The sequence below is a fragment of the Hermetia illucens genome, chromosome 3 (assembly GCF_905115235.1).
Source record: "Hermetia illucens chromosome 3, iHerIll2.2.curated.20191125, whole genome shotgun sequence".
NCBI classification, from domain to species: Eukaryota; Metazoa; Arthropoda; class Insecta; order Diptera; family Stratiomyidae; genus Hermetia; species Hermetia illucens.
Window position 1 is genome coordinate 78,769,317 of NC_051851.1, and position 72,089 is coordinate 78,841,405.

Below are 72,089 nucleotides of genomic sequence, written 5' to 3' on the forward strand. Positions count from 1 at the left end.
ACACTGAAGCCATTCACAGCACAGCCCTCCTCCTCCACACCTATAAGGGGGAAATAGATGCCGCAATAACCGTAGTCAACAGAGGTCCTGGAGATGAAGCATCGACAAATGATCTTTACAATCACCTGAAGAACATTATCATTGATACGGCCACGAACATACTTGGCTCCAGTCGGAAGGGCTGGTTCGACGATGAATGTAAGCTAGCAACGGAACGGAAGAATGCTGCATACTGAGTAATGTTGCATTCTCAAAAAACTCCGGCACGAGCAGAGACTTATCATGAACTTCGTCGAGCCGAGCAAGCGACTTCATAGAAAAACAAATCGGAATACCGGAAGCTGGCGCTTCGGATATAAAGATTTTATGTTCATCTTATGTGAGAAACTTTCTATGCACATTTTTCCATTCGTATATGGCTAAAAATCATACAAGAAATAGATATAGATAGATATTATGCTCACCTTAAACAAACCAACATTGCCTATTACCGAATGCTGTATTCAATATGCATGTATATAAATTGATCGTACACCTATTTTCGATTTACTTCATATATATATGTACACGTAAAGTACATACCGCTTGTTTAATGTACACATATATCTAACTGAATTAGGAAATGTCCCGAAGCTTCATTTACATTTACATATAAACAAATAGATATGTCTATCTGGAGTAATTGATATTAAATGATTAAAAAACTAAAACGAAATGTTTCGCTGCGACCTCCCATTCACATGAGCTCACTTTGTTGTGGTATTGACGAATTGATGTTATGATGACATCATACGCGTTTAAAATGCACAAAATTCACATAAAATGAAAAAGTTTCACCTTCTATAACTTTGTTCATAATAGTGGGACTTCCTTCAAGCTTCCCAGAGTTATGCCTTATGTTATCCCTTATACTACTGTCAAATTTTGTGCTTCTTGCATGAACTTATGGAGGTTTTCCGACTGAATTTTTAAAATATGCTAATATACTATTATTAACTTTATTTGAGAATATAACGGAACGGGATGTGTTGTCCTAGATTTCATTTAAATACACCAGTGCGATTTTTTTCAGTTTTTTCGGTTGGATAGATAAGAACGAGACTTGTTACAATTTTTGGGGGTCATATTTTGAGCCCCTACTCTCCTATATTTCACCCCATATCAAATATGTGCCAGTTTCGAAAAGTACTAATTGAACCCTTCTTTTGATACCCCACATGGCCACATTCTGTAAAAAAAAATGTTGCACCTTCCAGTCACATGTATGGCGAGCCCCCCTTAAACTTAACATAAAATGGCGCCACTTGCTATATGCAAAGGGAACAACAGACCACATTCCCACCAATTTTCATGATCGGTTCAGCCGTTTCCGAATAAATCGGATGTGACAGACAGACGGACAGACAGACATCGACTCGATTCTAATAAGGTTTTGTTTCACACAAAACCTTAAAAAGGAAGCCTGAGAAGAAACTACAGGGAGCAACCGCACCAGACGCGGAAACTTTACCAACAAGTGAGCAGGATAAAGTCTTATACACCTCGATACACCAACCTGCCGGAGTAAAGAGGGAAATCAAATTTTCGACAGAATGGGAATATTGAAGCAATGAGTTGAGTGCTTTAATGGACTGCTCATCAACCAGAATATTGGCGAGTTGGAGGTCCCGCCAACTGAAGGCGACGGACAAACACTGCCACCAACAAGTATATAAGAAACAGTCCGTGCAATTCATTGGCTTAAAAATCATAAGTTACCAGAAGCCAATGGAATTACGTCCCAACTGGTTAAATGTGGAGGCGACCAACTACACCAAATGGTTCATTAACTTATGCTTAAGATGTGGGACAGCGAATCAATGTCCCATACATAAAAAAGGAGATTTCAAGCAGTTCAGCAATTATAGAGATATCAGAGATTACTGAGTACTATCTATAAGAGATTCTCCGCTATGTTGCTAGGTCAGATAGTCCCATACACCCAGATCTTCAATGGCCCATACCAAAGAAGCTCACTCCGCAAATCTCCGGCAAATCCGCAACAGATCAGATTTTCTCTGCGCAGCAAGCGATGAAAAAACTGTTGGAATATGACCATCAGTTATGCCATCAACTTCAAGGTCGCTTATGACAGTATAGCCAGGGTTAAACTGCACACGCCCATGAAAGAATTCGGTACCCCAAGTAAATTGATAAGGCAGACTAGTCTGACCAATGTGCGAGGTCAGATAAAAGCAGCAGGATCACTCTTGAAACCATTCAACATCAACAACGATCTAAGACAAGGAGATACCCTATCGTGCACCCTTTTTAACCTGGTCTTGGAAAAAGTGAACTGTGATGTTGAGGAAAATGCGAGAGGTACCATCCTCGTTAAGCCCACCCAACAACTGGCCTATGTTGACGATATTGACATCATGGGAAGAACGACCCGAGACCTACAAACTGCCTTCATCGAGATCAAGCAGGCGGCGCGGGATCTTGGTCTGCACATCAATGAAGGCAAGGAAGAAAATATATGGTGGCACCGACAGTACCAAAAACTAACCAACCACCAACATCAAACCGGTGGTAAAATGTCGGCGTATATGATGATATATGCGATTTGGCTCTTATCGTTCCAACTATAAAATGTTGGAAGATGAAGCAATCGTTTGATGAACCATGTATTGACAAGCACAAGGTCATGAGCGTCCGAAAAATCGACTATACGCCCGCAATCCTCACTCCGAACTTCCTTCCTCCCATGACACCTGTTTTCCTATGCCTTCCCGCCCACATGACTGTTAAGATCACCCACAATCACGCGTTCACCTTCTATGTCGCAGCTTCCGGCACATCATCAACGAATTTCTTGTAAAGTGTAAATATCTATGTGCCTTTTCTGAAGGACTCTTGCGAGTTCCTCCGTCTTTCCAGTGACGATATCAATATTTAGCGTGAAGACCATTATTTGTTTTGCCCGAATTAATTTACTTACGTCTAGCCGCGTCAACTGAGGTAAACGCCCTACCATTTCTTCGAGGCCTTGGATATCTCAACACGATTGAATGCATTTTCTTTGATGACCTATGGCGGGACCTTTCACCAAGGGAGACCAAGTAGGATTTAGTATAGTGAGGTAACTCCTACTATACCCCGTTTATCTTTTTTCCTGATCTTAGCATTTTATTTTTGTTTTACAAAGTACGTTGCCTCAAACCCTCCTCCTTTATCTGGGCTTGGGAACAGCATGCATAATGGAGTTCTTAGCTGTGCACCTGATGAAGTTGTATAAAATATTTTACGACCTGGAAATCTCCAAATTAATAAAACTTTGGAAGTTGCAAGGGGTTGGCCATGTTCAACGTATGGATGATACTCGGACACCTAAAAGGGTATTCGAAGGGAGAGCAAAAGGACGAAGACCGGTGGAAAAACTCCGAAAACCCTAGGCAGATTCTGTTGAAGAAGACAACGCATGACTGCTCAGATTTTAAAATGGGAGGACGCTATCGATGTATAAAGATTATTGAAGAAATGAAATCCTAAAAGCCAAGGCCCAAAAAGGAGTGTAGATCCTCGTCGACAACGATGGCGTTTAATATATTGTATGAACCCTCATTGAATCAAGCGTTCTCAAATGAGATTCCATTGGAGATGCTACTGCGACATACCAGCCAGGGTCATATAATTATGTGAATATTGGGTAACTCTTATGTAAGACCTAAATTGACCTTATGTGAGCATATCTGATAAAAGTAAGGGGAAAGCAGAATCATTGCCTTTTCAGGTATGAAAGATTTAGTTTATTCCTTATGTAAGCACATTTCGGTGCCTGACGATTCCATTTGTTCGTTCGTAACATAAATATTATGTACACCAGAATATTTACTTTTATGTCTTCCTACGATCAAAAGGGCCCACTTAACACCTTATTACTGAGCAAGAATGGGGAGAAGGTTGATACCTATTCTATCTTTTTACAATTTCAAGTCAATTTCAACGCAAACGTCGTCTAAGGTGGAAGCCCATATGATTTCTTCAGGACCTTTGTATTGACTTCAACATCTGAAATATGTATGTATAACGACGGAATCTATGAGCGATGAACATGGATAAAATCCAGCTAAATAGGTTGCGGTGGGCGGGTCACTTAATCCGTATGGAAGTGAATGGTCCAGGCGGGAAAGTCTAAAATGGCAATATGTATGGTAGAGAAAGAAAACGTAGGCCAGGACACCAGAGAGCTTTTAGGGATATCGAATTGGTGAGGGATGTTTGGAGTTCCTTATTAAGGCAGGCCTAGACCGGATTCCGGTTGTTCCGCCGTTGATGATGATAAACCGATCACGCCGAGCCGGGACAAAGTCTCAAGAAAAAGAAGATTACGGTGCTTTACCGCCGCCAGTGTGAAGTACACACAGAAGAATTATATATTATATATTTAACAGAAAATACCGTTAATACTCACGACTTCATCTGCACTAGGTGAAAAGATTTATTTGGCCATACCGTGCGAAACTTAAGAAGATGCATTGGCAGAGAATGTGTTTACTATAAACGAAATAAAGCCATTTTAATAGTCCAAATCCTTCCTACCACAGATAAAGGTAGAATCTGAGAACCCCGAAACGATATTTGTGAGCCTTCCAATCACGTCATTTATCTAATACTTTGTTTAGGTGTAATGCGCGCGAAAGAAGTACATATTTCGCATAATTTGAGCTTCCGGAGACATTCAGCAGTTCATTCAGCCAGAAACTATCAACAGCTGATTACCGTAAACAAAATATAACCTCAAAGTTTCGCGGCGACAACGGAAATTACAGTGATATTTCTAAGTGTTTTAGTTCTAGTGAAAGTACAAAAATAGAATTTCAAAATGCTCTCGCCAGAAAAATTCATTTCGAAAATAAAGCCAGCATGTGAGGCGTTCCTCAGATCCTCCACCAGAGAAAATCTACATAGATTACGCAAAGAGATGGAAGAGGTGGAAGATTGCACGATTGATAGATTCCAATCCTACATCCTTTTTCCGTTAACAATGAGAATGGATGAAATTCAGGAGTAAGTCATCTCATGCTTTAATTTTTTGTCCATTACCAACATCCATTCGGTAAATTACAGACGAAGTAGTGGAGTGAAATTAGAACTGATAGCCACCATAGACTACATAATAAATCGAGTGAAAATAAGGGAGAAGAACGCCATAAAAACGATCCTTGTAATTTCGTTGAAGCAAGTCTATGACTTCGAAAGTGGTCACATCAACGAAAGTTCATCTGAGGATTTGAAACTTGCAATGATAAGCGTATTGTCCAGTACATTGCGCAGATCATCTTATGATACACTGGAAAGCTTCTACACGAAGGAGAACGCTGGGTTCATTGGGAAGATTGCCGTGGCCTGTGTAGAACTCATCGACAAGGAAAGATACAAAAAGTTAAGGTAGTTTTTTTTAGCATTCTTTTAATTACATACTTGCAATGTCGCACCTCTTTCAGAATTGCGGCTATGGAATGTCTGATGAGCGCATTTTATGTGTACGACGCGGCTGATTTTTCGGATATTGTTATGAGGCATGCCGTCGCTAATATCGTTTTTGCATTTCTTCCGAAAATCATTTCGACTTTAGTATTAGTGGCTACTGGTGATGAAATTCAAGGACAGCAAGTAATAAAGGTGAGTACTAAAATATTTATTAAGCCGAAAGCGGTTTTCGACTTCTGATAAAAGAGAATTTACCGAGAAGTTTACATTCCTCTATTATTTTGCACCTGAGAGAACAGATGCATGGTATAACTGCCAATCGGTTTGTCATTCCTCAATGTCCTAATCAGGATGTCGACGGTGTAGCCGGTACAATGGCGTAGCTGAGATTTGTTCATACCAAAACGCCATTAAGTTCCCGATTGACAGTATCAATCACTTTCAATGTACTGCTGCCATAGTGGTCCAGAAACAACATTGAGGTGAAGTAGTTGCATTTCCAGATTTTTAACGCAGCAGCAAAGACGGAGTTTAATGATCCATTGTAGCCCTCCTTATCCCCATTCAAAGCTGCGTGAATAATGTCATCCGTAGCAAAAAATTACCATTGTAGTTGCAAAGTGCAAACCTTCAGATTCCACTTTTGTCTTCAAATCACTCCCAAGATTTAGGTGTATTTTATGTAGTCAAATGTCATTCTAATAATAGTTATTAACTTCTCTGGAATGTCGCTCCTACATGAACATGATTCGTAGTGAATCTAAATTCCGCTCACTATTCCGCAAGGATAATGGTGTGAATATTTTCAGTTCTTTTTGTCGCAAAGAGGGAAGCTTTCAAGATATTGATGCGGTCCAGGATTATCTTCGCCGCTTTCTTTGCTTTAGCAGGGAAAACGCAAACACATCTTCTGTTATCGCACTCAGTTACTTTCTTCTGATTTTAATGGTCATCTTTTTCTTCCACTCAGTTTTTGTAAGCTGAAATAGGCTCTGTTGGCTGACAACCGTGCGCGGATTTCATCATCGTAGCTGTTATCGGTTGTGATTTTCGACCCTAGATAGGAGAAATTATCAACGGTCTCAAAGTTGTAGTCCCCTATCTTTATTCTTCCCGTTTGACCAGTGCAGTTTGATGTTGGTTGGTTTGTCTTCGGTGCTGACGTTGTCTTGCCTTCATTGATGTGCAGCCCAAGATCTCGCGCCGCCTGGTCAATCTGGATGAAGGCAGTTTGTACGTCTCGGGTGGTTCTTCCCATGATGTCGATATTTTCAGCATAGGCCAGTAGTTGGGTGGACTTAAAGAGGATCGTACCTCTTGCATTTACCTCAGCATCACGGATCACTTTCTCGAGGACCAGGTTAAAGAGGGCGCATGATAGGGCATCCCCATGTCCCCCAGTCCCCAGTGTTTCCATCGCTTGCCGCAGAGAGAAAATCTGATCTGTTGCTGATTTGCCTGGAGTGAAACCTCTTTGGTATGGGCTAATGATGTTCTGGGCGTATGGCGCTATCCGGCTTAGCAAGATAACGGAGAATATCTTATAGATGGTACTCAGCAACGTGATACCTCTATTATTGCTGCACTGTATGATATCTCCCTTTTTATGTATGAAACAGACGATGCCTCGTTGCCAATCGCCAAGCATTGATTCACTGTCCCATACCTTTAGCACAAGTTGATGAACCACTTGGTGTAACTGGTCCCCTCCATATTTAACCAATTCGGTTGTAATCCCATCGGATCCTGGCGACTTATGATTTTTTAGCCGATGAATTGCACGCACTGTTTCTTCTATACTTGGTGGTGGCAGTATTTGTCCAACGTGTTCAGTTGGCGGGAACTCCAACTCGCCGATGTTCTGGTTGTTCAGTAGCTCATCAAAGTCCTCAACCCATCGCTCCATTATGCCCATGCCCGCTCGACGGATTTCGCGATAAGTCTCTGCACGTGCCCGCGTTCTTTGAGAATGCAACATTACACGGTATGCGGCATTCTTCCGTTCCGTTGGTAGCTTACATTCATCGTCAAACCAACCGTTCCAACACCTTTTGCGGCTGGGGCCAAGTATGTTTTTGGCCGTATCAATGATAACGTTCTTCAGGTGGTTGTGAAGATTATTTCTTGATGCTTCACCTCCAGGTCCTCTGTTGACTGCGCTTATTGCGGCATCCATTTCCCTCTTATAGGTGTTGCGGAGGGCTGTATTGTGGATGGCTTCAATGTTAACTCTCACCTGATTGTCAGAGGGGATTCTGGGTGGTGCTGTTATTCGAACTCGGAGCACCATGACAACGAGACAGTGATCCGAGTCTATGTTGGCCCCCCTATATGTTCTGACATTCATTAAGGCTGATTGGTGGCGGCGTTCAATCAACACTTGGTTAATTTGGTTGAAAGTGGTCCCGTCTGAAGAGGCCCATGTATGTTTGTGGACCCCTTTCCGCAGTCCGTTATCATTTGTATCTTGGTGTAAGCTATGGGAGTCAACGTATCGCCTGGATACTTGGCTGTTAAAATCCCCAAGTATGATTTTGATATCATATCTGGGACAGGCTTCGAGGGTTCGTTCTACTGCCTCGTAGAAAGTATCCTTCTCCAACTCTGCAGTCTCCTCTGTAGGGGCGTGAACATTAATGAGGCTTATATTTCTAAACTTGCCTCGCAAGCGCAGAGTGCATAGCCGCAAATCGTTATTCCTTTGCCGTCGCCGGGTTCGCCGTTGTGTAATCCGTCCAGTCCGAGGCACCTGTGGTGGCTCCGTAACAAGTTGTTTTCCATGTAGGTTTGTCAGCTCTACCCAACCCTCAACCTGGAGGACCAGTTGGTACAATTTGTCCCGTTTTTAGATGCGTAAAATGTAATGTATGTATGTAATCCTGTAGTGTACCGTTACGGTCTTGAATGAAGTGCTCTAAAACACTTCAAGGCCCTGATCCAGTTTGGATTTTTCCGGCAACGATTATTATTATTCCGAGTTATCACAATCTCGGCAGGTGCCGGATTTTACCTAATACAAGCACTAAGTGCCAAGCATTTAGGCTCGGACGATCCTACCTACTTAAAAACTAAAGGGGCGCTGGTGGTGGTGGCCGGTGGTAGGTCAGTGGGAGAATTCGTGGAGTACTCCCCGCAACATCGAGCTCGTATGCAGAATGGTGTACTTCTGCATGGTTTGAACCAGACTGTGCGAAAGCCCAAGGACATCAAGGGAAGCCGTGAGGGATTTTACAATACCTGTAGCTGACAATATTATGGGAACTACAACCACCCACTCGAGATGTCAAATTTCTTTGATTTCCCGAGCCAATGGCTCATAGTTCACCTTCTTCTGCACGTATTTCCGTTCAATGTTGCTATTATGGGGGATAGCAACTTCAATAATATACGCGGAGCGACCCGCCTTGTCAACTATGTCAGGCTTGTTATATGCAGTATGGCAATCAGTCAGAACTTGTCGGTCCCATACATGCTGTAAGCAGAACTATTAAGTACTGCTTGCGGCTCATATCGGTAAACCGGACATGTTCCGGTGATCAGCCCATGGTTGTATGCAAGGTTTTGATTGATAACCTTTTATGGTGATGTATTGCATCGGTGCCATAACAGTACAGCCAGAAATGAGATGGTCTAACGTCTCTAACGCCGAACCACATATTCTGCACTGGTTGTTGTCCACCCGTTCTTTCATGATGAGCTTTTTATAAGCTCGGGTGGCGACCACGCCGTCCTGAATGGCACACATGAACCCCTCCGTCTCAGCAAAGAGCTCCCCAATACACAGCCGTCTGTTCGACAAATGCAAATCGATAAATGACTGTCGAAGACAAATCACGTGTTTACCGTGCATTGCCTTCGACTTCCATTCATCGATCCGCTCTTGGTCCGACTTTACGCCACTCAGAGGATTGAAAGATCAATCCTTTAAGTTAAGTGGAGTTAGCCCACAGACAGCCGCATACAAGAGACTCGCCCGCTCTTTGCTGTAAAAATAAGCGCGAAGCGAGTCGACTTGGTGATGATGTTGTGCCGCCAAATCAACTACGCCCCTACCTCCGATGTCACGAGGCAGGTTCATCCGCTCCACGGCAGACTTTGGATGATGCATTCGGAATTTGGACATAGTTGGCCGTATCCGCCGCTGGACGTTTTCCAGATCGGTCTTCGTCCGCAGCAATATTCTGAATGCATAAGCCAGTGAAGGGATAGCGAATACATTCAACGCGCTTATTTTATTCTTCCCCGAGAGATGCGATTTCAGCACCAGCTTTACACGTCGCAGGAATTTGGACAGCAGAGCATCCCTCAGATCACCAACTCAAGCATGGGTTCCTTGCAAAATTCCTAGGTACTTTTAGAAGTGTATCTCGGTCATAGCTTCGATGTGGAGGTCACCAATGCTATGTCCGGCATGTGGCTCGTGATGATCTTTGCGGATGGCTTGGATTCGATATTTGTCTAATCAAACTCCATCCGCATATCACGGCTGAACATGTCTATTATTTGCAACAGATTTCTAAGATGGTTGTCAGTACCAGCATAGAAGCTTGATGTCATCTAAGTACATCAAGTGTGTCAGTTCGCACTTAGCACGTAGGCCATACTTTATTGCAAAACCATGCCCTCTGGCATCATTCAGTAGCTATGAAAGGGGGTTCAGTGCCATACAAAACCAAAGGGGACTCAACGAATCCCCCTGGAAGATGCCCCTCCGTATAAGGATGGGCTCTGAGGTATTATCACCCTCAGATGTACGGACTGATAAGGTGGTATGCCACCCTTTCATGACTGTTGCCAAAAACTTTATTAGTTTCGGATCAATGCGATACAGATGTAAGATATCGATCAACCAGGTATACGGAACGCTATCAAAAGCCTTGACATAATCGATATAGCAACTAAAGAGGTTTCTTTGGCCTCTAGTTGCTTGTCCTACAACTACCGAGTGGATAATGAGTTGCTCTTTGCAACCCCTTGACCCAACTCGGCAGCCCTTCTGCTCCGCGGACAGAATGTTGTTGGTCTCGAGGTGTGCATTGACCCTTCCACTAATGTTGTCCTGCACCGTGTCCTTCTTAGGGATAAGGTAGGTAATTCCCGCAGTGAGGAAGGATGAAAATTCCTCTGTCCGACTGTGTACACTGGTAAATTTCTTTTACCAGAAATTCTGCACCCGATCCAGACCTGGGCCCCTCCAGCTCTTCGAGCTGTTTATGGCTCGTCGAACTTCCTCTTCGATAACGTTGGCAAAATTCACGCCAAGCATATTGGCATGGCGAATGCCTTCGGCGGTGATCCACTCAGCATGCTTCCGTCACCGAAAACTATATTGTCTGGACGCTCTGTTGGGATTCGTTGAAAGATCTGAAAAAGCTCCGCTGGTTCCTTGCGTTGCATTCTGGACACGTCTGGAATGACTTTCGTCATACCGTCGTAACCGACTGCATATGACAGAAAATTTCTGTTTTAGTGTGTCCAGAATTTCAACTACGGGTGTCTCACTGGGGATGGCATAGTTCCGCTATACCCTCTGCACTTTATTTCTCACCCGTCTGCTGGCATTGCCAGTGCTGATTTGAATCAGTCTAGCAATGTCCTGCCTTAGTGAGTGGATCTCTTTGGTCACTCAAACCAATGACACGAAAGCGAATCTTCTGCCCGTGCAATCTGATAGCCGCAACTACACCACAATACACAAGTGATTGTAGTTGCAACAGCGACATATCAGCACACAGCCGAGATGCAATCTCATCATTGATTTGAGATAGAATTCTCGGAGTTGCTGGAGATGCATAGAGCCTGGGAATACCTGGTCTATGCAAAGGATCCATACCCGAGAATTCTATACACGCTCTTTGGAATTCGTCCCGAACCTCAGCTGGATGGTGGAGAAGAGTGCTTCGGCGAGTACTGAAACTGTTGCCTGTAGTGCGGCGTGGTGTTGTTGATGCCGCCGCCTCTGCCCCCATCGACTCTCGGTCACCAGTTTCTCCAATGACCTCAAGTCGAACACCCTGATGGTGGCCGGGATTGTCGCTGCGAGTAATAAACCAGTACTGGTCTGTGATGATATTATTATTATTATACGAAAGCCGCCAGACCAAAACGAAATCCCTTCAAGAATGTAATTCTCTAGCTGTTTTCATTCGGTACGTCGACAATGTCTTCCATGAACTAATATGCAGAGGAGCCGTCGAAAAGTTGAAGAAAGTTGGAATGGACTTGAACTAGGCAAAATCTAACCTCATCCACGCGAAAATCGAATTTCTTGGCCAATATCCAACATTTCATCACCACTGGCCAAAATAAATGCGGTGAAAAATTTTCCTATGTCCAAGCCAATAAAAGACTTTTGAGTTATCTGAGATTGATCAAGTACTTCCGGAAGTTTATACCGGGCTACGTTCACATCGCACGAGTATTGAATGAATTGATGCGCAATGCATACAAAAGGAAAATCAAACTTACAGACGTTGAAACTATCGCAAAGGGTAAATTAACGTATCGTCCGGTATTGAAAATATACGATATAGATGCTGAAACGGAAATCCACATAGATACAATCATCGATAGTTACAGACCTGTGCTATTACAAAAGTGCAACAACGACGTTATATGGACCAGCAAGAAAACCTCGTACAGGAAAAATATACTTCGTATGAATTAGGAGTTCTGCCTATTATTCACGCTTTCAAACATTTCGCATTTTCGTCCTTGGGATTATGTAGCAGTATGTGATTGCGATTATGTAGCATTCCAACAACAATAAAGAAAGCCAACTTTCCCCGATGAGTCATGCAATAGGCTATGTATAGGTCCGGATCGCTCAAGTGGTTAAGCGCTGGGCTGTCGTAGCGAAAGGTCGTGGTTCAAATCTCACTGATGGCAGAGGGATTTATTATCGTGATTGGATGGCGAATAATAGTCGTCAGCTGTGAATAAGTACTTGAGTCAAACCAGGGTAATAATCTTGGACGAGCGAAATGCTGACTACATTACCTCCTACAGTGTACTGCAGTTTACCGTTATAGTCCTGAATGAAGTGCTCTAACACACTTCAAGGCCCTGATCCATTATGGATTGTTGTGCCAACGGTTATTATTATTATAGATAAGTTGGCCATAGAAGAATAAAAATTTATACGTCATTTTAATATTTCATCTTTCCAAGAAGACTATACACAGGAGGTGAAATTTCTAAGTAAGCTTTAAAATTCTACTGGACAAAAAAGATGACATCCGTTGTTCAGTCGAAATCGCAGTTGCGTTCTGCGCATCTTCACTGGCATTGGTTTTCATTTGTGGTGTTCATTTATGGTGTTAGCGCACGTGGCTTCATTTGTAATATAAATGTGCCAGCTTGATGCCAAAATCCATCCTAGACGGCGGCGATCCGAATCTGGAAACGTCACTTTGAAAATTCATTGTTTGTAACTGGTTTCCTTGTTACATGGATTCACACACATAGAAGCGCTATAAGAACACGACGCACAAAACAGATGCGCAGAAGGCACTGCGATCTTGAGTTCGCCTCAAACCGGAAGATTCATTTTTTGTCCTGCTTTTTTTTGACTAGTTTCATTTCCTGTATATAGTCTTTTTTGAACACAAAGAAAATTTCGACTTGTTCGCAAGCCATTTGAAGTCGACATGTTAGTGAATTTTTTTACAATGAAAAGTTTCCAATTATTTATCGATGGGTTTTACAGTTTAAACGGGGTGTTACCAACATTGAAGATGAACTAGGCGGCGGACATTCAAAAAGAGCAACAATACCAGAAACCATTGAGCACGTGCATGATATTGTTTGTGAATATACACGTTTGACTAAGCCTGAAATTGATGATAATTTCAGAGGAACCAGTATTCCGTATTTTACATGAAGAATTACATATGAACAAACTGTTCGGAAGATTCATCATCATCAACGGCGCAACAACCGGTATCCGGTCTAGGCCCAGTAAGAAACACCTCGGTTTTGTGCCGAGGTCCACCAATTCGATATCCCTAAAAGCTGTCTGGCGTCCTGACCTACGCTATCGCTCCATTTCAGGCAGGCTCTGCCTCATCTTCTTTTTTCTATCATTGATATTGCCCTTATGAACTTTCAGGGGTGGATCATTCTCATCCATACGGATTAGATGGCCCGCCCATCGCAACCTGTTGAGCCAGATTTTATCCACAGCCAGACGGTGATGGTATCGCTCATAGATTTCTTCGTTATGTAGGCTACGGAGTCGTCCATCCTCATGTAGCAGATCATTGTCTTGTACAATAAGAGCTTCGAGCCTATGGTGAGACGTTTCGAGCGGAACAGTTTTTGTAAGCTGAAATAGAATCTGTTGGCTGCCAACAACCGTGCGCGGATTTCATCATCGTAGCTGTTATCGGTTGTGATTTTCGACCCTAAATAGGAGAAATTATCAACGGTCTCAAAGTTGTATTCTCCTATCTTTATTCTTCCCGTTTAACCAGTGCGGTTTGATGTTGTTGGTTGGTTGGTTTTTGGTGCTGACGTTGCCACCATGTACTTCGTCCTGCCTTCATTAATATGCAGCCCGATATCTCGCGCCGCCTGCTTGATCTGGATGAAGGTAGAATGTACATCTGGAGTTGTTCTTTGCATAATGCCAATATTGTCAGCGTACACCAGTAGTTGGGTGGACTTAAAGAGGATCGTACCTCTTGCATTTACCTCAGCATTACGGATCACTTTCTCGAGGGCCAGATTTAGGGGGACGCATGATAGGGCATCTTCTTGTCTTAGATCGTTGTTGATGTTGACTGGTCTCGAGAGTGATCCTGCTATTTTTATCTGGCCTCACACACTGGTCAGGCTCAGCCTAGTTAGCCTTATCAATTTCATCGGAATACTCGGAATTCTCTCATGGCCGTGTACAGTTTTACCCTGGCTATGCTTTCAGATGGTGCACCGGATGGCCACATTCTAGCAGTTTTTCCATCGTTTGCCACAGAGAGAAAGATTGGTGTCGTAATAATGTGAATGCAATTCAAGAAAAACTTAATCGAAAAAATTGCCAAAGTAATTTGGAGCGTTTTATACAGAAATCTCTTTTTGTGCATTTTTTTATAACTATGGATGAGACTTGGATCTACCACCATGGTTCTAAATTGAAACAAGGACGTTTATAATATACTGGAAGTGATTGGTCACCTTCAAAACAGATAAAACTACAACGAGCGGCAAAAAGATTACGGCATCATTTTTTTTTTGGGATACAAAGACGATTTGGTGGGTTATTTATCTTCAGAAAGGTAAAACTATTAACTCTGAATGGTATTACATGTTTTTGGATTAATTGAAAGAAGAAGAACATCTAAAGTTCTAAAGTACGAATTGTTTGAACGCTCACCGTATTCAGTAAATTTGATTCCTAACGACTACTATCTCTTCAGAAACTTGAAACAATTTTTTCATGGAAAAAATTTATTGATACTAGAAGTGCTAAAAAGAGATAGAAACACAGTTTCTCGGATGACATCAACGAATAAAGGCTACAAATATCTGCTAATAATCATGGACAACTTAAGCAAGTTCGCGTAGATATACCCGGCAAAATCAACATTAAAAAAAACGAGTAATTTTCGGAGATTCCTTACGCATAATTACGGACGCTTCCAAACATTTTGAAACGTACTGCAACACAGAACCAAGAATATTTTTATAATCACTGGCGTATGGCGTGGAAAGGGTAAATAGAAAGAATTAATAGCGTAATAATACCATCCCTATCGAAGTTAACGCTAGACCAACCAGATTAACGTTTTCTCAAAGGACTACTTCGAAGTTGCACGAATTGTAAATCGCGAAGGTCCTCAAAAGATGACAACCGCATCAGGGTTGATGAAACCATGGTCATCAGAGTCCAATAACTTGTACAAAGGTCTATAGTTGTATCAGTTAAGAATATAGATAGTATATACCTTGTCATTTTTTCTTAATGTGTGACCTATCCACCGCTACTTCTGCCTTCTGATCAGCATGTCTACCGATATCTCCGTTCTAATATTGCAGAAATTGTCTAAATTATTATTTTTTTAAGAGGTGGAAATCTTTAAAAGACTGACACCAGGGTTCACGATCCCTGAGAGTGTGGGATTTTTACCCACAGGCTACGACTGACGTTACCTCATAGAGCAGCTATCCTTGCATATTTTAGTTTTTATTAGGAGGAGACCATGTGGTCAACCCCAGCACTGTTTGGCTTCACTGAGGAACTGGCCGTTCCTCAGTAGCTTATATCATCAGGCATCTTTTATATCAGCAAGTCATTTGGGTTTTCAGTCATCTCATTATATTAGAGATATCAGTCAATTTGACTGAGAGATATCAGTCAATGCTGACCACATTGCCTCCTAGTGTACCGTTACGGTCTTGAATGAAGTGCTCTAACACACTTCAAGGCCCTGATCCAACATGGATTGTTGCGCCAACGATTATTATTAATTTATTATCAGTCAATTTTCGGACTTAGTTATTTCGATGTTAGTTATGTCGATCAGAGTGTAGTCGGTGGCTATGCTTAATTGCTTATTCTTTGATGACTTCACTAATCAACTGTACTTTTAGGTCCCTATACAGATCCTCATTACGAATGAACCAGGGAGCGTCTACTATGTTTTTAATCACTTTATTTTGGAACGTTTGTATGACTTTCAGGTTTGATTCTTTGGCATAGTCGCAGAGTTGGATGCCGTATGTCCATATGGGCCTTAGGATCTGCCCGTAAATTAGCAACTTGTTGCCGAACGTCAGCTGTGTCCTCCGCAACAGCCAGTAAATTGGTCTGTATTTGGCATTTAACTTGTCCTTCTTTCTTAGGATGTGTCATTTCCAGCTGAGCGTGTCAAACTTGGATAACCTTACTCGCCTGTAGCGCATCTTGTCCGTTTATGATGACTTTAGCTGGATTCTCGTTTTTGTTTGTGAAGTTAATGTACTTTCGTTTAATTTTATTTTTCATTTCTTGGTTCATTCTACAATATCATCAATAACTGATTGTAGCTATATTTGTGCTTCCTCCGTAGTTCTGATACGTGGTAAGGATAGCAGTGCCATCTGCAAATGTGGCTATTTTGGCTTTTTCACAGCAAAGTATGTCATTGATGTACCAAAGAAAGAGTGTTGAGCCCAAGACACTTCCCTGCGATACACAAGCTGCAATTTTTTTTTTGCTTCATATTTCACTCTGAATAGGCGTTCCGATACACATGATTTTAAGGTCTCGAAAAATTCTACTGGGAGGTCCCACACTGCCACACTTTATCAAATGTCTCATTTGTCGCAACATCAAGAAAAATGGCTGAGCACACCTCGGTCTTTTCAGATCTTCAGTGGAAGGCTACTTACAGTGAATAGCTTGTGTCTTTTTGTACTATCAGATTTGAGATATGAAGGATTCGTTTTCAAGGTTTTGTTGAAAACGAGACCTTACTAAAATCGATTCACTGTCTGTCTATTTGCCTGTCATACGCATTTCTCAGAAACAGCTGTATTGATTGACACGAAGTTTGGTGAAAAGTGGGAACTTTGAACCCTCACACATGTGGTGAAATATATTGCTGCATGTTGAACTTAAGGGGGTCCCAATATACCTAAAAGATGAATGTATTATTTTTTTTTCATCAAATTTGTCCATGTGGAATATCAAATAAAAGGTCTCGATTAGTACTTTTCAAAGCAGTATTAGTTTTAGCATTGGTTACAAAGACGAGGGCCCGAAAAGATCAATTACTTGAAGGATCCATTCTCAGAAATTACCCAACCGAAATATGCGAAAAAAACATGGCAGTCCATGCACTAGGCCACAAAATACTCTCCCTTACGATATCTGTTCAAATAAAGTTAATAATAATACATTATTACAGTTTGAAAATTTATTGCGAACCTCGTTACGTTTATCCTAGATCAGGAAACCTTTGCAATAAGTAGACTTAGGTATGGAGCATCTTATGGGAAAGTTTAGTGGAAATCCTACTATTATTAATTAAGGTCTCTAGCTTGTTTGTCAGAGCGTCTCTGTAATTAGGCAGGACAGTGTATGATAAGGAGGATTGCTTTTCCAAGCCGCCTTTTGTATCCTCATCGAGTTGATAAGCAGTGTCGAATTGATCATTTATGCAAACTTTTACTTGGATGTACTTTTTGAATACTGTATTTATCTATTAGTCAGCCTGAGAGAATGGAAATTGCACTTTTGTGTTCGTCCTTCAACGCATTTTTTATCGGAAGCGGTTATAGTGATTGACACCAAATTTGGGGGAAAGATGGGAACTGTGGAGGCTCACACGTCGAATATAAGGGGAATGCTCCCAAAAATGGGATGTAAGTTTTTTTCACCAACAATAGTGATGTGGCGTATCAAATGAAAGCTCTCGGTTAGTACTTTCCAGTGTTAATTTTGACATTTGTTAGAAATGTGGAGAATGCGGAGGGTCGAAAGTGATAACTTCTTTTACGGACCCATTCTCAGAAACTACCCAAACGAAAATCAGAAAAAAATCAAGAGGCTGCCACTATATGGTGACTAGGCTCCGAAATACCCTTCATATCGATATCTGTTCAAATAAAGCTAATAATATACTATTTACTATAATTTTTAGTAATTGATTGCAAAACCCCCCTTATGTTCATCCTACAATCATGCAGCAATGTAGGCTATAATATAAAACATGATCCGACGAAGTTTGACGGAAATCGCACTATTTCTAACAAAGTTATAATAGGTCAAAGTTGTCGCTTCTGTGCAAATTTAAGACTGTGAATGTCAGTATCACGCCAAAGTGGATATTCTTACGAAATACGTGTTAGGTTCTAGTGGGCCAAATGTCCTTTCCACGCAAATGCTTTTATAAAAGAAACACACAAAGCCTTTCATACCTGAAGCGCCAGCTTTCGGTTTCCGACTTGTTTGCATGAAAGTGACCTCCTATAATGACGAAGCTCCCGATAAACTGGAAGAGTCGGAGCGGACAGTATATTGAGGAGATTTTCAAAACTTTGTTAAATAGTTGTACACCAATAATTACAAGCTTCATTTTTTCGTCTTCAGTTTTCTGTTCTTCGTGGTGTCTGATATCTTCTTTAATGGAGATTGTAGTTTCCCCTCTGGCTTGCTGACTGGAAACTGTTGCTCTTCTTGGTGCTTTGCAGTCAATTTGCATTCGATATTATGATTTTCAAGAAAATTTTCATTTGGTTTTTATTGTTATATTTTTGTCTCTCTACGTTATACTGCCTAAGTTTGTCAAAAATGTGTTTGTTTACTATCTGTTGTTCGTCAAGTTTTATGTTTAAAATGTCAAGTTCGCCAGTATTTGGTTACCACATCATTATCTTTGATTATTTTGATGATTATTGATTATCTTTGATTGGTCTTGCGTTACCACCTGCGAGTATTCTATTTTCTCGGATCTAACAACAGGAATCGGGTTATTTTTGCATTATTCAGGTTGTCGTTTATCAGGAGCAGCCAATTTTGGCGGCAGCGGTCCTTTACGTCTTAGCTTTCGTAATTCTTTCGCTACTCCATAGCCTCTGTAATTTTCCGGGTATTAGCTCTTACAATTCACACATTTTACCGGTGAAGCTCTGTTGCTTGGACACTTTGATAATTCATGGTCACCAACACCAACATTCATATAGCTCGAATTTCGATTAATATACCGTTGTGTGTGATTGGAACCTTGACATCTTTTACATTGGGCTATTAGGTCGCTAACTTTTCTCCTTTTTTTCTTAAGTGTAATCTCACGGTGTTTCTAGCGACTAAATTATTTGAAATAATTAAGATTTGCCTTTTCTATTCGCTCTTGATAGAGAGGCTTGAAGCACTGATGAAGGGAACAAGTGGTTTTCGAAATATCGGTATTTGCAAGGTGAATAAATAATACTAGCGAATAGAAAAGGCAAGTCTAAATTATATCAAATTTCTTTTCTTTCTTTTGACCTTCATATTAAGGATAACTCTTAAGTTATGAATTTTGTTTGGGTCTCCATTGTTTCTATTTTCGAAATATTGTTTCTCCCTTTTCATTAGAATTTTTTTTCTTTTTCCAATAGATTCATGGCGTCTAGGATCTTGAAACTATTTTCCTTTAGGTCTTCTACAATGTCGTTTTTTGGCACGTTAGGTGGAATCAAAGCCATATACTTGAGAGGCCTTTTGTTCATACGTACCATGGAATTTGTTCCATGTTGTGGCACTTACAGTGTGTACTTTCCAAACATTGTTGCTTAGAGCAATTATTGAGTGCTCGTTTACCATGACTGCCGATGGTAGGATTTTAACTTTCAGGTGTTTATCGATTCCGCTAATATTAATTAGCGGAAGGATTTCTATTTTCAGTTTCATTGCGTTTTTGGCTTTATCGCTTTTAGCGAGACTTTGTTTAATGATTTCCGATAACGAGTCTGCCTTTCTTGTTTGCAAAATTCAGTCAGTTTCTCAGCCAATTCTTCATCTGCGTGGTATCCTTTTGATTCATTTAAACAAGGACTGTTTCACTTCGCTGGGAATGTACTAGCCTAAAATGTTCTGTTGAGGATTTCGTTTTTCTGCTGCAGTCCTTTAATTTGCGAGCTAAGCTGTAGTTTCTCTAGCTTGTTGAGCTTCTCGGACAGTTTCTCATTTTGCATTGCCTGAGGTGTTGTCACTACATGACTAATTGGTTTTATAGTTTTAGGTTTTCCTTCCTTTGGCGTTAGTGGTATTTTTAAGGTTTTGTGTCAAACAAAACCTTATTAAAATCGATTCAATGTCTGTCTGTTTGTCACATGCACTTTTCTTCAAAACGGCTAAACCGATCCGAACGAAATTCGGTGGACAGATGGGAACTATGAAATCCCACGCATGTAGCGAGTGGCATAAATTTAGGTGGAGTTAAAGGGGGGCTCCCCATACATGCAAAGGGGGGATTAAAAAAAATTTTTCACCGGATATAGTCGCGTAGGGTATCAAATGAAAGGTCTCTATTTATACTTTCCGAAGCTGATATTAGTTTTGGGGTGAATTGCAAAGTACGTGAGTAAGGAGTCAAAATGTACGCACTTAAAGTGAGATAGGACTCATTTTCCGAATCTGCCCAACCTAAAAATCCGAAAAAAATCAGGGTGGTACGCTTTGAAATCTAGGCCTTAAAATATGTTCCATTTCGATATCTGCTCAAATGAACTTACTAATAGTATATTACTACTTTTTAGAAATTTTCTGAAAAACCCCCCTTAAATTCATCCTAGGACTTCTGAATTTTGTATCCGCATAGAGGACAATATTTCGTATATACGTGCTAAATTTTATGGAAATCTGGCCATTAACGCCAAACTTATAGTAGTTCAAACTTAGCAATTTCGCGCGAATTAACTGCTTCCAAAGCCATGCAAATAAAATGCTGACGTCATAATTAACCGAAATAATTGACACTCGCGTGAAATATTAAAGTCGCATTTATGACGAATCTACTTAACTGCAGCCCCTTTTATGGTTTTGTGTAAAATACTTAGATGAGATCTAATCTTCGAGAGATCTCCCATTCCGGTATCTGCTCAAATAAATTTACTAATAGTATATTATCAACTATTAGAAATTAACTAAAAAACTCCCCTTAAGTTCATTCATACAAAATTTTGCATCGACAGAGAGCCAGCCTTTTGCACACACATGCCAAGTTCCATGGAAATCCAACTATTAGTGTCAAAGTTATAGAAGTTCAAACTTATCAATTTCGTGCGAATTACCAGCATACTAAGCCATACAAATAAGATGGTGACGTCATAATTAACGAGAATAATTGACATTCGAGTAGAATATTAAAATTTCATTTGTAAAACAAAACCACATTAAAATCGGTTCGATGTCTGTCTGTCCGTCTGTCTGTTACAGGCACTTTTCTCAGAAACGGCTATACCGATTGACACGAAATTTGGTGAGAAGGTGGGACCTGTGGACCCCCAGATATGCAGTGAGTGATATCCTCCTACGTTGAGATTTTGGGGGGGGGGGGGGGGGGGAGTCCCCATACATGTAAAAGGGGGGTGTTAAAATTTTTTTCTCCAAATATTGTCATGTGGGGTATCAAATGAAAGGTCTCGATTAGTACTTTTCGAAGCTTGTTTTCGACTTGTTTTTATTTGGGTTAAATTTTTTATCGATTGTGGTGATCTTGTGAACTCCTATTAAAAGGGTCGATCAAATGGATTTTCAAATACAACTGGTCCGGCACCTGAGGTATATAACATATTCCACTGTGTTTTGTTCCATTGCATATGGGTGAGTGCAATTTGTACCTCTTGTCAGGTTCAGCGGACTCTGTATTAAAGTGTGCGCTGGGACGCCGCGAACACATTCAACCCCTAAATTATAATGACGAATAATAAGGATATATATATATTATATATAGAATTAGATATTAATAATATTGTACCATAATTCGACTAAGAAATTTGATTTTTGCATTAAATGATGGTTTTGAATCACAAATTTTCGATTTTCAGACGGCAATCAAAACTGCCGGTCGTATACTCTGTCTCATATTCGAGGACTATAACAAAGATCAGAATGAAACCGAACTTCAGGTGAATGACTTCCTTCAACTAGTTAAGGCAGCTTCAACGTCGGGTGAAGATTCATCACCATCACAATCGGATGATGAAGTTCTGGCGATGAATCTTCAATCAAAACCAATGGAAGAACGCTTGAAAACCTTGCAAACATTGGAACGGAGTAATGCATGGCTTGGTGCATCATCACGAAAACTTCGGAAAACTCTTAGAGGCATGGACAGAATACGGGCAAGCTCATCGAATCAAGTTCGTGAAGAATTTGCAACAATGTGTTGCACATTAATTGAAAAATGTTACAAACATTTGAACGCAAATTTTAATATATTCTTGGAGAATGTTTTTGCCCTATCGCAAGATGAAGACCAAAGAATTCGTGCTATATGTGTAGATTTCCTTGGAAGAGTGAATAAAGATCCAGTGTTGTCGCCCATATTATCTGCAAGTGTTGATGAATTATTGCAGATGCATTTAGTAAAGTTACCACGAGTTATAAACCGATGGGACGACACTGAACAACTAACCGAATTCCTATTTTGGAAAGGCTTAGTCGACAATACATCAGATGATATATTGGCAGCTGCCTTTACTGTCGATAAGAAATGTAAACAATTCTGTGACTGCCTCTTTCAGGCCTTAGAACTTAAATTGGACAATGAATTGTTGAAGGAAGAATACGCAATCAGAGATGTTGAAGAAGATATAAACGAGGTGAAGCCATTTTATTGGAGAAGATTCGAAAAAATTAACGATGAAAGGGTTATTGCTTTGATCAAGGACATAGTTTCGGCTTTGGGGCAGATGCAAAAAGTTGGGAGTATGCTTATTAATCATTTATGGAAAATTTTAGAACATGATTTACCAGATATAAATGAAGTTATTTTGATCTATGTTTTCTTGCTAAATGATTTTCTGCCTTATGACCCTCACCTTGAAAATCACATCTTCACCTTGCAAGAACTTTTGGAAGAGCGTCGATGGAATTTGGAGTTACGAGCGAATGAAATGCCCCGACTACCATTGAAAAACGTATGTTTTCTATTGGAACGAAGTTTTAAATTGAATATACCCGAATGATATCTTTCACAGAACACGTGTTGGTATGTTGAACGTACACCTGGACTTTATGAATCCGCGGTCGAGATTCGGACACAAGATGTGAGTGATAGAGACTATGGTAAGTGATACCATTCGTTTTATGTAAGCAAAAGATATATTTATGTAATTATAAATGTTCACCCATACAGAGGAATTTATGGCAAATATTTCGGCTTGAATTAAGGTAATATCTGCTATTGTTATTATTAGTAATAAGCCGCATAGGCATTAGAGTCTCTGCTTTGGATGTTAAATTAATTAGGCTGGCCAATTTTTGTCTACGACGTGACAACATATTAATTTCTTCGGAGTTACTGGAAAAAATGAACAGTTAAACGTGTTAAATGGGTCTCCTACTCCGTTCTTTTTGTAGCGACGCTAAAGGGATGTGCATTTTCGGCATGTTTCTGCATTTTACAGATTAAAGCAACAGGAAGAAATATCGGAAACATTTCTCAATGAGGCTTTCACAATATTCGGCGGCTCTTCTACTAAAATTGAAGAGGAAGTGGTATTGCAGTACATCTCAGGAACTCCACCATCTAATGATTCTATTTTGATGTTTAATTCTATTTACTAGAACTACACACTTAGGTGCGAACGGTCGTTCACGATTACTATTCGTTATATTGATGAGCTGTGGTCAATCTTCCCCCATTCCTAGCACTCCTATAGCATATACAATGATTCAAAATAGACAATCGATTTAGCATTGTATTTCATGTCGATTGCTGAAGTTTGCATTTTTTATGAAAAGTTCTGAATATCGTAGTTTCTGCAATTATGCATTATTCATGAAAATTAGTCAAATTGGAAATAATATTTAAATAATAATACATCTTCAATAAATAGTCATTCATAGACTGACGACACATCAAGTTATTCAACTAATTAGTATGGCGGGCTAAGTGCCGTTTTTACTGTAACCAAAGTATTGGGGTATACCGATGGCACTGCGCTCTATATTCATAAACGAGCAAACAGAACAAGTAAAAGGACATGCCATTAAAAACTATCGTTCGACCTTCTTAGTCATCATATTTGTTTATTTATTCAATATGTAGTTGCATTTTTGGTAATTCAGTAACACCCAAATCCTTGCAACGAATAAAAACATGATCCCTTTTTCAATTTTTTCTTGAATTGTAAACTGTAGGATTGAATACTTTTCAGGGTTCCCTATGTATACAAAGTATTCAATCTCTTTTTCAAGAGGTAATTCCTAACAATCTTACGTACGTACGTAATACGTACGGTACTGCCCGGATTAGATACCATTTAAGAGAACTGAGATTATTTTCGCGTACGTCGTAATTATAAATATCATTGGCCCCTTAATGGAGCACAACGCATGAACCACATCTACGTTATCGTTACATCATCGCTGAAATCTATTCTCCAGGATATCTCGAGAAACTTTCACTTATCCACTCTGTTGCGCGATGTAACTATTAAAGTGTGACCTATCTATTGCTACTTCCATCCTCTTTCAACACATGTACTGGTACCTGGCCCATATGCCGACCTACTTTTTTGCTGGTTGTGAGGTTGTGTTGCGCCAGAACACCACCATTAAGGGTGCATTGGCCGAGGTGGTCTGTTCTATACTGCTTCTGTAAATTTATCGCTTATAATAATAATAATAATAAGCCGAAGCCGGTCCCAAGCCCGGTTGTGAAAGGAGGAGGGATAGATAGTTTCAGTCTGAATGGCTGTACACCACCGCAGCGTCTCAGGGGGTAGGTGAGGAAAGTGCAGGAACTTTGCAGTCTTGCAGATTACTCACTAAGGAAGCTATCTCAACACCTGGCAGCTAGGGATAAAATGCACCACCAACAATGAGAAGAAGGAGAAGTTTGAGGTCCGGTACGGATAACCGGCGGGAGTCGTCTGACTTGGTGACTGGGTCGGGCTCTCGTAATGGACAGCACGGCGTCGAAACCGCTAGTCGTGGGGCGGTTCGACGTCTAGGCGCCACGACGACCAGGAGCACAGCTCCGCCTGCTGCAGCTGTTTCGCCACAATCTGTGGCGACCACTTCAGCAGGTTCGCGTAGGAAGCGGATGAAATGGACTGAAGAAATGAACCTCTTCATCATCCGCTCCTACTACGAAATAACGGCGGGGGCGGGTATAACATCTTACCGCCCCTTGTTGCACCAGAGATTCGTCGAGCGTTTCCCGCAATTCGCGCACGTGACTGTGCAGCGAGTCGCAGACCAGTACCGCTTTATTACTCGCAGCGACACAATCCCAGCCACCATCAGGGAGCGTGTTCGACTTGAAGTCATCGGGGAAACTGGTGACCGAGAGTCGATGGGGCAGAGGCGGCGGCATCAACAACACCACGCCGCACTGCAGGCAACAGGTTCAGTACTCGCCGAAGCACTCTTCTCCACCGTCCAGCTGAGGTTTCCGCTGAGGTTCGGGACGAATTCCAAAGAGCGTGTATGGAATTCTCGGATATGGATCCTTTGCATAGACCAGGTATTCCCAGGCTCTATGCATCTCCAGCAACTCCGGGAATTCTACCTCAAATCAATGATGAGATTGCATCTCGACTGTGTGCTGATATGTCGCTGCTGCAACTACAATCACTTGTGTATTGTGGTGCAGTTGCGGCTATTAGATTGCACGGTCAGAAGATTCGCTTTCGCGTTATTGGTTTGAGTGACAAAAGAGATCCACCATGGAAAATTCGTCTGGAACGTCGGCGGGACTCACTAAGGCAGGACATTGCTAGACTGATTCAGATCAGCACTGGCAGTGCCAGCCGACGGGTGAGAAATAAAGTGCAGAGGGTTTACCGGAACTATGCCATCCCCTGTGAGACACCCGTTGTTGAAATTCTGGACACACTAAAACAGAAACTTTCTGTCATATGCAGTCGGTTACGACGGTATGGCGAAAGTTATTACAGACGTGTCCAGAATGCAACATACGCGAGGAACCAGCGGAGCTTTTTCAGATCTCTCAACGAATCCCAACAGAGCGCCCAGACAATACAGTTCTCGGTGACGGAAGCGAAAGAGTATTGGGGTGGACTTTGGGGGTTACCTGCCCAGCATGCTGAACATGCTGAGTGGATCACCGCCGAAGGCACCCGCCATGCCAATACACCTGGCATGAATTTCGCGGATGTTACCGAAGAGGAAGTTCGACGAGCCATAAACAGCTCGAAGAACTGGAGGGGCCCAGGTCTGGATTGGGTGCAGAATTTCTGGTATAAGAAATTTACCAGCGTACACAGTCGGTTGGCACGCAGTATAAATGAGGTCATGAATCGGCCGGAGGAATTTCCACCTTTCCTCACTGCGGGGATTACCTACCTTATCCCTAAGAAGGACACGGTGCAGGACCCCGCAGACACAAGACCGATCACTTGCTTACCAACCCTCTACAAATTCATCACGTCCATTATTAGTGGAAGGATCAATGCGCACCTCGAGACCAACAACATTCTGTCCGAGGAGCAGAAGGGCTGCCGAGTTGGGTCAAGGGGTTGCAAAGAGCAACTCATTATCGACTCGGTAGCTGTAGGACAATCAACTAGAGGCCAGAGAAACCTCTTCAGTTGCTATATCGATTATGCCAAGGCTTTTGATAGCGTTCCGCACACCTGGCTAATCGACATCCTACATCTGTATCGCATTGATCCGAAACTAATAAAGTTTTTGGCGACAGTCATGGAAGGGTGGCATACCACCTTATCAGTCCGTACATCTGAGGGTGCTAATACCTCAGAGCCCATCCGTATACGGCGGGGCATCTTCCAGGGGGATTCATTGAGTCCCCTTTGGTTTTGTATGGCACTGAACCCCCTTTCATGGCTACTGAATGATGCTAGAGGGCATGGTTTTGCAATAAAGTATGGCCTACGTGCTAAGTGCGAACTGACACACTTGATGTACTTAGATGACATCAAGTTGTATGCTGGTACTGACGACCATCTTAGAAGTCTGTTGCGAATAATAGACATGTTCAGCCGTGATATTCGGATGGAGTTTGGATTAGACAAATGTCGAATCCAAGCCATCCGCAAAGGTCATCACGAGCCACATGCCGGACATAGCATTGGTGACCTCCACATCGAAGCTATGACCGAGACAGACTTCTACAAGTACCTAGGAATTCTGCAAGGAACCCATGCTCGAGTTGGTGATCTGAAAGAAGCTCTGCTGTCCGAATTCCTGCGACGTGTAAAGCTGGTGCTGAAATCGCATCTCTCGGGGAAGAATAAAATAAGCGCGTTGAATGTATTCGCCATCCCTTCACTGGCTTATGCATTCGGAATATTGCCGTGGACGAAGACCGATCTGGAAAACGTCCAGCGGCGGATACGGACAACTATGTCCAAATTCCGAATGCATCACCTAAAGTCTGCCGTGGAGCGGATGAACCTGCCTCGTGACATCGCCAAGTCGACTCGCTTCGCGCTTATTTTTACAGCAAAGAGCAGGCGAGTCCCTTGCATGCGGCTGTCTGTAAGGCAGACTGTGGACTGACTCCACTTAACTTGAAGGATCGATCTTTCAATCCTCTGTGGGGTGAAGTCGGACCAAGAGCGGATCGATGAACGGAAGTCGAAGGCAATGCACGGTAAACATGTGAATTGTCTTTGGAAGCCATTTGTCGATTTGCATCTGTCGAACAGATGGCTGTGTGCTGGGGAGCTCTTTGCTGAGACGGAGGGGTTTATGTGTGCCATTCAGGATGGCGTGGTTGCCACCCGAGCTTATAAAAAGCTCATCATGAAAGAACGGGTGGAGAACGACCAGTGCAGAATGTGTGGTTCGGCGTTGGAGACGTTGGACCATCTCATTACTGGCTGTACTGTTATGGCACCGGTGCAATACATCACCAGGCATAATGCTGTATGTAAGGTTATCCATCAAAACCTTGCATATAAGCATGGGCTGATCATGGGAACATGTCCGGTTTACCGATATGAGCCGCAAGCAGTACTTGATAGTTCTGCTTACAGCATGTATTGGGACCGGCAAGTTCTGACTGATCGCCATACCGCACACAACAAGCCTGACGTCCTGCTAGTTGACAAGACGGGTCGCTCCGCGTATATTATTGATGTTGCTATCCCCCATAATAGCAACATTGAACGGAAATACGTGGAGAAGAAGGTGAACTATGAGCCATTGGCTCGTGAAATCAAAAAAATTTGGCGTCTCGAGCGGGTGGTCGTAGTTCCCATAATATTGTCAGCTACAGGTATTGTACCTAAATCCCTGACGGCTTCCCTTGATGTCCTGGGACTTTCGCACAGTCTGGTTCAAACCATGCAGAAGTACACCATTCTGCATACGTGCTCGATGTTGCGGGGAGTACTCGACGGATTCTCCCACTGACCTACCACCGGCCACCACCACCAGTGCCCCTTTAGTTTTTAAGTAGGTAGGATCGTCCGAGCCTAAATGCTTGGCACTTAGTGCTAGTATTAGGTAAAATCCGGCATCTGCCGAGATTGTGATAACTCGGAAAATAATAATAATAATCGTCGGCGCGACAACCTATATTGGATTAGGGCGTTGAAGTGTGTTAAAGCATTTCATTCAGGACCATAACAGTGCACTACAATGCAATATATGAGGCAATCCGGTCAGCATTGCGCTCGCCCAAAATTATTACCCTGATTTGATTCAGATACACATTCACAGCAGCGATAATATATCACACCTATGAGTCTTCGAGGAGAACAAATTGCAAACGCTTTCCAGTGGCCCAAAAAACGTACCACAAGCTGAAACGCTTCCAAATGAATACCCCAGTTAAGCGAATGATTAGTGTAAGACATTAAAGCTTTCTTACTAAAACGCTGGGTCCTGGCCTATACTCCAGAACAAATACCTGCCATAGTGTAAACGTCACCACAGCCTTGACTTCGACAGAAGTTTATGTATGTATGACGCCAATAGCTTTTTCCAGCAAGGGGAAAAAATTCCACCGAATACCGTCGGAAATCAGATTTCACTCTTTGTCTCGGCACAATGGGTATCGAGGTGTGCTGATTTGTTGATAAAACTTCCGCGCCTGATGCGGTTGCTTCCTGTACTCCTCGAGTTCACACGCTTGTTGGTTCTCCCAGGCTTCCTCTTCCTATGAAGTCGTTTTTTCACGCGACGGAGTTCATGTTAGGCCTCTGCATATGCCCGTGTTCTTTGAGACTGCAGCATTGCCCGATGGGCAGCATCTTCGACCCCATTGCTGCCTTGCATTGATCGTCTGATAATCTTCTTCAGGTGGCTGTGGAGACCTGTTAGCCTCTGTTATTTGCGGTTATTGCGGCATCCATATCCCGCTTATAGATGTTACGGAGGACATTGTTGTGGATATCTTCAGGATTCTCTCTCATCTGATTATCAGATGAGACGCTAGGCCGTGTTGTAATTCGAGCACGAAGGGCTTCTCGAACGGGAAAGTGATCCGAGTCAATATTGTCCCCCCTATATGTTCTGACATTCATCAAGACTGAGAGGTGGCAGCGTTCAATTAACACATGGTCAATTTGGTTGAAAGTGGTATCGTCTGGAGAGGGAGGCCCATGTATGTTTGTGGACCGCTTTCCACGAAAACCAGGTACTTCCAACATCCATTTCGTGCGATAATGCTAACTGAATAATCTACAGTTCGTTGTCATTGGTGTTTTTATGTAAGCTATGGGAGTCCACGTATCGCCTGAATACGGGCTCCGTGCCTACTTGATTGTTGAAATCTCCAAATATGATTTTGATATCATACTTGACGCAGGCTTCGAGGGTCCACTATACTGCCTCATAGAAGGTATCCTTCTCTGACTCTGCAGTCTCCTTTGTAGGGACGTGAACATTAGTGAGACTTATATTCCGAAATTTGCCTCGCAAACGCAAAATACGTAGCCTTTTGTTTATGATTTCAAAGCTGATAACAGCAGGTTTCATTTTTTTGCTGACTAGGAAATCTACTCCGAGCAAAGAAACGGGTCCCTGTTTAGCGCATCTCTTGCAACGCTTTTACATCAGCCTTATATTGGGACAGGATATCGGCTAGTTGCTGGGCAGCATTCGGTTTGTATAAGGAGCGCACATTCCATGAGAAAGTGCACAAATCGTTAGTCTGTTTTCGTTGCTGAGTTCATCGTTCTAAAATCCTTTTGTGGCTTCGTAACATGGGTTTTCCGTGTAGGGTTGTCAGCCCTACCTAACCCCCAACCTGCAGAACCAGTTGGTGCAATTTTTCCCGTTTTCAGGCACGAGAGACTCGCCACCATCCTCCCCCGCCTGCTGTTTTTCATTAAGAAAGGACTCCCAGCGATCACCACGTGAAGGTGGAGATAGGGTTGGGTAGTAGAGCTGTTGGTATTAATTCAGCAGGCGTTTCACGGCTCTAGGTGAAACAACGTACCGTGATTGGTTCCGTCGCTTCAAAGACGGTGTTGTTGACTATCCGCGTGAAGGAAAGCCAAAAACCTTCGAAGACGTGAAATTGGATGAACTGTTCCATGAGGATCCGTGCCAAATACATGTGAATGGAGGATGCAACATTTTTTTTCATTAAATGTAGCCATGTGAATTATCAAATGAAAGAGTTCAATCACTACTTTTCGAAACTGATTCCATATTTGATATCGGGTGAAACATAGGGGAGTGAGGGCTCAGAATATGAGCCCCAAAAAGGGTAACAGGTCTCGTTTTCAGATCCTATCCAACCGAAAAATATGAAAAAAATCACAGTGGTGCATCTCTGCGAAATGTAGGCTTCAAAATACATCCGGTTCCGATATCTGCACAAATAAAGTTAATAACAGAATATATCCAGATTTTAGAAATTTACCCTTATGTCCATCCCAGAAGTACAAAATTTGGCATGGGTGTAAGGGATAACATAGTGCACAATGGTCAAGTTTAAAGAAAATCTAACTTTTATTAACAAAGTTATAGGGGGTGAAACTTGGCCATTTTTTGTGAATTTCGCGTGTAGTGTATGACACTATCATCGCATATCAATTCATAAATACCACAAGGAAGTAAGTTCATATGAATGGGGTCGCAAAGAATTATTTTGTTTGAGTTTTTTAGTCATTTGTATATGAATATCAATAACTGCACGAAACCATCACTGGGGAACGCTATCGATATTAATTGATGCGGCTGAGGCAAGCACTGCATGAAAAACGGCCACAGTACGAGCCAAGGTACGAAAAAGTAATTCTACAACATGACAACGGCTCGGCCTCATGTTGCCAAACCCGTTGATGTGTGTTAGAGCACTTCATTCAAGACCGAAACGGTACACTACAGTATTCTGTAGGAGACAATGTGGTCAGCATTGCGCTCGCCCGAGATTATTACCGTGATTTGACTCAGGTACTCATTCACAACTGAGTTGATTGGTATCCGACTTCAAATCACGATACAAATCCCACTGCCATCAGTGAGATTTGAACCGCGACCTTCCGTACGATAGCCTATCCGGACACTAAAAACCTACATAGAGACGCTCAAATGGATTGACCTACCCCATCCGCTATATTCGCAAGATGTTGTGCAGTCCGTTTATTATTTATTCCGTTCGATAGAATATGGTCTGGCTGTTCACCAGTTCCACACGATATAAAGACATCGAAAAATGGCTTAATTCGTGTATAGCCTCAAGAGACGAACATTTTTATCGTACCGGTATTTGAGCTCTGCCAGACAGATGGGAAAAATATTAAACTAACGGTGGGCACTTCGAATGATTTATAGGTTTGGGAAGTCCGAAACAGTTTCACATTTTTCCAAACTGACTTCAGACTTTTCCAGTTCAGTTTCAGAATTTTCTATTTCAAAATCAGACTTTTTGTATTTTCAATTCAGATTTTTTTTGAATATTTTACTATAAAGTTTTATACAAATTTTTTACCACTAGATAAGGATGGCGCTGGGATTCTTTGAAAAAATCTGGACAGCCTATCATTATTTGCTTTAATGAACCGGTCTAAGAATATAAAGGTTCAATGGGGTCCTCTAGGACGGATAAGTGTCTCAGTAATAGCAACACCGCAATTAAAACTTCCTAATACTTGGAAAGTTCGGTTGTCAGTGGACACTAATAAGGTTCTACTGGAAATGAGAGCTCATGAAAAAATAGAAGATTGAGGAGGTTAGATTTTTTCCCAGGCCAATTACAATTGTCCATTAAAACAAATAATGATAGAGAATTGACGAGCGGCTCAGATTTTTTTCAAAGAACCCAATAATATCATAATAAAAATCGTTGCCACAACAATCCATATTGAATCAGGCCCTTGAAGTGTCTTAGAGCACTTCATTCAAGACCGTAACGGTACGCTATAGTACACTGTAGGAGGCAATGTAGTGATTATTGCGCTCGTTCGAGATTAACCAGCTGAGTCGACTGGTATCCGACATCCAGTCACGATAACAAATCCCTCTGCCACCAGTGAGATTTTAACCGCGACCTTCCGCTACGACAGCCCAGCGCTCTAATCACTTGAACCATCCGGACACTCCAACCCAAGTTCCATCCTTATCTAGTGATAGAAAGTTGGTATAGAACTTGATTAAAAAAAATCTGACGTGGCAATGGTAAAATCTGAATTTGAAGCGGAAAATTCGAAAATCAACTTGGAAAAATCTGAAGTTGCATTGGAAATTTCTGTAATTAGTTGGAAAATTCTGAATTAGACTTGCAAAATCTATATAAGCTGCATTTTTATAAAAAAAAACAGTGATTAGCTGCGGACTTAACACATCACGGGCTACGTACAAATGGAGTAGTTCTGTTCTCAAATATATAATACTTACGCAAGAAATACCTTTCATACCTGAAGCGTTTAGTTTCCGGTTTTCGTTTTGTTATTTTTAACATATTTAAAGAGAAATGATTTTTTTTTTTTTTTTTTTTTGTCAAAAAAGCATTAGTTTCATTTCCACGAAAAAGTTACTGGTTTTGTTTTATTTGGTGTTAAAATTATTCATTTTTGTTTTAAGCCATTACGAGTTTACGTTTGATGAGCCATAGCTCAGTCCATATTGCGCCTACAAAAAAATAATTAAATTGTTATTAAATATGCTTTGTTTCTGTTTATTTTCCATTATCCATACATAAAACGATGACATGCTACTTGTACAAAAGATTTTTATGAAATATTTTTTGCTTGGCATTGAACATTCAATCGATTTCTGCGGTTAGTACGAATATAAAATATTCCACCTCCGAGAAAGTTAAACTGATAAGATTACTCTGTCCGTTGTGACCTCCTGAATTATGCCACAATTTCCATAAAATCGCAAAAGCAAAATAGTTGTTTCGCTGAATGCAGCCCACCACGTCATAGCAGGTATAAAATTACCCACTAAGTTGGACATAAAGAGCAATAACCTCGTGCTAAAGATGGTAATTCGAAATAACCCAGCATGTCACAACACCCACGGCCGGACAGTGTTACTTTAGACCGTTCATCTCTGAAAATAACCAGGAAAGCAGCCTGCCTTTGTGAAAGAGCATACCATAAAAATTTTCAGGCACATCCACATGTTGCCAAACCTTAACAAACGGTCGCAAACGTGTGGATAGGCTGCTTGGCTTTGTATGTCTATGTTCGCTAGCGCTTGCTACCAATCCGATCGAGTGTCGGTGTTTTGGCACAAATCAAAAGAGATTTTGCGCAAGCGCTTGCGGCCCATCCATATGTTTGGGAGCGTTCTGTCTCGTTTATTTACCGGCGACGATTACACGTGTGTATTTTTTAGGGAAATGTGTGGCTGGTTTAGTAAGGATGCACTAAACTTCTTGGAATATATGTGTGCGAAATGAAGGAGCGGTGTGAAATGAAGTTTGTGAATACTCCTTTCCGAATTGGAAGGAACTTTGTCGACGTGCAATGTTCGTTCTACATTGCAGTTGCTAGCGAGTCGCAGCTCACCTCGGCATCTGTAACTTGCCTAAAATATGGAAATGAAATTTGCTCCGGTGTGATTCAATACCTAACCAATCCGATGCATCTTTGTTTACGACTGTAATTGAATACATAACATTCAAATTGAAATAGAACTTTGGATTTGGTTGGCTTTTAATTAGAATCCGCTCAAGAAAAAATTTGTCAATGCTTTTACCGCACTCGGTTATGTTTATTTTCTTTGCCTTCCTTTTGTGATCTGGGCTACATGGGAATAAATGTTTTGTTGTTTTCATTGTAAACCGTCTGATACGTGTTTTGATATGCGACTTCCTCTCCCCTAGAATAATTTTTCGCAATGTTTGAGCACTGTGTTGTTAGTCCCATTACACGATATAAATGGACATAACACAAAACACAACAGCAGAGTTGAAAATATTTTCACTTTATTTGAGCCTGAGTACGATCGCATAAAAGTACCAACTAATACCTTTTAGTCACATTTGTTGATACCACAACTTTTCCGCTTCCGGCAATACTGCTCCCACCCCAAATTTCATGTCAATCGGTCTTGATTGAAAAAATTCGTCTGCATGACTTGACTGGTACTGGTACTCAATCTGACCTTTCATTGAAAGAATGAATCTAATTTTTACATAAATGGTTAATCCTTTGAATAATCCTTATTTCAGAAATAGGTCACGTGGCATTTTTTCATTTGCTTAATCTGATTTTCTTTCAGATGGAGATGTAGATGACGATGATTTTGTAAATATCGTTAATGCACAGTTCAATGTTCTTCATACCTGCCTTTTGTTGGACGCTATTGGTCATCTGACATCATTAGTAAAATACGGGCTGTACGATAATTTGCCTAGGAGCGTCCATAGAATCCTAGAGAAAGCAAGTAATAGAAATAAGAGTACTGATGAGATGTAGATCTTTCATGATATTTACTTCTCAACAGGTAGCAGTAACTTCATGGTACATGAAGCGGCCATGTATGCACTCAAATGCATAGCGAAAGGATTAAATTTGGAATCGATACCTGCTGTAATTCGAGAATTCCGAAATTTTATTACATATTTTACCAATCTTGCTCTTAAAAAGGTAAAGTTATCTCATAATGATTTGCCAAACCATTGATGCGAGAACATATTCAGAAAATTGATTCAACTGCTTGATGGTTTTCAGAAAGACGATAACAAAACAGCGTTCGACATACTCAGTACAGTTCTGCGCTACGGCACGTTTGAATCCATTTCATATTTAGAAAATGTGATAATTACAATAATCGAGGAGGCCTCCCGGAAACATCTAGCAACAAAGTATGAATCATTTTTAAAGGTCTTTCACATGTTTCTGGTGAACCTAGGAAAGTGGATCAAAAAACTCAAGAAAAATGAATCAATGAAATTCGTCTCAGAAAATGAAGAAAATTGGCAACAAATGGAAGAACAAATAGACTTATACGATCAGTGGGTGGAAATCCTGAACAAACAATTTGATGAATACGATGACCCTGCCGGATCCGAAGAATATGATTCCGACACACCCCTCAATAAAATCCGAAGAGAAGGGGAAGCTCCGTACGATATCGAGGAACAAGAACAGCTAGTATCTAAGAAAACACTGCCAAAGCATATAGAAATTGTGACAAAAATACTCAAACAAGTTTTGAAATCTATTTCATCCAAAAACCACATGCAGAAGATCATTTCACTTGATTGTCTCGTTGCTGGTTTGCCACTTTTGAAAGATTACGAGGACGAACTGTTGCCAATTTGCCATTTAATTTGGCAACCTTTCGTCCAGAAGTTTAAAGAGAAAAATGCAAATGTATTAAGTCGGTGTTTGACGCTACTACAAGTTCTTGCAATTCACGCCAAGGATTTTCTATTATCACGAACGACTAAGTAAACACATATTTCTATTATGTAAATCTTTCTTTCTAAACAAAATAAATTTCTCCTATTCTAGGGATGTTCTTCCAGTTCTTACCGATTTTCTCCGCGAGTCCTCCAAGAACACCTTATCAAAAGCATTCATTTCGTAAGTTGCTACGTTCAATTTTTGGGAGGCATTCAGTAAACTTGTTTCAATTACAGGCGGACTCAAGAATTCAAATTACAAGTGAAGTTACTGAGAGAATATCCAATCGTAATTGTAAATATGAACATCAACGAAAAAGAGGTTGATAGAATCTCTGAAGCAGTGTTGTTGTACATGAACAAGAACCAACCGAAGCAACTGCAAAAGGCCGCAATCGATTACTTCCAAGAAGTGTCTTCTTACAATTGCCCAGCAGTTTATATTAAAATGCTAGCCCATGAATCAGATGCTGATAAGAAAGTGAATGTCCGTAAAGTCCTTGATTTCATCATGCGCAAATAAATGTTATCCGCCGTGTATAAAGATTATTTTAATAAATAATGTAAGTAAAAAATTTCAAAAGACTGTTTTATTATCCTCAGATCCGGGACTTCTTTATGAGAAAATCATATTCTCATGAAATCCCGGAATTGCAAAGCTTGTTTGCAATGTATTGACCTAGTTCGAGAATTTATCTTCTTTACAATCCAATTATTGAAGAAGATTTAAACTACTTTTCAGAGCTTGCACAAATCTTTGAAGCAGCGGATGGTGACGTCTGCCAAAGATAAGGACATCATTTGCATTGAATTCGCCATTTACTTTGAGAAAGGTTAAAAGTAATTTTGTTTTGTCCCGTTAAGCGCTACGTTGACTTTTTGCAGACAGTTCCTTTCGGTATTCATTGCAAAACTTCACCCACCCCGCCATAGAAGCCTTCTTCATTTTTACTCCGTCGTCATCGACCTTTCAAGCACAGAGCCTCCCACAAGCTGAGTTCAATTTCGATTGACCGCCAGCGGCACCTAATCCGAAAGAACAAATCACAATAAGCAATCGATTTAGAAATAGAGGTACTATCATCTGTCAGCTGTCTTCTTTGCTTTGCCTTCATCTCTAAACTACCCCCAGCACTCAGACCGTAGTGGCCCATTGTACTCGACCCCTGTCAAACGGAATATCCCGAACTCGTTCATATAACGTGCTATTCTTTACAACTGCAACACATCATCAAGCTCTGATGCATCCATATGCGAGGTATTCACATAGAAAATACTCCGTGAACAAATGTCCAGCTAGTAAATTATGCCCAGTCAGAATGGTCAAAATACTTCTGCAAGTCTTCCTGCTTTTCGATATAATAAACCGTGCGGTATGCCTGTTAGGTTCTGACAGAGGAAATTGAACTCTCTTTTGCTAAGGCATTTGAGATTTCATTTCCCTCTTTACAACCGTATTGAATCCAGAAATAAAGTTCAAACGGTTTCTACATTTCTCAACGATTTATGAGATGATCAAAAGACTACTCAAAGTCCTCACTGCAGCCTGGCTATCACTGCCGATTGTGATGCACCTACCCTTCAACCGCTCGTCAATCACCCAGATCGCGGTCCTTAGGACCGTATGTACTTTAGCCTGAAAAAAATTATCCCAAAGGAAAGACCCACTTCTCGTTTTTAACCGAGAGGTACACTCCGGGTCCAGAACCCTGTTCTGCTTTTAAGCCATCGGCGTAGCAGACCTCCATATATTCTTCCTCTGGGACTTCCCAGCTTTCTCTACGTTTCAGGATAACATCATATCTTCTACTAAGCAGACGTATGCCAACCTGGAAACCGTAAGAAGTGGATTCAGTTCTCTGTGAAAGTTCGTTTAGTTCATTCGATAGGTCAGTATGTATATACTCAGTGGTAAAAAGATGCGCTAAAGGAATTTTCACAAACTTTTTATAATCAAAACGCACAGAACTTTCCGGTAAACTTAATATAAAACCTCGCATCTCGCACCTGTTCGATAGCAAGCCTCCACCTGCCTTTAGTTGCAAGAGGTAAGTTGTATGAAAAGCGACACCGTGTAACATCGTTAAAATTTTTAAAACCATTACACTTTAATGGATGAATCGGGACTTAAGAATGCAATTTGGCTATCGAAAACGGACTATGAGTGTTTTCTGAAATGTGCGCAAGCTCCTCGATAACGGTAGCGATGGTCCTCAGAATGCCCCAACTTGAACGCGAATTGCAGCGGTATAAGCTATACATTCTGGACCTAAACGAAACAAAGTGATGGGACTCTGGAGAGTACTCCTGCTCTTATCATAACAATGGCAATGTGCATTTTTACTTTAGAACCAACTGACACTCCCGATATATTGGAAAAGGATGCTTTCTACGAGGTAATTGCTCGTGACATTGTGGCCGGATGGGTGATCTGAATGCCGAGGTGGGATCTGATAACACCTTGCTCGGACATGTGATGGGAAAACATAGTTTTGGGGGCCGCAGCGGTAATGGTGGGAGGTTCGTAAATTTCTGCAACTTCCACAGCTTCATCATTGGTGGCACATTGTTCGAGCATAGAGTCTGCCATAAGTTCAGTTAGGTTTCAACTGACCGATGCCGTACGAGCAATCAGATGGAACACATCGTGATCGGCACTAGATATAGGATTTACTTGTTGCATGTACGTCACAAAAGAGACGTTGACATCGGCCTGATGGTCGCTTACGTTCGGTTGCGTGTTGCGTCCGCCACTTCTCGCAGGGTTGCAGAGCTGTGACCCACTTAGTTCAACATCGACCACTTGTAAGACCCAATTGCTACTTAACTCAGAACTATCTTGCTGATCGAAAGGCGGATATACTGAGTAACCCGCCTGGGAGCATCGATGAACATTAGACCGCCATTAAAAGTGAACTTTTCTCGGGTGTTACATAAGTCCTCGGCCACGTCTCGTAAAGGCGTCATAAGATCTAGCTGACTGCGGAATCGTGGAAGCGGATCGATAAACGGAAGAGGTTGAAAGTTCTACTGATCGCTGCGGGCGATGGTGAGCGTTAAGGTCTCGAACTCCGATACTGAGCCCAATCCTGAAAAGTGCAGCATAGTGTATGTCGTGACAAGAGAGGATTTGCTACTGAGCTAGTCAGGGAAGCAGAAGATGCCGCAGATCACAATGATTTCAGAAATGAATACCGCATCACGAAAGGGCTTGCACGCGGTTGCAAATCTTTCGATGTTCCTGAGAAGAACGTCAACGGTCGACTTCACATCCAAACGGGTTAAAGTAGCTGGGTTTGACAGTCTCCCCAGAGAGTTATTCATCGCTGAATCTACAGTTTCTGCAGATCTGCTGCTTCCACTCCTACAGAAATCTTGGGAATTCGAGACGGGAGTGGAGGAAAGGGATGGTCATAAAGATCCCAAAGAAGGGGACGAGTTTTGCGTGTGACAATTAGAAGGGTATCTGCGTACTCCCCGCCGTTGGAAAGATAATAGCTAAAATAATTCTCGAACGCATCAAAGAACATCTCGAAAACTTGATCGACAGAGAGCAGACTGATTTCCGCTCGGGATCCTCCTGCATTGATTACATCAACGCCCTATGGATCATTTTGGAACAGTGCGCGGAGTTTAGAGCTTCGCTGCCCTTGCTCTTCATCGATTTCGAGGAAGCTTTGTTCTACGTAGGCGCGGCAGGGGAGCAGATAAACTAATAGCTATTACCAAAGCGACATATGATGGCGGAACGTGTCACATGTTGCACCGAGGCAGGGTTGCATCCTGCCACCGATATTAGTTCTTTTTGTTATCGGTGACGTCATGCTGCCTTCTTTGGAGGACTAGCAAGAGTTCAACGGAGAATGACATCTTTCCTCAAACAGCTCGATTACGCTGGTGATATCCACCCGGTCATGGACCTTGGCCAGGTGGCTCTCGATTTGGGAACAAAGGTAAGTAAGGTTGGACTGAAGATAAACACAAAAAAACAAGGTTCTCAGTCTGACGGGTCAACGCACTCTCCCTATCTGCATTAATAGGTAGAGCATCGAAACCGTCGATCAATTTGTATATCTATTTGACGTTTTCCGTCCGGCGCAGTAACAGCGCTAGATTCACTTTCGCCGCCCTGTCTAAAATCTGGAAATTTAGTTTTCTCAACACTAAGATCAAGTTTGATGCCGTTCTGTACTAGTATTCTTTCTGTGTTGCTATATGGAAGTAGCTCATGGAAAGTGAACTTCGCTGGTACACAAAAGGTCTCAGCTTTCGTCAACATATGTCTGCGTCGCGTCATCGAAGAAGAAGAAGAACTTGATCGGCCACTCATATGCACCGTGATCAGAAGACCGAACTGAAGGTGGATAGGTACGCCATGCAGTGAAATCCATTCTTCCAAGATGACCGACGAGTAAGCCGCCCCTAGGGCGCTTGGCGCAGAGAGAGCTGAAACGCATTTCAGGTAATTGCAGGCGATGGCGCTTAGGTGTGGTTTACGTGCTACACCCCACCAAGGGGTGAAGGGCAACCATATATACCGGTTATGTGTGTTGTGGTTCCCTGCAAAAATAGCTTTCTTCTTTCAGTCCGGCTGGGTGTTGATTTGGCCAATTTAAAGTCCCTTCCTCAAATTGATTTGTTGACAGCATGTATTATTAAATAGGCTGTTCTGGCCCTAGACCTCGTCATAGTTCGAAGATGTGAATTTAGTGAATTGTGTATAGTAGTTTGCATCAAACTTGATGAATAGTTTATTTGAAACTTGTTTCATATAACAATGCTTAGTTATCGGCGCTACGTGACGGCAGTACCGTCTTCCATTTAACCTCTTCTGTTGGCCAAGTTCAAAATTTTCATCTGAACTTGAAAGGATTTGCTACGAACTAATGTACACATGAATACTTATTTTACCACTCTTGATCACCGTTCTATACCCTTCGGAATTTCCTTATCCTTGGGTAGCTATACTAATTCGGGTTGGCAATATGACACAAGCATCTTAGAAGATCTAGGACGCTTTCCCAACAAGCGCTAGACTTGCATTTACCTGCCGCCTGAAATAAGCAGTTTCTTAAGACTTAACTTTTCACAAGTTCCATTGACAGACCCCGTCGGTCACATACTGTACCTTGCAGTCAACCCCTATTCCAACTAAAATAATACCCGAATGAACAGTCGTGTGGTTTTCATATTCCGTATATGCGAAAAGTCGATTTAAAAAAATAAATGAAATAAAACGCCTATTTTGGTTTTAAATATATTTCTCTGCTGATAAATGCGTCATCCTTAAGAATGTATCTTTGTTCTTAACTAGTTCGACTTGTCCTGCAGGACAAATGCAATGCATAGAATCGGAATTATCTGTTTCACTTGACATTAACCGCAGGATGGGACTTTGGAGGTGATGGCAGGGTGTTCACGAGAACGTGATTCTGGTTAGTCAACGAATGGCAGCAGGGAAACACATACTATTATTTATCAATCTTACGAAGAAAATTCTACGCGATAGCAACATCTAATCAACCGAAATAGTCTATTCTGGCTTGGCTGGGTAGCTCAGGTCGTAGATAAGCTTCAAGATGCCCCCGAGTCCGACCAAACTCAGTCCCATGGTGAACCTGTACATGACACTATCGAAAGCGCCGCCCTTTAAGAAGATGGGTTTGCCATCCTTGACTTGGAATTTGTCCTGGACTTTCTTCAGCTCGAAGTATCCTTGCGGAATTTCGGCTTTGGAGGCGCGCACTGCGCTGGAGGAGATGTGACGAACTCCAAGACGGGCAATGTTCTGAAAAATTGGAGATAATTACGTAACCATATTTTAATGAAAATTCGGCATATTTGTATAATGCACTCTTAGTCTGAACAAATTCCAAGATGATTTGCTAGAAATTACCTGCGAAATGCTCATTGTGTTCGATTATCGGGAACTATAAGGAGGAAAACCGCACGAAAGGTTAGCACAAACTCGACAGTACGGCAAAGATGGAATGACACTTCACGTGTTCGAAGCAAATCTCGCAGATGTCGCTTCAACTACCAACTGCTGAGTTGAGCTGAATTAAGAATTCGTTCCGATTAGTCCGCGGGAATTGCGATTGCTTCGGCTGGCGGCCTTTGTTGTCAAATTAGGTTGATTATTCATCTCACGATTGTTTACAACGGAGTCTGGATCGTCGGCGTTCCCCATATGAATAAGTAAATCCGTGTTTACAATCTCTGCGAGAAAACTACACTACCAGAATGGGTTTCCTAACTGTGTTGAAGAAAATGAAACAAAAGGAGAAGGAAATGAGGATATTGATCCTGTAAGTTCACTCGGTTCTACATATAATGGTGATTTACAGTTGACGGGAGTTCCTTTTTATTGTCTGCAGAGGGTTGGACAACGCGGGCAAAACCACCATCCTTAAAAGGTTCAATGGGGAGCCTATCGACACCATCTCGCCGACCCTGGGATTCAACATCAAGACCCTGGAGCATCGTGGCTACACACTAAATATGTGGGACGTGGGCGGGCAGAAATCATTGCGGTAAGGCGGACAGCTAATAATTTAATGAACGCAGAGCTGTAGCGAGACTGCTCTTCTTTCCATTTTGCCAACAATCTCAATTGATATAATTTTACCCTTTTAGGTCCTATTGGCGAAATTACTTCGAGTGTACCGATGGCCTTATTTGGGTAGTAGACAGCGCCGACCGCATGCGGATGGAGGCCTGCCGAGAGGAGTTGGGGGTGCTTTTAGAAGAAGAACGCTTGGCTGGCGCCACTCTCTTAGTGCTTGCGAATAAACAGGACCTGCCTGGCGCTCTAACTTCACAAGAGATCAAAGATGTAATGCCTACGAGTCCATTTTGATGACATTTTTCATTTGCGAACCTCTTTGTTTTGCAGATTCTAGAACTGGACAAAATTACAACCCATCACTGGAGTGTAATTGGCGTTAGCGCTGTCACCGGAGATAAATTATTAAATGCGGTTGACTGGTTAATTTCAGATATTGCAAAACGAATCTTCACACTAGATTAGAAATACGTTTGCACGTAACATTTTTTTTTATTAATAAAAACACTGTGATCAAGAGTGATTAATGCACTATTGAATGTCTTTTATTTCGCAGTTCCTGATGGTCTGCTTTAGTCATAACAATAATCGATGGCGCGACAAATATTATTGCCTTCGCCCAGGGCTGTTATTGCCCCGATTTGACTCCAATACGCATTAACTGATAAGTTGACTGTTATCCGAGATGGAAAAAGGTGGTCTGAGGTGGAAAAATTGCGAGAGCGGTGTCTTCGATGGTATGGTCACGTAATTCGTGCTAACGAGAATTCACTTGCCGAGATTGGTAAACGACCAAAAGGCAGGCCGAAACAACGGTTGCTTGATACGCTGGATTTGAAAGCTTCGAGATTGTATCCAGATCTGGAATTTGATAGAGCCAAATGGCGAAATCGATCACGGCGAGCCGACCCCGTTTGCGAACAGGACAAAGGCTGAAGAAAAAAGAAGAAGGCTCTAACAGGGAATATACGCTCAAGTACGGGTTAACTACAGAGAAGGTCCAAAAACAACACAAAGAAAAGAGTGTCAAGCGAGCAAAGCGTAACCCATACGAAAGTTCCTTCATTGATAGAGAAACTCAGAAACGCGCATTCCCTGCTCTTCAAATTAACTCCAAGATAGGCTTATTAGGATAGTATACTTACAGAACGTTTACAATTAAGAATTAGGTACAGTGAAACCTCTATTCACCAGACATCCTCGGTGAACGTCAGTTTGTCTGTTATTCGGAGGAATCCGTTAAATGGAGGCGTCATATATATGATGTATTTAAAAGGGAGGGGCCTTTTGCGCGACGTGGTCACTGTGCCAAGAAGGACGGACTCAGTTCAGGTCTGTCCTTCTTGAAAGTATAAACCCAAAAAAGCAATATTATTATGTGTTAAAAAACATATTTCTGGGCCTTTGTAACAGATATTTTTTTGATAAAGAATGTTCCGGTAAATAGCAGTGTTTGCTAGGAGAGGTATAAATGGTATAAATGGAACAATATTTTGGCCTTTACCTTCATAACCCATTGATGAAGGTAACATGTAGCTACCGAAATGCACATATGGAATAATAAATAATTCACTGATTTAAAGAAATAATTTTGCGTTAAAAAAAAGTTATAAAGACAGTCAGTGCAAACAAGCCGTCTCCACTTAATATTACTGCATTACAAAAGTGATGTAATATATTATCAGGTTTCAAAACATCACCACTTTTCATAGTATGAGTCGCGGGGACAGTTGCCGATAACGACTCCGAGTATGGGACTTGCTCTAGGCTGGTTTTCGACTAGCTTCGGGCTGGATTTCGACGGGCTTGGCTGGGTTTAGGCTAGAAAATGATTTCGGCTGCTCGCGAGTTTGGAGGTGCCGATTCTTGGCTTCAGGTAATTAATTTGTATTGTTATGGTTTGGAATGAATGTCGGCAGCTGGGTGATGTGTAATAGCGTTGGCCTATGTTATATTTCCTAGCACACATGGCCGAGACGACTATCAAATACTGATTCGCATAGTCGGTTATCGGTTGCGAATTTAGTTCTCTTGGCTGGCTTTGATGTGAAAAGATAATTTCGATTTTGTGTGTGATGGGCAAACCTTTAATTATTTCAGGCAAAGATCACATCTAAGTAAAGTAATGCTCGTTCGCAAAAATCATGACTCCCTGTTCTTTGCATGTGAAAATATTACACTATCTAATATCTTATATCCTTATGAGACCCTTTTGTGTGAAACATGAGCACCTTGGAGTGTTCTGTTCCTGTTAGCTTCGCCCAGTATATTCTCCTTAACCGTTTTTCTTTCCGATTCCACAAAAGGGTTCTAGTCTATTTAGCGACATCCCTGCTTCTTTTTTGGCCTCTCTAACCTATTATGGCCTGGATCCCAGAATATCTACACTTTATTGTGCAAGCCAACTATATTCAATTCATCAAGGCATTCACATACAAGTTTAGAGTTGACCTGGTTGGATCTAAGTTCCCTTCGGTTAGAATCGCAATGAAAATTGAAAGAGGCATACCTATCTTTCGCCTTAAATATGGTGTACTTACTCATTGGTTCAAAATACGTTTTCTTTGGATCAATGATCTCCTGCGTCCGCGCCCTTTGTTGTCTTCGTCGACGTCAGTCCACCAGGTAATAAGCTGCAAGCTTAGGCTGTAGGCTATTGCACGCTCTCCCAATTTATTATGTTGCTTCAAATATGTTGCCGAAATGAAATTTTATTGCCATGCTATTCCTTGGTATCAACACCTCGGGATATCACCTAGAAAGATGTTCGACTTTCCTTTTACTTCTTTTAGGCTTCTTACTTCTTTGGGCATGTTCTCATTGTTCTAATAGTCTTTGAAGTTTGTGTAATTATCGTTGCATAGGTTAACCAATTGGGCTAACTGTTGCAGTATATATCCAGCGAAGTATTTTCAGGGTGTATTGTCATTTCTTTCTTTCTTGTAAATCAGCAAAGTCTGCAGCTTTCCGACATATGTTCCCAACACACTCCTTTCAGAGCAGTTGTGTCTAGTGTAAGGTTCCAGTATTCGACCTCTGTCTCTAATTTAATTTCCATTCCATTTAGTGCGTTGGTCATTGATGAATTGATGCGCAGCCTGGCTCTCGTGCACTAGGTACAATGTAGTGATTCTCAATTCAATGTAGATTCTACCACATAGGGTATCCTCATAATTGCAGTACGTCAACTACTATTCAATGTTAGCGGTGATAGTACTCCATATTGTGGGTAGTGTCCATGACTGTAGAATTTGTACTTGCTGGTACTTTTACTTACCTGCTCTTGAACATCCTGACCATTCAGAAGGCCAGGGTGTCCCTTACTCCCTTGCGGATTAGGGCATTTTGCGTCTCTACAAACTATGCAAATCGGTCGGAAAGATTTAGGGTGGAGAGGATGCTTTTTGCTGCTGTCGAAATTTCTGTCGCCTCTACGTCCTTGGTATATATCCCAAGAATATGCTGCCCTTATCGCCCTTACAGAAGATCCTAAGATGATTTCTAGGCCCTTCGGAAGTACTGATGGGAAAATGCTATCCATTCCGTATGATTTAAGTAGTTTAAAAGTTCCTTCTGCCAATCTTACTATAGCTTCTAGGCATATCTCTTTTGCTAGTTTCGAATTTTTCCTTTTTCCCGTTCTTCCTACTGATGGGATGTCAGGCATAATGTTTATGTCTTCCGCCGGCCATCTACTCCGATAGTGAGAAGTTTGCCTTTGCCCTCCACATTGCTTCCGAAAACTCTCCATTATTGCATATGATAATCTTTGTTCTGAACAATTAAGAGGTCCAAAAGTTTCTCTGTCACCATATGTGTTCTTGGTATATATTTTGTATATACCGGGTTATTCATGAAGCTAGAACACACACAAGAAAGTACTACAGTTTCAATACCATGAAGATTTTTGGACGGATTCTTGACAACCGTATTCGTGAAACCTTTCACATAACCGTGAATCAAGTCGAGTTTGTCAAGAACTGCAGAACTACTGAAACAATGCATGCTGCCCGGTTACTCATGGAACTGTGAGACGCATCGCCCTCTTTAAATTGCATTTCTGGGTCTGGTGAAAGCGTTAGACCGTGTGCCATATGAAAAGCTGTTTCGTGTCTCTGTCGGTGTTCATCAAGGAAGCGTCCTCTCACCACTTCTCTTTCTTCTTTTTATGGACACTGTGACATGGGGCATCCAACGTCCAGTGTCCTCTATATACAGACGATGTTTTCCTAGCGTCTAATAGAAGAAATAATCTAGAGCAATTTGTCCACAAATTGAATGATCGCCTCATAAAACACATATTGAATAAAGCTAAATTTTTGAAACAGGCACTATCACTGTCAATGGTAGTGACCTACCCAGAACAGAGCGATTTAAATATCTCGGGTGAATATTATCAGTCAATTGAGAACTGCGCTATGAAATTGCTTCACACATTAGCGCAACCTGGGTGTATTGGCGGTCCACGGTATCAACGAAATGTTCGAATCTGAAATGTATCGCAATGCCGTTTGTCCTGTCGCCCCTTACGGTTCCGAGTGTTGGCCGACTATCATCATCATCAACGGCGCAATAACCGGTATCCGGTCTAGGCCTGCCTTAATAAGGAACTCCACACATCCCGGTTTTGCGCCGAGGTCCACCAATGGACCAATGTCTGGTGTCCTGACGTTCGCCATCGCTCCATCTCAGGCAGGGTCTGCCTCGTCTTCTTTTTCTACCATAGATATTGTCCTTATAGACTTTCCGGGCTGGATCATCCTCATTCATACGAATTAAGTGACCCGCCCACTGTAACCTATTGAGCCGGATTTTATCCACAACCGGACGGTCATGGTATCGCTCATAAATTTCGTCATTATGTAAGCTACGGAATCGTCCATCCTCATGTAGGACACCAAAAATTCTTCGGAGGATTCTTCTCTCGAACGCGGCCAAGAGTTCGCAATTTTTCTTGCTAAGAACCCAAGTTTCCGAGGAATAAATGAGGACTGGCAAGATCATTGTCTTGTACAGTAAAAGCTTTGACCCTATGGTGAGACGTTTCGAGCGGAACAGTTGTTGTAAGCTGAAATAGACTCTGTTGGCTGACAACAACCGTGCGTGGATTTCATAGTCGTAGCTGTTATCGGTTGTAATTTTCGACCCTAAATAGGAGAAATTATCAACGGTCTCAAAGTTGTATTCTCCTATCTTTATTCTTCCCGTTTGACCCGTGCGGTTTGATGTTGGTGGTTGGTTGGTTTTTGGTGCTAACGTTGCCACCATATACTTTGTCTTCCCTTCATTGATGTGCAGCCCACGATCTCGTCTCAATGGCCGCCTGCTCGATCTGCATGAAGGCAGTTTGTACGTCTCGGGTCGTTCTTCCCATGATGTCGATATTGTCAGCATAGACCAGTAGCTGGGTGGACTTAAAGCACACGGGTCACTTTCTCGAGGGCCAAATTAAAGAGGACGCATGATAGGGCATCCCTTTGTCGTAGACCGTTGTCGATGTCGAATGGTCTTCAGAGTGATCCAGTTGCTTTTATCTGGCCTCGCACATTGGTCAGGGTCAGCCTAGTCAGTCTTATCAATTTCGTCGGGATACCGAATTTTCTCATAGCCGTGTACCCTGGCTATGCTATCCTGGCTTGCCGCAGAGAAAAAATCTGATCTGTTGCTGATTGACCTGGAGTGAAGCCAATGAAGTTCTGGGCGTATGGCCTAGCAAGATGACGGAGAATATCTTATAGATGGTACTCAGCAACGTTGGCCGACTATAAAAGACAATAAACGGCCTCTTGTGGTAATGGAGACGACGATGTCACGTTGGACTAATGGCGTAACACGCCTTTATCACATCCGAAATGAGGAAATCCGGTATTAATATGGGGATGCACCGATCGTGGAAAAAATTTGAGACAGGCGTCTTCGATGGAATGGTCATGTAATTCGCGCTCACAAGAATTCACTTGTCAAGATTGGTCTGAACATCGAAGTGAATGGTAAACGCTGATACGCTGAATGGGGCTTTGAAAGTCCCGCGACTTCATCCAGATCAGGCGTTTAATGGAACAAAATGGCACAACCGATCACAACGAACCAACCCCACTTGTGAACTGGCTAAAGGTTAAAAAAAAGAAGAAAGAAGAAAAATCAACGGTTCTGCTCCCCTCCAGCGTGGAAATTGTGGGACTATGGTTTTAGGCCATTCCTCCGTGTGCTCCGTCTGGAATAAAATCTCGTCGAAAGCGTATGCCACTGAACGCGAGCTCCGTGCTCTGTCATTCGCACATCTGCATGGCAACAAGGTCTTCGATAACTGCTCGAGCCGCACGAGCGAGGCAATATAACCAGTCGAATGCTCTTCACCGCATTAGCATAGCTTCAACTTCACTTCTGACCTATCCGCAATTTTCTCCTATTTCAACCCGAATTCAAGTTTCTTGGGAGCTTTTCCTTTTTTGGGGGGTGGTCTTCGCTGCGTCCCTCTTCCTTGCTTCCGCTGTTGAAGGTTGCCTATCTTGAGCGTTCTTAAGAGCCTTTTAGCCATTTAGTACTTGTGTTACTGCGGCCTGTCTCCTTCCTAACGCCTGATATACTGATTTTAGATGGCAGGGACCAGAAAAATACGGTCTTCGCAGTAGGCCAATGTTGAGCTTGACTTCTTAATTTCTCCCTTCTTGGACGTAGTCACCTAATTCTCGGTATTGCGGATATGTTACTCCGCCTGATGGGTCAGTTCGTGTGGGCTATGGGGTGTCGCTTGTTTGTTGTTTTTCTTTGTTTCTTCATTTGATTCCCACGAGTATTGGCAATATGGACTAAATATAAGCGCTAACAAAACCAAGGTTCTCAATTTGATGGGTCATCTCACACTTATTATCTGCATTAATGGGCAAAACATCCAAGCTGTCGATGCATTTGTACATCTTGGTAGCGTTGTTTGTGCGGTTCTGGCTCTAAAGACGATGTTACGCCGACGCTTTAACAAAGCCAATCAGCTATCGCTGCGTTGTTTAAAATCTGGAAATATAGTAACCTCAAGATTACGATGATGAGGTTCATATTCACTCACCGTACTTATTAAATTCTTCGGAATAAAGAATAAAACTTGAATAATTTTTGCTTATTTACCATGGACTAGTTACTGGTAGTTGAGATGATTAGCGGGCGGATATTTAGAGTGATATATTGTTCAATATGATGTCAGTATCACATTTCAATGTTATTTTCTAAAATGATCGTTTGTGCCTACAACTTTGTTAATAATAGTGGGATCTTTACGAAACTTTCCTGTATTGGAGATATACTCTTCCTTGCTCTAATGCATAATTTCATACGTAAGTATGCCACCAGAATTGTCAAGGAAACAAATAGTTTGCAAAATTATATCATGTATATAAATAAAAAAATCTTTTAATTATGATTGCGCTTCTTAATTGTAGAATTATAGACAAGGACTTGACTTCAATAAAAATTTGCAAGACCGCCTTGTATCATGCTGACTGGATAGCGTAACAATATAAAATAGTTTGAATTTGAAACTTCGGTTACTGAAAGATATCGTAAAACGAACTAAATGCCCATTGTCCACGCACCCAATTGGAAATGACAGCATTCGGCGGTTGAACGTATCGCATCGCGTCCGCTGCATATTACATTTCGTCAGCGCGTGCACGGTGTGTGAATTTCATTCATCCGTGCGTACGGCGTTAGTAGAAGCTCGGCCGGGGGTGCGACGCGGGGTGCACATGTGACAGTCAAGTGAATCAGGAGGGGGAAGACGAGTGTGCCCTGTGTGCCGATTCCGTGCGATTTTATTTGTCGTTCGTTCGGTTCTGTCGGTTTTTTATTGCTCAGTGAGTGATCCGCTCGTGAATTTCGGTTTTACAATTAGTTTCACGCGCTAGCATTAACGCAACAGACAGTTAACTGACTGCCGGAAATATCGTCAACGTCCAATTTGTAAATAGAAGTCACCCTCGCTGCTGGACAGAATGTCTTCGGAGGCACCGACAATTGCGAATAAGGACGAGAAGGCGACCGAGGTGGCCACTGGCCCAACCGACGAGGAGAAGGCCGAGTCCTACAAGAACCTCGGCAATGAGCACATGAAAAGTAAGCATTTGCAAGTGTTTTGGGTTGATCGCCGCCGTCCGGGCGGCCGCCTGTCAGGAGTCGGTGCCGCGATGCGGCTTCCGCCTGTCAATGCAGCCCCTCGAATCTAGGCCCCCTGCGAGACATAACCTAGTCAGGCAGGGGCAGGCTTCGTTGCTTGGCAATTACGTGTTTTGAATTACTTATCAAGTGTTGTCCTCGGGTTTAGCGCCAGAAATGAAATGGACGAGACCACGTTGAAAAACTCAAGGCCGGCAGGCATTTTGCCATACAGGCCCCGCGTAGGTGGACCATGCATCACTTCCTAATTCGAGCTCGGTCAATGGAGTTTGCACCCCTGACGTAGGACACTCGGCTGATTAGCATGATAAGTGCGAGTGATACCATTGTCTCAGTCAGCGCCCACTTGTCCAACTTCCACAAGTCATTTTCCCGCTCGGCTAGAATTCTCGATTACTTAACCTATGCAGGCGGTCGTCATAGCAAGGCGAAGTTGGTGCGTAAATTTGCATGGGAACCGTTTGATCGATTGGATTCGAATGCAGTTGCGAGTATTGATGATTTCATGTGGCGGGCACACATGGCAGGTCTCGAATGTTGTGCTTTTCGCGGCTGCAAGTACGGCATGCACCGCGAGCGCGCTGAGAGTCAGATGGTCTATTAGCAATTGGAAGCCCGCTGTAGCTAATGACGCGGAAACCGATTTTCAATGCCTTGCAACGAAAAGGTTCGCGTTAGGAATAATCTTTTGTTGAGGTTTCTTGGTATTAGGAGAACATCAGATTTATCAGACCTTCAGCTCCACTTTCACGTCAAATTCGAACCACTTTCTAAATGATTAGAGCCTTTTCCATGTAAAAATTCAAGTTAGTTAAATTCGTTTAGTGATGGTGATCTGGGAGTGATGGCATAACGTTTTACTCTGAAATTTACTACCCCTTTTGAGAAAAAGAAGTGACTAAATATTTGACGGTCCGTTCTTTTGCATTAACCCATTGCAGATCAACTCATTGAAAAAGTAAAAAGTCTAGTTTTGTGTTAAGGGGGTCAGCCTGTGTGACGGCCGTTTTTTGGCTTTTTTTAGAAATTTTTTGTTAAGAACTGGAGAAAGATACAAATACGAATTTTTCACCATAGATTTATTAATATCTTGAGCGTGCATAGTAATTTTTCCAGCCCGATCACATAGTTCGGTATTGAAATACAGAACAATTTATAGGCCCATCTCCAAAAAAAGGTGTTTTTCTGTTGCCACGATAGAGGGCGCTGCGACCATCTTAGAGAAAAAAGTAAATGGCATTTTAACGTACAGACTCAACTACAGTCCGCAAACTAGGATTATTAAAAAAATATTAAAAACTAAATTTTTGGTGCCTTGTTAAACTTTCTTTTTTAATTTTGGTGTTTTTTTTAAGGCTTCTTCAATGAATAAAAAAAACTACTGAATGAAACGCAATTATCCTAGTTTGCGGACCGTAGAAATATGTTCTGAATAAGTCATGAAAATTTCAAAGAATTTCGTTGGATAGATTTTGGGCTATGGTGGCAGCCGATTTTTAACATGCAGTTTCGAGAAAAACGCATTTAAAAAGTAGAATGCGACTTTTAGCCATAAAACGCGATCATATGGTTTCCAGATTCGTCTTTGAAAAGACATACCCTGTCGTAATCACCGAAAGAGAAGAATGGTCGACAAGTGGCCATGAGTCTTTTCAGATTACAACCCCTAATAATCTTCACCGACGGGTCAGTCATGGAGGATCGATCGGGCGCAGGGGTGTTCTTGGAGAATCCGATTATAGAACTGGCCCGACCCCTCGGAAAAATGACCATATTCCAGGCGGAGATATATGCCATTTCATTGGCAGCAGAAGAATGTCTGCGACAAAAATGGAGGGGTCGCACCATTCGAATCTGTTCCGACAGTCGGGCGGCATTATCAGCACTAAATGGCAACAACATATCAAGCCAGTTGGTGTGGAGTTGTCATCAGGTGCTGCTGAAACTTGGCCGACTGAACGAATCATTCCTGATGTGGGTGCCGGGGCACTCTAATATCGCCGGTAATGAGGAGGCTGACAGACGGGCTCGCCAAGGGTCTGGATCCACAATGGTGGGGCCAGAATCAGCTCTTGGAATCCGACCATCTACTGTCGAGTCTACTCTGAAGGGTGAAGTTGCAAGGATTCACGCAAGCGCAAGCGAATATCCTTCTGAAATAGCCTAGGGCCACTAGAGCTGCATTTTTGTTGTCCCTTAAGAAGTGGGACATGAACGCCCTAGTAGGGCTTTTGACGGGACACTGCCCCTTAAACTACCATATGGAAAAGATTGGGGTAGTGGTTTCCGCTATGTGGAGCCAATGCAGCTGCCCGGCATCTTCAGATCTCAGACGAAGACACCTTGGCAAGGTTTTCTTCAATGAAGAATCTGCACACTCTCTGTCTCTCGAGAATGTTCTAAGATTCGCTAAAGCCTGCGAACATCGTAGGCGGGAAGCCATTGAAGAGGCAACTTACGGGGATAATACAATGGGCCTAACAATGGCCTGAGTGCTCGGAGCTGCGGCTCCCCCAGTTAACTAAACTAACTAACTAGCCATAAAACCTTAACTGACCATTAATCTGCTATACCTAATCCATAAACCTTAGGTTTCTTGAAGAAACACATGCACGGCCTTGGCTTCAATTCTTGTCTTTTTAGCGTCGAACGTCATTCGGACCGATAAATACGAACTTTATTACGGCGATCGACATAAATCCAGCATGTGACTTATAACGTGTTTAACACTATAATTTCCGAACGACTACGAATATCAAAAAATCACTTTGCCCATATATTCTACACTATATCTAGATACAATTGATGGCAAAAAAAATTCGATTCCGCGAATTTGACACACGGGATGACCGCCTTAATAATCATTTTATTGAGCGTTAAAATGTTGACAAAAGTGTGTGTGGTACAATCAGGATCAAATGCAACGTAGAGACGTAATGGACAGAATGCGAGTAATTGGCCAGATTCTCTATTCGGTATGACATGGTTTAAAACATCCCCGGCGAGGGCTACATTTATCGCACATGTAGAATAGTTTGTTTGGCACGTTCTACCACCAACTCTAAACTCTGACCTCAACGCTGTAGTTCACAACTCGATTCTCGTGAAGATTAACAGTTATAATCGCTTATTATAAATAGTTGTTCAATAGTTTTCTCTTGTAGTTTAATCGTTTTACCTTTTGAAGTGGCGTTATACATACCAACAAATTGCCTTCATCGGTTATGGTGGAGTTGTCATGTCATTTGACCACCAGTAAATCCAAATCTGAGTTGGCAGCTGACCCAAAACTTCATTTCTTTGCTTTTTAAGCTTTTGTGTGAAATAAAACCTTATTAAAATCGATTCACTGTCTGTCTCTGTCTGTTTGTTTTTTTTGAGGAGGTGGAAATCTTCAAAAGACTGGCCTGGGCACGCCAGAGTGTGGGATTTTTACCCACTAAAATCACCCCCGACTTCCCGGTGATAGCACTTCACCTAGAGTTTCCTCTAGGTTCCTCCGTGCGCTGGGTCCTTTGGGAACCCGCAGTTTGGACAATTAGGCGAGGTGTCCAATTTAAACCTGTACAGGTATTGACGGTATCCTGCATGGCCGGTGAGAAACTGGGTGAGATTATAATTGATCTCCCCATGCTTTCTCTCCAGCCACTTCCTGATGGAAGAGATCAACCTGTAAGTCCAACGACCCTTTTCTGACTGGTCCCATCGCTGATGCCATCTGCTTATGGATCTATCTCTTTCGACTTTTTTACCTGCGATAAGGGAGAGATAGACCTGGTGTTATAAATGTTCATCATTTCGGATGCCAGAATTTCAATCGGCATCATTCCCGAGATGAAGAACGCTGCATCGTCTGAGACGGTCCTGAAGGCAGAACACACCCTTGGGGATGTTCTTCTGTAAACCGTACTCAGTTGATGTGTATTGCCTAAAACCTGCAGTGCTTTTCCTCAAATTGGGGCTGCATGCAGCATGATAGAGCTCACAACCCTGGCAACGAGTAGCCTGCAAGTATGCCGTGGGCTCCCTAAGTTCGGCATCATCTTTGCCAGAGCATTACTCGCGGTGGCTGCTCTTTTACAAGTATGTTTTATGTGCTGCTTAAAATTAAGTCCTCCGTCTATCATCACCCCCAAGTATTTGATGGCCGGCTTGGAAGTGATGATACGATTCCCGATTCTAATGCAGGTGTAATTTCTTTTGCGGCGCTTAGTGATGAGGACCGCTTCCGTCTTTTCCTCCGCGAGTGCTAGTCCAGCACTCCCTAACCAAGCCTTAACAACACTGATTTTTTTGTATCTGTTGTAGGTTAAATTCTTCGCATTTGCTAATAATATTAAACTCAGAGTGTAAAGCGTATGAGGTTGACTATTATCAATACAGGGCTTTCCATCAAATGATTTATTTAAATCGCTTTCTAAAAAATAGAAGGAAATTGAATTTTTAATTATGTGACATGGAGCTGTCATGCACTCGTCGCTCCTCACATCTTCTTTTTCTTCAGCATTTGTCCCGTTCACAAGTGGGGTCGGTTCGTCGTGATCGGTTTCGCCATTTTATTTGATTAAGCCCCTGATCTGGATGTAATTGCGAGGCGTAAATCCCCATCCAGCGTATCAAGCCACCGTTGTTTCGACCGGCCTTTTGGTCGTTTAACGTTGGCTTCGATGTTCACACCAATATTGGCAAGTTAATTCCCTTTAGTGCGAATTACGTGACCATACCATCGAAGACGCTTCACTCGCAGTTTTTTCACGATCGGTACAATCCCATATCGCGGATATCCTCATTTCTGATGCGATCAAAACGTGTCACGCCACCAGTTCAATGCAACATCTTCGTCTCATTTATCGCAAGACGCCCTTCATTGTCTTTTATAGTCGGCTTACACTCAGAACTATAGAGAGCGGCAGAGGGACGACATTGCGGTAAATTTTAGGTTTGAGACGCTCGCTGATACGTCGCTCATAAAAAACAACAGTTGTGGAACGCCACTTCATCCAGGTTGCGTTAATGCATGAAACAATTTCATTATGCAGTTCTCCATTGGTTGATAGCATTGACCCGAGCTATTTCAATCGCTTAGTTCTGGGCAGGTTACTGCCATTGACCGAACTAGGCGCTCGAGTTAATGCTATCAGCCAATGGAGAACTGCGTTGTGCTCCTCACATAGGGAAACACAAAACCTTGTATACCTGAAGCGTCAAGCTTCTGGTTCTCGACTTGGTGAAAATTGTATTGCTTTCCGAAACACATTTTTTCAGTCTATTCTCTCTCACAGTGGCAGTAGCATTACTCTTTGAGTCTCGACGATACCAAGAAATGAAAAAAAAATGTCTAGTTTTTTGCCGGTCTACGATAATTGCCACGTTTATCCCTTTAATGGCGATTTTTTATTACTTGTTAGCCATATTGGGTCAAAGATGATTAAAGCCCAATTGGAAGTGACCACCCAGGTAAGAGTGGACCCCAGTTGCAGGCTTAAATGAACGAATGAGGTGTTTTCAACATGAGAATAGAGCAAATTCATTGTTTGCTGTATGTTCGACCGTAGACGCAGGAGACAGAGGGGTTCAATATATACCGTACCAACATAGAAGAATCCGTGTCATGAGTTATGTCGTGAAATCTGGTTGTTGGGTTCTCCGCGAATTATCCCTTAGGAACAAGGGTCCTTAAAATCAAGATGCTGGATTTTAGATTATCTGCAACCAGTGTTAGGAATAATACGAATATATCCGTACGATGAATTTCTACGAATATATTCGAATTGGTATAAGTGAATATTTTCGTATTCAAACAAGTTTTTTAAGAGGTGGATTTTCACTCAATAAAGCCATCCAGCAGCTTCCTTTGCATATTTAGGTTTCGTTTTTATTGGGAGAAGAACCTGTGGTCCATTCCACTGGCTGTTCCTCAGTAACTTATATGTCATTTGGCTTTACTCTTTTCAGTTGTTTGAAAATATTAGAGATATCAGTTAATTTTTCGGACTTCGTTATTTTTATGAGATCGTAGTCGATGACTATGTGTTAAATGAAGAAATGCGTGTTTAAAATGTACAAGCTAAACTGAGACAAAATATGAAATTTATACCTCTCACTTATTTCGTGTTCGAAATGTGCAATGGGAGTTTAAGTGTCTCCAACTCATTGATTATCAATGCGCAATCGGATGAAAATTGTGTAATTACATAAGAGTTCTGGAAGAGGTTTAGTTAAACGTGTAGGACGAGCATGGTAACACGCAATTAGTAGACGTACTAACTTGTTACTATAGCTTGCAATCCTACACAGGCAAGATAATTGGCAATGGATCTTGACGAAGATCTTCCAAAATAGATGTGTTGTAAATATATTTGTATGTGTGAAAACAGGTTTAGCTTGAAACCCTTCCGAGTCCAGTTTACGCTTGGAAAAGATAAGATCTGTTATTATTGTTTTAGATATCGATTGTGATAGATACGACGCGAAGAAATACAATAAACGTTAAGAAGCTAGATAGATTTGTTTTATTTTATTACAAAAAGTGAAATTAATTACTTTACACTATGTTTAATTGCTTGGTTTTTGATAACTTCACTAACTAACTGTACTTTCAGGACCCTACGCATCCTATCCTCCTACGAATGAACCATCCTAATTACGAATGAACCAGGAACCGTCTACTAAGCTTCTTAGCGCTTTATTTTGTAATGTTTGTATGAGCCTTAGGATTAGCTTATAAGTTAGCAGCTTATTGTCGATGGTCAGTTGGGAATCCCTCCCCAATAGGCAGTATCTCTGTCTGTATCTGGCATTTAACTGCTTCTTCTTTCTTAGGATGTGTCCTTTCCAGCTGAGCTTAGCATGGAGTGTCGTACCCAAATATTTGACTTCACTCGCCTGTGGCATATGTCCGTCATCATAGTTGGATTCTTTTTTTTTTGTGAAGTTAATGTACGTTGATTTCCTTTCGTTTAATTTTATTTTACATTACTTGGTCCATTCTACAATGTTTCAGTAACTGTTTGTAATTTTATTTTTGCTTCTTCTACTTTTCTATTTTCTATCATTGGTATACAGGAGAAACGGTGTTGTGCCCAGGACACTGCCCTGCAGCACTTTGCTGCGATCTTTATTCAGTTCAGAGTAGGTTCCTTCATATTTCACTCTGAATACCCGCTCTGATACATACGATTTTAAGATATCGAAAAATTTTTCTGGGTGCCACACTTGTCAAACACATGGGCGACATCGAGAAAAAATTGCTGAGCACATCTGCTTGCTCCTGTGCACTTATTGGATTGTGGAATGCTGCTGTGGAATTCTGATGGAAACCGAATTATTGAGATGGTATTAGATTTCGATCCACAATGATTTGCTTCGGTCTCTTAGGAAGAAGCTTTTGCTCGGCTGTAGTAGGGAGTAGCGATATTGGTCGATACGATTCGACTTTATTTGACTCCTTCCCTGGTTTAAGGACCATTATAACCGGCCACTTGTCGAGGGACATATTTAATCTGAAAGCTATATTAATTATTTGTGATAATTTGATTAGGCTCTTTTCTGGCAATTCTTACAGTATTCCTGTAATAAGTTGCCAGGAGCTTTATTATGGGATACATTTATTTTAAATTCTGTCCTCAACTCATTTAGTTCTATTGGGTAATGGTCCACTTTTCTGGCTGACCTCAAGCATGTAGACACTTGTGTATCTAGAGGCTGGAAGGTACTTCCTAGATGCTTCGCAAACAGATCTGCCTTATCCTGTGCAGAATAAACCCATTGCCATATATATTTGGTAATTAAGGTCTTTAACTTGTTTGTCAAAAAAGTTATGGTTTTTTCTTATCCGTTTGCAACCTCTACGTTTCTCTGCAATTAGTTCGTTAACCACTGCAGTCAATATTTTTTATTGAGCCCATGATGAGCAGGAGTGCTTTGCTAATCTGGCTGTTATATCTTCATTGTTAGAAGATCGATCTCCTCCTTGAGTTGATAAGCAGTGTCGATTTGGTCATTTATAGTCATTTATGCAAACGTTTTCTTGGATGCGCTTTTTGAATACGGTCCACTTTGTTCGACTATTAGTCAGCCTGGGAGGATAGTTTTTTCTTTCTTTTCACTTTTGCGCAGGCGAGTGATCGGACATCAGGTTTCCATTATTGACAACATGGATGTATTCCTCCGAAGAAGAAATCAATAACGTAGGGTGTTTTTGTTACGTCCAGTATGTAGGCTTATCGCTGAAGTAAAAATTTCATTTTTGTGCTCTTTCTGCTTCAAATGATGCTCTGCCTCTAGATATTGTTAACCTAGATCCCCAGAAGCCTTTTTTCGTGTTAAAGTCATCTTCTAAAATAAAGGAACTTCCCATAAACTGGAAGAGTCGAGCGAAATCTTTTTTATCACCGGATCGGAGCGGATAGTATATTGGGGAGATTTTCACAACTTTGTTAAATAGTTGTACATCAATAGTCGCAAGCTGCATTTTTTCGTCTTCATTTTTCTCTCAAGAAGGCGTGGTATGTGAATCCCTTTATACATAGCTAGTAGCGCCATTTTGTGTTGAGTTTGAGGGAGGAACTCTCATAGATGTGAAAGGAGGATATAAAAATTTTGTATCAAATACCAATATCAAATGAAAAGGTTCAATTAGTACTTTTCGAAAATATTGTCGAGTGAAACAGGTCTCGTTCTCAGAACCTAGCCATCCAAAAAATCACAATGGTGTATCTCTACGAAATCAAGGCGTCAAAATACATTCGGTTTCGATATTTGCATCAATAAAGTTAATACTAGTATGTTTCCATATTTCGTTGGTTGGTTTTCGGTGCGGACGTTACCACCATATACTTTGTCTTGCCTTCATTGATGTGCAGCCCAAGATCTCGCCCCAATTGCCACCTGCTCGATCTGCATGAAGGCAGTTTGTAGAGTATGTGTGAGAATATCTTATAGATGGTACTCAGCAACGTGAATCCTCTATAATTGCTGCACGGTGTGATACCTCCTTTTTTATGTATGAGACAGATAATACCTCGTTGCCAATCGTCAGGCATTGATTCGCTGTCCCATACCTTCAGCACAAGTTGATGAATCACTTGGTGTAACTGGTCGCCTCCATATTTAATTAATTCGACTGTAATTCCATCGGCTTCTGGCGACTTCTGATTTTGAAGCCGATGAATTGCACCGTGCTACTCCTATACTTGGTGGTCTATAAGGCTTCATCCTGCTGACTTGTTGGTAAAATTTGCGCGCGTGGTGCGGTTGCTCCCTGTACTTTTCGAGTTCACAGACTTGTTGGTTCTCCCAGGCTTCTCCGCTCGACCGAGTTCGTGATAAGTCTCTGTGCCTGCTCGCGTTCTTTGAGAATGCAACATTACTCGGTATGCAGCATTCTTCCGTTCTGTTGCTAGCTTACATTCATCGTCAAACCAGCCGTTCCGACTTTTTTTGCGGCTGGGGCCAAGTATCTTTGTGGTCGTATCAATGATAACGTTCTTCAGGTGGTTGTGAAGATCAATTGTTGATGCTTCATCTCCAGAACCTCTGTTGACTGCGGTTATTGCAGCATCCATTTCCCTCTTATAGGTGTCGCGGAGGGCTGTGTTGTGGATGGCTTCAGTATTCACTCTCACCTGATTGTCAGAGGGGATTGTAGGTGGTGTCGTAATTCGAGCTCGGAGTACCATGCCAACGCGTTAGTGGTCTATATTGGCCCCCCTATATGTTCTGACATTCATCAAGGCTGAGAGGTGGCGGCGTTAAATCAGCACGTGGTCAATTTAGTTGAAAGTGGTCCCTTCTGGAGAGGCCTACGTATGTTTGTGAACCGCTTTCCGCACAAACCAGGTACTTCCAACAACCATTTCGTGTGATGCTGCTAACTGGATAATGCGTAATCCGTTATCATTGGTATCCTTATGTAAGCTATGGGAGCCAACGTTTCGCCTGAATACTGGCTCCGTCCCTACTTGACTGTTGAAATCTCCAAGTATGATTTTGATATCATACTTGAGACAGGCTTCGGGGGTCCGCTCAACTGCCACGTAGAAGGTATCCTTCTTCGACTCTGCAGTCTCCTCTGTAGGGGCTTGAACGTTTATGAGGCTTATATTTCTAAACTTGCCTCGCAAACGCAGAGTGTATAGTCTTTCGCGTATATTTTCAAAGCCGATAACAGCACGGTTTCATTTTTTGGGTGACTAAGAAACTTACTCCGAGCACCTGGTTTACTGGATGGCCACTATAATATATGGTGTAGCGGCTCTTCTCCAGGAAACCGGTCCCTATCCATCGCATCTCTTGTAACACTGTTATATCAGCCCTATATTGGGACAGGGTATCGGCTAGCTGCTCAGCAGCATTCGGTCTGTACAGGGAGCGCACGATCCATAAGAAACTGCGCAAATCGTTAACCCGTTGTCGTTGCCGAGTTCGTCGTTGTAAGATCCATCCTGTCCGAGGCTCCTTTCGTGGCTTCGTAACATCGGTTTTCCGTGTAGGGTTGGCCCTACCCAACCCCCAACCTGGAGGACCAGTTGGTAAATTTGGTCCCGTTTTTAGGCGCGGGAGACTCGTCTGCAGTTTTTCATAAAGAAAGAACTCCCAGCAATCACCACGTGGAGGTGGATATAGGGTTTGGTAGTAGAGCTGTTGGTGTTGATTCAGCAGGCGTTTCCCAGGTTTTATGCTCCATCGTAGGGACCAATCCACGTTTCGCCCTGGGACCTATACTACCCTTTGACCGCCTATCCCCTATTGGTTATTAAAATCTCCAAGTATAATTTAGATATCATACACGGGGTAGACTTCAAGGGTTTATTCCACTCCCTAGTAAAAGCTATCCTTTTCGGTAGGAACGAAGCGTGAAGGGGTACGGACGTTAATGAGGCTTATATTTCAATATTTGCCTCACAAGCGCAGAGTGCATACCCGTTCGTTTATGTTTTCAAACCTAAGAACTAATTAAGAAACCTACTCCAAGCACATGGTTTACTGGATGTGGTGCAGTGACTCTTCTCCTAGAAACGAATTTCTTGTAACGTGGTGACATCAGCCTTATATTGGGGCAGGGTATTTACTAGCCGCTCCTATTCTGTACAGAAAGTGAGCGTTCCATGAGAAAATGAGCAAATCTTTTGTATTTTCCCATTGCCTTTTAAACCCCGTGCCTTGAAACTGACTTGACCAAAATTCTTATGATGCCACCGTGTCACTCCTTAGGGTTCTTCGCGAAAGGTGAAGTCTCCTAAGATCTCTAAGATCTTTCCAATGCGAAAGAGACGAAACAAGAACCTTTTAAAATCTTCATATTATTATACAATTGTTGGAACTAAGCAGATGCTCAAAACCTTTTTTCTTTTACAGAAAAGGAATACACCAAGGCTATCGAATGTTATACAGAAGCCCTCAAATATAATCCACACAATGCCGTCTATTATGCTAACCGAAGCTTGGCCCATTTACGGCAAGAGAGCTTCGGTTATGCTCTATCCGATGGTATTGCGGCTGTAAAAGAAGATCCCATGTACCTGAAGGGTTACTATCGACGAGCAGCGGCGCATATGTCTCTAGGAAAATTTAAGCAGGCACTTTCAGACTTTGAATATGTAGCAAAAGTACGACCAAATGATGAAAATGCCAAAGTGAAATTTACTGAATGTAAGAAAATAGTTAAACGACAAGCTTTTGAACGGGCCATAGCTGTGGACAAGCCAGACAAAACATTGTCGGAAATGTTTTCGGATTTAGAGTTTATAGGTAAGGCCAGAAGATAGGGTGTGAGGTGTGTTATGGTTTTTAATTGATGGAAAATCTGAATTTCCAGCGATTGAGGATGATTACAATGGACCAAAGCTAGAAGATGGTAAGGTTACGTTAACATTCATGAAAGAACTCATGCAACATTATAAGGCTCAGAAGAAATTACACAAGAAGTTTGCGTACAAGGTAAGACCGTTGAAATATATTATTGCTTTTTAGAATTTAATAGTCTATGCGTTATTGGATTTAGAGATGATTAGCACTACTTTACCAATTGTCACGTAGTTTCGGAGAAATGCGGGAAATTGTTTGGTTGAAATTCCATATGTTCATTCAAACTTGTGATTTCAGTACAAAATTCAGATATATTCTCCGAAAGTTACAATTACAGCAGATAATTACCCAATGACAGTCGACAGTCGTTCTATCTTTCCTATTTACATAAAAATTATATTTTTTTCAGATACTGTGTGATATTGACACATACCTTCGAAAGCAACCCTCTCTAGTTGATATAACTGTTCCCGCTGAAGCAAAGTTCACAATCTGTGGTGATATACATGGTCAGTTTTATGACCTTATGAATATATTCGAAATCAACGGATTGCCATCAGAAACAAACCCGTACTTGTTCAACGGAGACTTCGTCGATCGAGGCTCATTTTCAGTTGAATGTATTTTTACACTGTTCGGTTTTAAACTTTTATATCCAAATCACTTTTTCATGTCCCGTGGCAATCACGAGAGTATTAATATGAATCAAATGTATGGATTTACCGGTGAAGTAACAGCTAAATACACTTCTACGATGGCGGATATGTTCACACAAGTATTCAATTGGTTACCGTTGTGCCACTGTATCAATAACAAAATCCTCATCATGCATGGAGGTTTGTTCTCAACCGACAATGTAACATTAGATGATTTACGGAAGATTGAGAGGAACCGACAACCCCCGGAAGAAGGTTTAATGTGCGAATTATTATGGAGTGATCCACAAGAGGCCATTGGACGGGGACCGTCAAAACGTGGTGTAGGAATACAATTCGGACCCGATGTAACGAAGAGATTCTGCGAAAAGAACAATCTAGAATATGTTGTTAGGAGTCATGAAGTTAAGGATGCCGGATATGAGGTAACACATAACGGCCAATGCATCACTGTTTTTTCGGCACCAAATTATTGGTAAGGATGATGGCTATGCGTTTGAAAATCGAAATTGTAATGTATTTGGTTTTTCTAGTGATACTATGGGCAATAATGGAGCATTTATAAATATTAAAGGCAATGATCTTAAGCCTAATTTCACTTCATTCGAAGCTGTGGTGAGTATCCTATTACAAGAGTAAAATGTGCCTGAAAGTCACGAAGATTCTTTAATAGTTTTTAGCATGTTTAGTTGTAATTGAAGGAAACATCTTGCCCAATTCCTAATTCAAACGTTTTTCTTAATTACAGAGCCATCCAGATGTTAAACCCATGGCTTACGCAAGTTCAATAATGAGTTTACTAGGGTAGTGGTAATGCAATTATTAATCTAAAGAAATTATGTTCAATTAGCCGTAATTGAATCTGCGAAGAAATAAACAAAACAATAATAAAAGCAAGACGATAAAAGTAATCGAGTGAAATTTAGTAAACTGGGAAACCAAAACCAAACAACAAATATTGAAAAATAAAAGAAATTATGTAAAAAGCTTGTTTTCTATTGTAATGATTCTGGTAGAATAAGTACTGCTGTTGGGGTATCGATCTTAAGATTGAATGTTTCTACTAGAGTATGTGCAGTTTTTCTTACGCTTTTGAGTGAGTGAGAAGTCAGTCTGCCTACTAGACTGGAGCTACATCTCCTTACCGTCCGAATGCAGAGGTCCCTGAACATAAGCCTTGAAGCGGGTTAGAATACTAGGGAAGAAAAATCTGAAAAAATCATGAAGCTGCCTCCATATGGTGCCCAGGCCTCAAAATACTCCCCACATCGATATCTGCTCAAATTAAGTTAATAATAGTATATTACCGTATTTTTGGGGAAATTGAGTAAAGCCCCCCTTAAGTTTATCCCAGAGTTATAAAATGGTAGTAGTATAAAATATAATATGAAGCATATTATCTCCAAGTTTGATCAAAATAATACTGTTAGTAACAAAGTTACAGTAGCTCAAAGTTGACTTTCCCCTGTAAATTTACTGCAACTAAATATCAGTATCACATTGAAGTGGGTAGCCAGACATGCTAAATGCATACACATAACGGGCTACCTACAAATGGGATAGTTCTACAGTTAAATATGCTCACACTCAGAAGCAAACAAAACCTTTCATACCTGAAGCGCCCAGCTTCCGGTTTCCCGACTTGTCTATTATATTAACGGAATATTTATCTGCATGATGTTAATGCTAAATTATATCTATTTTGTCAATTATAAGGATTTTTTAGTTCACATAATATACCATAATCTAAATAAGATCACCATTTTCTGAATAACTATCTCTACAAAAGCTCGATTGCGAAATATCATATTGCTGCCATCAGTTTAATCACCACTATCACTTGCTGAATAACTGAGAACAATCTGATAAATAGTTTAAATAAAATCCTCCAATCCTAATTTTTCGTTCATCGAGATGGTTACACATTTGAAACTGTATCGAAATGTGGAAGCTTACAAAGCAAAAGAGAGGGGTAGTTTCCAAAATCGCGTTCACAGTGTCAATGTTTGTGTCTAGAGAATAAAAGAGAGAAAGAATCAAGCAAATCAAATAGTAAATGGCCGAGCAATCTCAAAAAGTATCTAAAGTATTCATCTAACTAACTAGGTTTTTAATGGCATTGTGGACAGCCTTGTATCTCCCGAGATACTGACTCATCTTAAAATATTTGCGTTATTAATGTTTTAAAGCTGATACTTGCTAGGTTGTGTGTGTCCAGATGGCTCAAGTGGTTAGAGCCCTGGACTGCCGTAGCGGTCGCGGTTCAAATCTCACTGGTGGCAGGGGGATTTGTTATCGTAACTGGATGTCGAATACCAGTCGACTCAGCTTTGAATGAGTGAATACCTGAGTCAAATCAGGGTAATAATCTCGGGCGAGCGCAATGCTGACCACATTGCCTCCTAGTGTACCGTTACGCTCTTGAATGAAGTGCTCTAACACACTTCAAGGCCCTGATCCAACATGGATTGTTGCGCCAACGATTATTATTATATTAATGAATGGTTGTAAGTCTGTTCTTGTAAGTTCAAGAAATTTTCCTCAATGAAAAAAGTGATTTATTAGAAAGTGGACAGTGACTGAAAATAATGATTCCACATCCCAAAATAAATTTAATTAGTAATAGTTTCAAACTGCATTGGAGATAAAAAGACATTAGTGTAGTGATAAAAGCAAATTGTTTAGTTTAGACAAGTTATCGTAAAAAGAAATCGGTGAATGTTATGTTATGAATGTAGTTCGGCATCAAATTTTACAAAGTGAAGTTTTGAATAACATAAACCGTCGTTGCAATTGGGAGAGTAAAAGGATTTCAGCGGTGAGTGATGATTTTATTATTCTATTATTATTTAAACAGGTGAGTATTATGTGTTTAGCTTTAATTAATGAGCCATATATTCGCTGGACCAATATTTAGGTATTACTTCGCAGGTGGGTTTGCCTTTAAGTGCTCGTGCTTCTCGTCCTTGTGCATTCTTCCACGGGTATACTGTCTGGGTTCAAGCCGCTTCCCGCACAGGTTCATTTGCTCTATGGTGAAACATGGGCAACATCATATGCTCTGCATCCTCCGGTATGTGACTACATACAAGACAATCCACTCCCAGTTACCCAGCCCAAAACGGTGCAGATAGTGCCTGTCACATTCCTGTGTTCTGTGTGTCCTCCATATGTCTTGTATGGAATAGCACAATAATTTTGTTCGCCAGAATGTCGACTGGAATCATGTCCGCCACTTCCAGTTCTCCCTTATGTGATGCGGCTCTGAAAGCGCTGCAAACTCTCAGAGCCATCAACCGGCAAATCGAATTCACTTGCTTTCTTCTCTGTAAGCTTGCAAGCGCATTCGATTAAAAGCAATCTTCTACAGTGTTGCGGCTCTCAACATTCAGCAACATTCTTACAAGTGCCGTGGGGACCCAATACCGACCCCTATAGTACCCCCGCCGCGACAATGTATTCTTCGAGCCCTTATTCGTCTCCGTCTCCTGGAGAGGTCATCTTGACCAGACTCGCTAAATATCCAGGAACAGGTGGAATCGAATACGTTTTTGCCAGGGCCAACAGCCATCAGAATCCAGCAAGTATTTTCAGTTCACCACCGAAATCCATACTGGTGTTCTGATATGCTGATGTGGATGACGTATCCATCAGGCAGATCGGATGATATAATGCTGGATCTGCAGGTGGCTTATTGAGTATGGAAAGCTACAACACCTTTGGCTTTTTCCATTGGGCAGGGGATATTCCACCTTTTAGACATGCCTCGAAGGAGTTAGCGAAAATGGGCTTTGCCTTCACTGTCAGTTTAACAGCTATGTTAGGAATGTCGTCCAAACCTGGGGCCTTATTGTCAAGGATCCTACCATATATTTTATGAAGGTATTATGCAAGCGTAGACCTGCACTGTTTTGCTGGTGAGGAAACAGAGTGGCAAAACTTTCTTTCAGAAAGCGCGTACAGGTCATCAAGGGTGATCTTCGCAGCTTTTACATTACCACTCTGTAAGCCCCGTTCAAGGGTTTATATCGGCATTTTCGCCCAACTGTTTGAAGCAGTTCCTTCTGCTTTTGGGAATCGCCTCTTTTTCAGTGACCGCGCAGTTATCTGTGTATCTCCTGTTGATCGTAACTACCGGATTAGGGGAAATCCTCTCGTAAAGTCGCCTTGACGGTAAATATGTACCTGGAAAACTTGTGACTTCGTTGCTGCATCAGTAGTTGGGTTGTCTACTAGACACTAGTAGGCCATTGGGTGAACTTTTCTAAGGCCAGAGTCCTTGCTGATGTGATTCTTCGCTGCGCATTTCCAACATTCCTTCGAACTGTCCTTTGTACTGGTGCATGCCTTCGTGATGTCACCGAAGACAAGGTATCTAAAATACAGTTTCGGTCCCATCTGCTTTCTAAGACGACAGAGAGCCCAGTCTGTTCTTACTTTCCCGGCTGCCAAAACTTTGCGTGTTGTATCCACTGGTAATATGATGGCGGCTTTACGTAGTGTTTTTACCGCAATTTTGATGTCCAATAAGGTCGAACTCCTTTCGCAAGGCCTTATAAACCTCCACCTTCGTGATGCCCTCATCTATATCCTTGCAGAGTATGGAGATCTCCGGGGTGTTAGCCCTTATTTCGGTTTCCTGTTCTAAGGACTTTCCAATTTGGCTCAAAAATTTGCTCGCCGTTATATCCAGCTCCAACAAAATGTCTTTTTTCCAGTACCGTTTATGATCCTTCCCCTCGTTTGGAGATGATAATAATCTCCGGCCATATCCTCTTTCTATCTCTCTTCTTCCAAGGTGCCACCATTCTCCAGGCTTCCAGTCCCTCTCTCCGGAATTGCCAAAGGTCTTTCTTCTCTCTCGAGTCAATTATTCTCCATGGCTCAGTTTTTTCACCTTCGCTCCTTCACCATGAGTCGTACACCAACAAGATGCTTCTTATCAGAGCACCTATATACTGAATAATATTTCTGTGTTTCTTAATAAATTCGCAGAGCTCTAAGTTTTTATTACCCAATGCGATAAAGGCAGCTCTAGATTGGTCGATGCAGCTTATGATGCTCGGGTAGTTACGCATCATAGTTCCTCTCTCACTCCTTCGCTTAGGCTTGTGCCTACAAGGCTGTTCTACGAAGAATCGAGAGAAAAGTACGTTTGGAATAAAGAAAAAAATTTGAAGCCCTTGTATAAAATACCAAAGCTCACATCTTATTAGAACGTTGCTAGAAATTATAATTTTTAGCCATATTATTCCTTTGAGTCAACCGTTCTTAAACATATTCTAAAATTATAAAATTTTGCAATAATGTAGACCGTGATATATCAAATCAGGGTAATAATCTCGGGCGAGCACAATGCTGACTACATTGCCTCCTACAGTGTACTGTAGTGTATCGTTACGGTCTTGAGGGGTCTTCAAGGCCCTGATCCAATATGGATTGTTGCGCCAACGATTATTATTACTTCCGAGTTATCACAATCTCGGCAGATGCCGGATTTTACCTAATATCAGCACTAAGTGCTCGGACGATCCTACCTACTTAAAAACTAGAGGGGCGCTGGTGGTGGTGGCCGGTGGTAGGTTAATGGGAGAAACCGTCGAGAACTTCCCGCAACATTGAGCACGTCTTGCCAAATAACAGTACGTCCGGCTTGTTGTGTAGAGAGTATGGCGATCAGTCAGAATTTACCGGTCCCAATACATGCTGTAAGCAGAACTATCAAGTACTGATTGCGGCTCATATCGCTAAACTGGACATGTTCCCGTGATCAGTCCATGCTTGTATGCAAGGTTTTGATGGATAACCTTACAAACAGCATTATGCCTGGCGATGTATTGCACCGGTGCCATAACAGTACAGCCAGAAATGAGATGGTCCAGCGTTTCTAACGCCGAACTACACATTCTGCATTGGTCGTTCTCCACCCGTTCTTTCATGATGAGATTCTTATAAGCTCGGGTGGCGACCACGCCGTCTTGAATGACACACATGAACCCCTCCGTCTCAGCAAAGAGCTCCCCAGCACACTGCCATCTGTTCGGCAAATGCAAATCGACAAATGGCTGTCAAAGACAATTGACGTGTTTACCGTGCATTGCCTTCGACTTCCATTCGTCGATCCGCTCTTGGTCCGACTTCACCCCACTCAGAGGATTGAAAGATCGATCCTTCAAGTTAAGTGGAGTCAACCCGCTGTCTACCTTACAGACAGCCGCACGCAAGGGACTCGCCTGCTCTTTGTTGTAAAAATAAGCGCGCAGTGAGTCGACTTGGCGATGATGTTGTGCCGCCACGCCAACTACACCCCTACCTCCGATGGCACGAGGCAGGTTCATCCGCTCCACGGCAGATTTTGGATGATGCATTCCGAATTTGGACATAGTTGTCCATATCCGCCGCTGGACATTTTCCATATCGATCTTCGTCCACGGCAATGTTCCGAATGCATAAGCCAGAGAAGGGATAGCGAATACATTCAACGCGCTTCTTTATTCTTCCCCGAGAGATTGTAGTGACCGCGGCTGCGCGACGGGAGCGGAATTTCATTCGGCTCTTTCTTAATTAATTTGCTTAAACAATGCATTTAATAGTGTACAATTGCCTTAAAGTTCGCCGCAGATTGCACATTATTCAATGTATTCAAGCGAATTGATCTTGACAGGAGGGGAATGATTTGCCGCATCCGCAGGCGCATGCGCATGTTGCCGCAACATTGCCTAGCGAGTGAGAAAGGCTATGTAGCGGGAATAGAAGCGGTGCACGAAGAGACAACGAGGAGAGTGTTGCTTGGTGAGGGAAACGGTGCACAGAAAAATAACTGGGAGTTTTTGATTTGGCGTTGAAGGAGTTGGACAAGTTTGGTGTGGGAGCTTCTTGGTGGAGGACAGAAGAAAGAATCGAGGAGGAGAACGGGATTTAATTTTGATAAAAGTGAATTTGAAAAGACTGGGAGAAGTCGGAGACGAGAAGAAAAAGAGGAACGGGAGTTTTGGATTTGGCGTTGAAGGAGTTGGACAAGTTTGGTGTGGGAGCTTCTTGGTGGAGGACAGAAGAAAGAATCGAGGAGGAGAACGGGATTTAATTTTGGTAAGAGTGAGGACGGAGGAAAGAGAAGAGGATCATTAATCCGAAGGTGTGAAGATTTTCGCGAGCAAAATAAAAGAATTCGACCAAGAAAACTAACACCACATCGTGCTAACTGAAGTGTATTTTAAACGAAGATTCCGAGAATAAGTTAAAATCGTTCAATCGTTAACAAATGATCAATGCACAGTGATTTAAAGCAAAAAGGAGAAAAACAATTGAGATAGTCGAAATAGCAACGGAATGAAATTAATATTTAATTGCTGAAGTTAAGTGTCGAAATTCCCGCGCTGTGTATAAACAAAACAACCTCATAAAACATGAAGTACGAAATTATAGAGAAGAAGTGAACTAACGTTAGTTTTTTTGTAGGACTATATATTTTGTAGTTATAAATAGTTTGAATTTAAAGAAAAAAGAGAAATAGGTACCCGAAGGATCGGTTCGAGCTCGGAGTGACATCTGGGTAAGTGGTTTGTTTATTTTCTTTTCTTTTTTTTTTCTTCTTTTTTATGATTTTTAGTTTATTTCCATTCTCGTCTGTAAATTTTACATTTTGGTTATTTATTTTTTTTTCACTTATTTTATTTTCATTTTCTTTTTCTTAAACTTACATTTTAGTTAACTTTATTTTAATTTCTTTTTGTTTGTAATAATTTTTTTTGTATTATGTATTGAAGCTTGAAAAAGTACATTAATGTTGGAATAATCTGAAGTAGTTTGAGGACTTCCTCCCCTTAGTTCCTCCTTACTCCCGCGGAATTCTTATGCAAGGGACATCCTCTAATAGAATAACTGGCCGGAGGATGTCGAGGAAGGGTGGGAACCTCACCGGCCGCGCCTCGTACAAGATCCGAGGCGGAAGGGACGGCAATCGGGACGGTGATCCGTCGTAGATCTTCCCCTACTTGATCGCGGCACTCGGGTCCGGAGACAAACGGCTCCACGCGCGCGGTCGAGCCGGTTTTTTTTTTTTTTATTTTCCAATTTAGCTCGCGTTCTGGTTTTCATTCGATAGGCCGTCGCGAAATCCCTTGTAAAGTCAAATTTAAAATCCGGTGCGGACCCACGAACCGGTAAAGACACGTTGTTTTAAGTAATGAAGCGTGAGGGATCAAAGCGCTCAAAGGACCCCCCCACATTCCCGAGCCTGGCTAGCACAGAGGCGTGCAAGAACGTGTCGACCGAGCACTTTGATAGAGCTTCAATCTTTGTGGGCAGACCTTCACGGTCAATTTTGCCAATTTGTTTAGCTTTTTGGGATAGCTCTGCCCTCTAGGTCGTTATCGGCCACTCAGGATGATCGACTTGATCTCCTATTTCCACTCTTATCATTACAAGATGCGATTTCAGTACCAGTAGTAACGTCGCAGGAATTCGGATAGCAGCGCATCCTTCAGATCACTAACCTGAGCATGGGTTCCTTGCAGAATTCCTAGGTACTTGTAGAAGTCTGTCTCGGTCATAGCTTCGATGTGGAGGTCACACAATGCTATGTTCGGCATGCGGCTCGTGATGACCTTTGCCGATGGCTTGGATTCAACACTTGTCTAATCCAAACTCCATCCGAATATCACGGCTGAACATGTCTATTATTCGTAACAGACTTCTAAGATGGTTGTCAGTACCAGCATACAGCTTGATATCATCTAAGTACATCAAGTGTGTCAGTTCGCACTTAGCACGTAGGTCATACTTTATTGCAAAACCATGCCCTCTAGCTTCATTCAGTAGCCATGAAAGGAGGTTCAGTGCCATACAAAACCAAAGGGGACTCAACGAATCCCCCTGGAAGATGCCCCTCCGTATAAGGATGGGCTCTGAGGTATTAGCGCCCTCAGATGTACGCGCCGATAAGGTGGTATGCCACCCTTCCATGACTGTCGCCAAAAACTT

General features: G+C 41.8%; 4 protein-coding genes across 4 annotated transcripts; 3 read left to right on the forward strand and 1 right to left on the reverse strand.

The window, feature by feature from the left end:
• Positions 1–4,796: 4,796 nt before the first annotated feature.
• LOC119653027 (TELO2-interacting protein 1 homolog) lies at positions 4,797–36,495 on the forward strand. The gene is made up of 10 exons (XM_038057471.1): positions 4,797–5,049; positions 5,110–5,430; positions 5,487–5,664; positions 21,985–23,079; positions 23,140–23,227; positions 34,784–34,948; positions 35,009–35,151; positions 35,236–35,957; positions 36,022–36,093; positions 36,150–36,495. The coding sequence occupies exons 1-10, from the start codon at positions 4,865–4,867 to the stop codon at positions 36,433–36,435; spliced, it is 3,255 nt and encodes a 1,084-aa protein (XP_037913399.1). The 5' UTR covers positions 4,797–4,864; the 3' UTR covers positions 36,436–36,495.
• Positions 36,496–41,155: 4,660 nt separating this feature from the next.
• LOC119652608 (cytochrome c oxidase subunit 7A, mitochondrial) lies at positions 41,156–41,963 on the reverse strand. The gene is made up of 2 exons (XM_038056841.1): positions 41,809–41,963; positions 41,156–41,700 (listed from the first exon to the last, which is right to left on the reverse strand). The coding sequence occupies exons 1-2, from the start codon at positions 41,821–41,823 to the stop codon at positions 41,446–41,448; spliced, it is 270 nt and encodes an 89-aa protein (XP_037912769.1). The 5' UTR covers positions 41,824–41,963; the 3' UTR covers positions 41,156–41,445.
• Positions 41,964–42,013: 50 nt separating this feature from the next.
• Positions 42,014–43,011, forward strand: LOC119652607 (ADP-ribosylation factor-like protein 2). The gene is made up of 4 exons (XM_038056840.1): positions 42,014–42,220; positions 42,290–42,445; positions 42,549–42,747; positions 42,808–43,011. Exons 1-4 carry the CDS (start codon positions 42,156–42,158, stop codon positions 42,940–42,942), a joined length of 555 nt encoding a protein of 184 aa, XP_037912768.1. The 5' UTR covers positions 42,014–42,155; the 3' UTR covers positions 42,943–43,011.
• A 7,140-nt stretch (positions 43,012–50,151) lies between these two features.
• On the forward strand, positions 50,152–64,018 carry LOC119652458 (serine/threonine-protein phosphatase 5). The gene is made up of 6 exons (XM_038056622.1): positions 50,152–50,583; positions 62,002–62,394; positions 62,462–62,583; positions 62,861–63,582; positions 63,641–63,722; positions 63,856–64,018. The coding sequence occupies exons 1-6, from the start codon at positions 50,463–50,465 to the stop codon at positions 63,913–63,915; spliced, it is 1,500 nt and encodes a 499-aa protein (XP_037912550.1). The 5' UTR covers positions 50,152–50,462; the 3' UTR covers positions 63,916–64,018.
• Positions 64,019–72,089: the final 8,071 nt, after the last annotated feature.

Excerpts from the sequence above, each read along its gene's own strand:
- LOC119652458 (XM_038056622.1), top strand. The coding sequence starts at position 50,463 with ATGTCTTCGGAGGCACCGACAATTGCGAATAAGGACGAGAAGGCGACC. Across the intron at positions 63,583-63,640 it reads TTTTCGGCACCAAATTATTG|TGATACTATGGGCAATAATG; the intron begins GTAAGGATGATG and ends TGGTTTTTCTAG. Across the intron at positions 63,723-63,855 it reads TCACTTCATTCGAAGCTGTG|AGCCATCCAGATGTTAAACC; the intron begins GTGAGTATCCTA and ends TCTTAATTACAG.
- LOC119652607 (XM_038056840.1), top strand. The coding sequence starts at position 42,156 with ATGGGTTTCCTAACTGTGTTGAAGAAAATGAAACAAAAGGAGAAGGAA. Across the intron at positions 42,446-42,548 it reads GGCGGGCAGAAATCATTGCG|GTCCTATTGGCGAAATTACT; the intron begins GTAAGGCGGACA and ends TTACCCTTTTAG. Across the intron at positions 42,748-42,807 it reads CTTCACAAGAGATCAAAGAT|ATTCTAGAACTGGACAAAAT; the intron begins GTAATGCCTACG and ends TTTGTTTTGCAG.
- LOC119653027 (XM_038057471.1), top strand. The coding sequence starts at position 4,865 with ATGCTCTCGCCAGAAAAATTCATTTCGAAAATAAAGCCAGCATGTGAG. Across the intron at positions 5,431-5,486 it reads GAAAGATACAAAAAGTTAAG|AATTGCGGCTATGGAATGTC; the intron begins GTAGTTTTTTTT and ends CACCTCTTTCAG. Across the intron at positions 36,094-36,149 it reads TTATCAAAAGCATTCATTTC|GCGGACTCAAGAATTCAAAT; the intron begins GTAAGTTGCTAC and ends TTTCAATTACAG.